This window comes from Tenebrio molitor, chromosome 4 (genome assembly GCF_963966145.1).
Source record: "Tenebrio molitor chromosome 4, icTenMoli1.1, whole genome shotgun sequence".
In the NCBI taxonomy this organism is placed as follows: Eukaryota; Metazoa; Arthropoda; class Insecta; order Coleoptera; family Tenebrionidae; genus Tenebrio; species Tenebrio molitor.
The window spans coordinates 24,322,323-24,374,694 of NC_091049.1; the positions used below are offsets into that span (position 1 = coordinate 24,322,323).

The 52,372-nt window shown below is 35.8% G+C and overlaps 2 protein-coding genes across 3 annotated transcripts in view; both read right to left on the reverse strand.

The window, feature by feature from the left end:
- Positions 1 to 448: 448 nt before the first annotated feature.
- Positions 449 to 17,725, reverse strand: LOC138127824 (uncharacterized). Its single transcript, XM_069043895.1, has 7 exons — positions 17,653 to 17,725; positions 5,386 to 5,647; positions 5,012 to 5,299; positions 4,648 to 4,953; positions 3,994 to 4,275; positions 3,399 to 3,506; positions 449 to 743 (listed from the first exon to the last, which is right to left on the reverse strand). Exons 2-7 carry the CDS (start codon positions 5,636 to 5,638, stop codon positions 661 to 663), a joined length of 1,320 nt encoding a protein of 439 aa, XP_068899996.1. The 5' UTR covers positions 5,639 to 5,647; positions 17,653 to 17,725; the 3' UTR covers positions 449 to 660.
- Positions 17,726 to 51,628: 33,903 nt separating this feature from the next.
- LOC138128532 (receptor-type tyrosine-protein phosphatase alpha-like) overlaps positions 51,629 to 52,372 on the reverse strand; it is a 7,985-nt gene continuing 7,241 nt past the window's right edge. For both annotated transcript variants that reach the window (XM_069044733.1, XM_069044732.1), the window contains exons 19-22: positions 52,254 to 52,372; positions 52,057 to 52,202; positions 51,868 to 52,003; positions 51,629 to 51,812 (exon numbers count right to left, since the gene is read on the reverse strand). The exon at positions 52,254 to 52,372 is cut by the window's right edge and continues 19 nt beyond it. In XM_069044733.1, coding sequence (XP_068900834.1) covers positions 51,735 to 51,812; positions 51,868 to 52,003; positions 52,057 to 52,202; positions 52,254 to 52,372 — 479 coding nt within the window. In that variant the 3' untranslated portion in view covers positions 51,629 to 51,734. The remainder of the gene's footprint in view (positions 51,813 to 51,867; positions 52,004 to 52,056; positions 52,203 to 52,253) is intronic.

Here is a 52,372-nt window from a genome sequence, read left to right on the forward strand (position 1 = left end):
TCTTTTTGGTAAATTGACGGCACAAAGCACCAAACAAAGTGATTCCTTCAATTTTCTTGTAAACCATTAGCATTTGTATAAGGTAAGTGGGTTATTTTGCCTTCTTTTAACACGTACCACCTCAGGTTAAAATATCTGCACCACCTTCAAAATCAGGCTCTATTTCCTATAAATGGCAATTGCAAATGTCGCAAATAAAAATTCACAAATTTATGTTAATTGTATAAATACCAAAAGTACCATAAATAACATATCTTCGTTCGCAAACGCTTAAGCCAAAGATGGAATGGTTTTGTGATGACTTGAATCACAATGGATGATCCAATTTTTGTTTTAATGTTGTGCTGGAAGGACCAATCTTGAGAGATGAATGTGGTTGCGGTCACAATGCATGACCAGTTTTTGTGGTGGTCTGGTGGTTGACGTTCACAATGGATGACCAATTAAATACGTTGATTTTGTTTATTTAACTCAATACTTACTTTATTACTTAAATTACACAATTGTCAACGACAGTTTACAAAGTTTTAACAAGAATCTTCGCAAGAATTACAGACAAGAATCAAGAATTTTTGAATGTCATCGGCCGTATCATCCGCAACAGGAATATTCTTCTTAATTTCAATTTTCTGACTCCTCTACATCTTGCCGTTGTTGTGATTATTCTTTTAAAGGCATATCGCAAACCAGGATATATATTATAGCCAATATTATTACTGATATAACAAGTAATAACGGCATCACTAAAAAGTAATACATAGATGTTATAACCAAAATAAAAAATATTTCATGATCGTTCAAGCTAAGAATAACATATTGGTTGCTACACTTGCAATACTTAAATCAAAGTTTTGTAAAATCGTAACAAAATGAAGTCATTTATACAGTAATTTGCGGGCGTAAATAATGCCTTTTGCGCCCTAAGGCCTAAAAGAACAACAATTAATTTTAATTGCTATTTTATTTATTTTTTCTATAATTGATTCAAAAAATTGAAATTCACGCATTGTTATCGGTGCATGAAGTGGGTCATTTTTTACGTGTATTTTTTTTTTGCATTGTTAGTAAGATCGAAACCATAGAAACCATACAAAACAGTGTATGAAATGCGATTTCACGCACACGACTATTTCTGTTTTTCACTTCACGCACAGTTTTTTATTAGTTACCTAGCAACATGGTCACTGCATTGAAACTTCAGAGTTCCTTCAAAAATTTGCATTTATAATTTCAAATTTTTAACTATAGAAAAAATATTGTTTATATTTCGTGCGTGAAGATGTTTTTGTGCATTCAAAGGCTTATACTGCCTCGACCTTCGTCTCGGCGTAAAAGACCTTTTCATGCACAAAAAACACTCTCTTCACGCACTTAATATAAAAATAAGCTTTAAGGTGGATTTAAATGATTTATGATTTTACAAAAAATAATGTTTGCATTTCGGGCCTTGTGCTTATAATTCCGCCGCGGGCCAAAATCGCCTCCTTCACGCCCTTAATACAAAAATATCTATACTTTTTCCATTTCCAATTCATTTTATAACAATTTTCATAGTTATCATGGTAATCTTCCATGTTTGCAGTCATAAAATTTTGCTCAGCAAAATTGAGGTTAAGAAATTCTAAAGCCTATATTTTACGGGTCAGTTGATTGACAGAAGGTGCGCAAAATTTTTGGCCGCAATAGTACCATCGTAAAGAGCATTTTATTTTGATGTGAAAATATTCATACATTGAATTTTATACCATTGCACTTGACAATTTTCAAAATTGCGCGACTATGAATTGTCAAAGAAATGTCAACTCTATCCTACCCACACAGTTGCCACATAAATTTTCGTACATAGATGCCATACTTATTCACAATCATTTTGAATCACCCAATAGATTGTTTAACAAGTAAATCTTCACTTTTATTATCAGTTGAACATGCTATTTTTTTGTGTACTCAATGGAAAGGTTTGATTGAATAAATAATTTTTCATTCTCCCCCCTACGAAAGTGTAACTTTCTATTTTGATAAAGCAATCGAAAGCGAAAGTAAAACATGCTAGATCATCGGTTGCTAGGTATGAAAAACTTTCGGGCCGTGGACGACAGATAAGGAAAAATGTCAAAAACATCATTCGTTGCACACCATTTAATGAAATTTTCATAAGCTTGACTGTACATACTGGTCTTTGGATTTGTCTGGCAACACACTTCTGCACGCAATATATGCAGCTGCTTCAATGAAATTCATTTTAAACTGACCTGACCTGACCAAGTATTCACCGATATTTGATAAATGTCATAAAATAATGTTTTTGTATTGTTACTAAAGTAACGTTAACAACAAGCTTACCTTATACTATTTTTTTTTAATTACTGAATCATTGTATTTTATTAAAAATGGTGAGGGTAGCATCAAAAGTTTAATACATTACACGCTGCGAAAGCTCTTTTAGGTGCTTGGAATTTTTAAATCACCTCGGCTATGCTTACGCTTCGCCTCGGCAATTTAAAAACACCTCGCACCTAAAAGTAACGTAATGTAAATAAATAAAAAAAAATAAATCAAAGTTGTGTTTTGCAATAAGACATGCGTAGTTACAGAGCGCCCAGAAATGTGGTAGCAACTTTTACACAAAGTGTCACGAAAGGGCACTTTCGAAAAGTCAAATTTGTTCAATCGTGCAACATTCAATTTTTGAATTTTTTCAAAAGAATATGTTAAGGAGGTTTTCCGAACAATTTTTACCCCCGATTTGTGCACTAAAATTTGTCGAGATGTTGCTCGAAGGGTTCAGTTATGCATTGAGCTTAATGGTGGTCAATTTGAACATTTTCAATAAAATTTAAATTTGAATGTTTTACGTTTGACAATTCTTGACATTTATTTATTTCAATTTAGATAGCGGCGTTGCCATGCATAAAAAAGTTCTATGTAAAAAAGTGTCATCTTGCGGAACCAATCGAAAAACTTGCTACCACATTTCTGGGCGCTCTGTACAAGTAAACAAACAAAATAATTGTGAAAAATGTGCATCTGTCAGCAGCAGCACATGAAGCGATTTTAAATTTACTACCTACGACGTCGAAAGACAAGTATGTATGTGTATCAAATGTTACGAGATGTTTTTCAGTTGGAGAGCTCAAAAAAGTTTGAAAACTGTGATTGATAATATTATATTGGCATTATGTTTTTTTGGAAAAGGTAATAATTGCATCAATTGTAATAGTATATTATGAAACAAGATTTATAAACGGCACTTTAGACACGAGTAGGTGCACGAAATAGATAAGTTAGAAAATTGCTAAATATCATTAATTCACACTACAACTGGACTACTTTATCTGTCAACAATCAATGTCTTTATGCAACTTTATCAGGAACTAATTTTGAAAAACCATACTTACCAGTATGTTCTATTTTAAATCCACATTTTCCATTAATTGGGTTGCAAGTTATACATCCAGAACTACAAACGTTGCTGCAATCAGCACCCCATTTGCCTATTCTGCATCCTATAAAATTAAATTGCATTATTGTCATGTAAATTGAAAAATATATAAACACAAAGAATACTAAGTGTAAGAAGATATGCAGTAACCGTTTACTTTTAAATTGGAACTAAGTATTGGTTAAAGGAAGCAGGGTAGAGTCTGTTTTCAAATTTCCAAATTGTTTTAATAGTTATTTATTATACAAACGATCTTTGAGAGAGTTTTTTAGCATCGAGACGCTAAGTAATTACGGTTGAGAAGATAATTAAATTTTGTCGTCGTGTATAATATTGTAAATCATTACTAATCGTGTCAGATTTTAAAATCTCGTTAGTATGAGCGTTGCTAGGGTATTAAAAAAAATTATGTAATTACTTTATCTACCCTTGCAGTTAAAATAGCACTTTATCTACCCTTGCGGTTAAAATGCTACTTGACCTTTTCATTTGAATAGATAAAAGCACACTTTAACATCTGCTATAGAAAAAAATAATTTTTTAGGTCTTACCTTTGTCACACAAAGTTGCGGTTATATTTGCAGAAATAAAGCCCCAAGCGCACTTCCACTTGTTACCTTCACAGATTATATGTTCTTGACAATACGTGTATTTTGGTCCTAATATAGTTTCGCAGTTTATGTCACATTTTTCTCCTAATTTGCCTGGATCACATTGAATAGTGTAGTTAATACCTTCAATGTTCTTTTTTAGTTGCATTTCCTGTTGATTATTTAAAATTTCACAAGTGTGCTTAGTTTCCTCTTCACCAGAAATAATTTTCTTGTAAATTACTGTACAAAAATATTAAAATTATTAGGTGCCATTTATTCACAGTAACCATTATTTTTACATTTAACAACGTCAACAGTTGTTACTTATTACACATACACAAATTTAAAGACAATCAAGCGTGTTTAAATTGTGTACTTATTGGGAAAAATATTAAACATGCTTAATTTAAAGAACATCATGAAGGAGAATGTAAGAAAAATTTATCGAAAATTAAAAATAAAATAAAGTTCGTAAAGTCTCTTTTGCCTACTGAAGAGTAAGTTTTCTTAATTTTTTTCATACAAAGTCTTATCTTAACTTAAAAACTCATTGTTTATTATAAATTCTGATTAGATTTTAATGAGAAAAAATGTAAGTTGAAAGTTACCTACCATTATTGTTTTTAATAACGGGACAATCTCTAATATCGATTTCCCACTCCCCAGAATCGATACTGTCTGTTCTTGTTTTAACGAAACTAATTCTCGTTTCACCTTCGACTTCCAACTGGTAAGATTGCCAAGAATTAAAAAAATCTCCCTTTTTATTATTTGACTGAAAAGTGCGACCCAGTTCAGGAATGGTTAAAATACATTCTCTGCACAAGGCTACATAAAACATGATACAAGTTTGTTCAGTTGGCAGTTTTAAAGTGGTTGCTTTCCCAGTTGTTATTTTATCTGACCACATAAAGTCATCTAAAAATTAACTCATTGAATTGATCTGTATTTATTGTAACAAGTGTTGAACACTCACACTGGTGAATTTTCCAATATGTTTCATTCATACTCTTGAAAACAATTTCTGTTGGTTTAAAGTCAATTATTTTTTTAAAAACGACATCATTTTTTATGTGAATTACAGTGTTATTATATAAAATGATTGTAAGATGGGTCCATCTGTCATTGGATAACGGCAACTTCATGTAATCAAGATATTCTTCATCATTTACAAAGATTTCAATTTCAACTGATGAGTATACTGATAAGGAGATGGACATTGCGTTATCAAATCGCAAATAGTTTGTCCTATTAGTTTTAAAATCTGAAAATTTTAAGATATTGTAAAGTGTGGTAATCTTTAATATCACAGAAATAAATAAAGTAATAAAAAAAGAAACTAGTGCTCACCTTCCCATCTTTTATCACTCACAGCAGCTTCAGTAAACTGGTTTGAGTTCTTGATCTTCCAATCATCATCATTCCAAGTGTCCATTTTCAAATATTTAGGAAGATCTTTAGATTCTTCAATGATTGGAGGGGACAGATAAACTGGTTGATTACGTTTCGTTGCGCAATAAACTTCTTTCCCTTTTTGCAGGGTGATTACCTCTCCTCCTGCATATTGCATTAAGATAAAGGAAAAGCACACCAAAGGGGTCATCGTGATAAACTGAAAAAAAGTAAATCCTGAAATACCTACTCGTATTATATAGTACTGGTACTTCGCTAAGACACATCGATAGTTTTACTTCTGATAGACCTCGTTTACTTCAACTTTCTCTTGTTAACACGTTAAAGGTCAAGCAATCATTAATGCGTATGTTTAATCTTGGAACAAATATCATTAATAATTAAGTATTGAATTGGAAACTACCAATAAAATTTGTGTGAATAACCTAAATAAAAATAATAAATGTGAATTCAATGGGGGAACCACCAGCAAATATTGTGAGAGTACCCGAACAAAAATATCTACAGTAGGTAACTTCTATTGGCGTGGTGTCACGCAACTGTCAGAGAATGTAGGATACAACATTACAGTTAACATACAGCTGAACGCAAGTCATAATAAATAATAAATAATAAAATAAGCTAATAAAATAGGCAAAAATGAATAGGGAATTTTACCTATTTTTGATTTTTTATAAAAACAGTTTAAAATTTGTAATGAAATGTGTTAGAAATATATAAATATACATATTAAATGTAATGTTTCAAGTACCTGCAACATTTTAAATTTATCTAGTGTTTTTAAGAATACGTGGAAGGATTGGGGCAATTACTTTGCTTTTCAAGAAAAATTGTGGAATTCCCTATTCATTTTTGCCTAGTTTATATTACACATGTCCTTAAAAAAATATATATTTTAATGATGCACCCAAGTTGTCACTTAAAAAAATCAATTTGGTCTAGTATTTCAATCATGAGAAAATAAACGGTAATTGTTCATTTCAACTACTTCTGGAATTTTCGGGTTTTTTCTGGCTAGACAGCCTCAGGGCGTCCTCCTAGATCGTGTCCCACCATTTAAACCTTGTGCAAATGCCTTTTTTTTCTCTCTTGTTGTGTTTCAAGATCGCGTCAAGGTCGCGCCAAGTCTTAGTATAACTAAAGGGTAAGGAACATTTTCACTTGCATAAGGTTTGACTGGTGGGAAACGATCTAGGAGGACGTCCTGAGGCTGTCTAGCCAGAAAAAAAGAGAAAATTCCAGAAGTAGTTAAAGTGAACAATTACCAAATAAACAATTAAAACTAATTTTAATAAGAGATTTTCAACAGCGGCAAAGTAAGAATCTGAAGAGTCATTCTTACTCAAAGTGTTTTAGCAGAGCACGTACATAAAAGCACGACCTTCTAAATCAGGGTCAGGGATGGGCAACCCCCGGCCCGTGGGCCGGATCCGGCCCTGAAACACATCTCGAGTGGCCCGCGCCAAAAAAATCTGTTCGAGTCTGAGTAGGTAGACTTAGAACTTTTTGTAAAGACGTCATGTCGTCATCGACGCAGGAACCAATTTGTGTAAATTTCAGAATGCGCATGTGCAGCTGTCGATCATTAACAGATTTTTCCATTGGCGTCGTATTATCTGCAACTTTTCCGATTTCCGGTGTCTTTTATGCTATCTGAGTGATTGGAGTTTGTTTTTACAACTACTCTCTTTGTGGAAATTGAAGGCCGTAAGTATTGCTATCTTTACGTATTGTATGATTAGCATTATTTGTGAAAACAAATTTAAATTGATTTATAGGCTACGCCACTGGCGAGGATACATAAATGACGTCATAACAATCCTCGCACAACTGAGATGACGACATGGCTTCTTTACAAAAAGTTCTAAATCTAGTCATGTACGTATAATTCATTAAAATAAAGGAGTTGGAGATCGATCAAATTTCCGAGAGGAGAATGTGTTTAAAAACAATTCTTGGAAATAACTTGCATTGTTTTTCAAGAATTACGGGGAAAGAAACAATGCCCACCCCACCAGTCTGTTGAGAAGAGCGCTATAGCTAACATCTCTAAGAGAAGTTGTTTAAATAAATAATAAACCAATAAATAGTTCATTATTATTCATTTGAGGAATAGTAGTTCGCAAAGTTGATAGTGAGTGCCGTATATTTCAAGAAAGGTGGACTGAACAATATTTTTTTATTAACAATAACAACAATCCGTTGTGTTTAATTTGCAATGAAACAGTGTCGGTGTTAAAAGAATACAATTTAAAGAGACATTACAATTCCAAGCATCAGAAATGTGACCGTTTTGAGGGGCAGTTAAGAAAAGACAAAATTAATAATTTTTAAAAAAGTCTCGGGAGCCAACAATAGTTATTTGGATCACAAGTCCAGAAAATGCTATTTTGCGAGTGTGAGTGATATATTGCGTAGCCGAGGCGGTTTAGCCGAGGCGAGCAACACGAGCACTCGCAAAACATTTTCTGGACGTGTATCCACAAAATTTTTCATGCCAACAAATTTAAATCATTTTTAAAAAGTAAAAACTTTGTTTCACAAGTGGAATCGAACCCGCGACCCTCGCGTCCCTGCGCCGAAACGGAGTCTGTTCAATGCTGCCTGCCCATTCTCTAGCAAGGTCACTTTTGTAAGTACTAGGCCAGGAATTTTACGTTCCCGGCGGATTTTGAATCATGCAAAACCGTCGATAACGGCCGGCGGTATGAAAATGTTATTCCGTAAATGTAGTAGTGAAGTGGATGACATCGTTCGAGCAAATTTTATTGTTTGCGAAAAAATGGCCAAACATTCGAAATGAAATCATATTCTGAAGGAGAATTTGTTAAAGACTGCATGGTTGACGTTTCCAATAGTTATTTGGATCACAAGTCCAGAAAATGATATTTTAGAGTGTGAGTGATATTGCGTAGCCGAGGCGGTTTAGCCGAGGCGAAGCTACATGAGCACTCGCAAAACATTTTCTGGACGTGTAATCCACAAAATTTTTCATGCCGACAAATTTAAATCATTTTTAAAAAGTAAAAAATTTGTTTCACAAGCGGAATCGAACCCGCGACCCTCGCGTCCCTGAGCCGAAACGGAGTTCGTTGGCTATATTCAATGCTGCCTGCCCATTCGCTAGCGAAGTTTTAGTCAAGGTCACTTTTATAAGTACTAGGCCGGGAATTTTACGTTCCCGGCGGATTTTGAATCATGCAAAACCGGCATGAAAAATATTATGTTGTGATAAAACAAGTAAGTTTGAACAAATTAGTTTATCACGGTGCTAGACGTATAGATTTAATTGCTGATGATTTAAAATTAAATCTTACTGATGTAACAAAACAATTCGAATGTTTTTCTATTGCTCTGGATGAAAGTACAGACAGCTCAGAGACTGCACAACTAGCAATATTTATTCGTGGAGTTGATACTAATTTTAACTATGTTGAAGAGTTACTTTCATTACAATGAGTGGCGTAGCAACAGATGAAGTTCCGTCAATGGTTGGCTCAAAATCAGGAGTTGTCGCCAAAATACAGTCCGAATTATTCTTAAGAAATATCAGAAATGAAAACTTCCTTGTGTTCCACTGTATTTTGCATCAACAGAACTTGTGTGCAAAATCTGTTAAATTTAAAGAAATTATGAAGGCAGTTGTTTCTTGTGTTAACTACAATGTGAACATAAAGTTTGGAACAAAATTCATAGTAGCGTTATGTGATATTTTTTGGAAAAACACTCGGACAGGTCAACATTATGTTGAAAAATGACGTCATTGGTTTTTGCGCAATGACGTCATCACCATTTTTTTTAAATGGCTTCGAAATATTTTATAATAAAATAATTGTGGGGAAATTTGTGTTTGAATCCGTTCCTCCATGCGTTTTGACACTACTTTGTCTCCGAATTTGTGTTACGACTACTGAATATTACCTAATAGGCCTTAAAATGAAACATGATCATCACTATAAAGGTGACTATCGACGAAAAATAAACACAACGTAAAAAAAAAAGTGTACAAAATTTCATCAAGATCGGAGTAAAACCACCATCGAACTAATATAGATGGAAGGAGTGTTACCGTATAAACTCAATGCATATGAGCGCAGCCAACTTAAGAGAGAGATACATATATAAATTCAAAACGAGAAAGACAAGGAGAAGTAGTAGGGATCACGTGACGGGTGGCAAGAACACGTTGTTCAAATAGAGAGAAATGTGAATTATATCAACTTTTGGGAAATAAAACACATATTTTATGGCATTTATTTGTCATTATTACATATCAAAAAATTTCATCTGAGTTTTATACAGGGTTATTCTAAATGATTGTAGTCGAAGTAGGTCATGCCCATGTTATTACATTTTTGCCGCTTTCATGTGAACTGTCAGTTTTGTCGTTGTCACTGTCATTTTTTGGGTGAAAAGTGCGGTGATGAGATTTTTATTTATTTTCGTTAAGTTAACCATTGAATCCAGACATATTGAGTTGTTTTGCACCCAATTTAACTCACGTATGTACTCACTTATTCACATCATTTTGATGTTTTTTTTTATGTGAAGCGGCAACCATAATTTTTACATTCAGTTTTCACGCCTACTTCGACTACAATCATTTAGAATAACCCTGTAAAAGTTTAATTCTGAGAAAATAACGTTATTAGGTACAGTAAATAATTTTAAAACGAATTTCTGCAGACCATACATACTACAGACATATCTAAACTAAAAATTACAAAATAAAAAATATAACATTATAACAAAATAAATATACCTGAATCGTAATCGCTGTTTTTAACACTAAAATGTGTGCAATATCGTAGCTTAGCAGTAGGTAGTCATTAAAATATCAGGTAAAAATGTAAAAAAAATCAACCTTTTTTATAAAAGATATGGACCTATTTGTTACACTAAATATGGCAACATTTAAAAACATTCTATGTATCCCAATATTCCGCAAATATTTCATTTTTGTTGTATCCATGGAAATGAGAGAAAAATCAAAGCCATGTTGTCGTACGCTATTTGAGGTAAAACGAACATAAAATTACTATCTGGAAATGTTGGAAGTAATGAAGAAAACAATTGCAAACCTGGTCACAGTCGTTCAGAATTATTATGCCACACATGCTAATAAAAGATAAATAGTCAAAATCTTTTTTAATATTTAAAATAAATGAGATCAAAGTTACACCTTTTGAGCCCCCATATCTTCGCGCGTGCTTTAAAGGCTTCTTCATAAACTGGTAAAGTTTGTCCAGCGAGAGATTGGTTGACATAAAAAGCACTAAATTCTACGTAGAGGATGAGGAAGTAGTACCTAGCGTACGTAAAATTTGAAATAAATCCTTCAAGCAGTAACATTTTTGCCCTGAAATGATGCTTTAATTAATGCATTCTAGTGCATTTTGTAATCTTCGATTAATTTAATACAATTTAAAATCTCCCAATCTCTCGCTGGACAAAGTATACCTACCTATCATAATACAAATACTATAATTACATTTTTTACGTCAAATTTTACTTAACAATTTTTCCTACCTACTGACCCTTAAAAATAATTAATTTGGTAAACATCTGTCTCACATGCTCCTTTGTTTCGTTGATAGATTTATTTCTGTGGTGTAGCCTTACGTTAAAATAAGTTTTCAAAATATTGTAAACAAATTGAATAAGATGGTTGTTAAGCGGATCCTGATCCAGTATATGTTCGTCTAAATTTTTAAAAATTGTATTAAAATCTATCTGGCGTACTGTTTGCAAAATAAGTCGATTAATTACATTACCAGTTTTTAAATTAGAAAAAGTCTTAAAAACACCTTCCGCTATTTTACAGATTTTGACAACATCCGATGAGGGTTTTTTTAAACCACCTTTATTTTTTCGTGTTAATAAGGCAGACAATGAATTATCGGCCGTTAAAGATGAGCAGCAAATGCTGCAGTTGAAAGAATTTAATAATTTTTTGCATACAAAACCAGCAATGTATTCAATAACATCACTGGTAAACTTATCAAAATTATAAGGCACATCTACGACATCTTTATCATACTCTTCATCACAGCAGAGTAAATCTAATTGATTACCAGCAGAGCGTCGTGTACTAGTAACTTTTAGGATACTGGTGTCGTCTTGGGCGAGACAGTTAGCCGCTTCTGAACTTTTCAATTCTACATGAATCAAAAGTTTTTTATATGCCGATTCAAACTGAATGGCAGTTGGGTTGTTATTAAATCCACCTCTGGAACGAATATTAGAAAAAAACATTTCTAGGTGATCTTGGGATAATTTATACGTGAGTAAATAGTTCAGATTATTTTGTTTCAATATTTGATCATTCAATATTCCCTGGATACTTATCATATTTACCAGAAATCCAATAAGACCAGTTTTTCTTCGTGAATTTAAAATAAGTTCCCCATCACTGTTTTTTAGCCTATAAATATATTCCCGCGCTTGGTCGAAATATGTATCTATAAATTCTTTACTACATTGTGAAACAGGTCTTTTAAAAGGACTTTTACTCAAACTGTTACGGGTATTCATAATATCGAAAACATTATTTATAATACGACAGAAAATGGCAGTACCATGCGCTCCTTGAAACTGTGGCAGCTGAAGATCCTCGCAACAGTAGAGAAGTGCATCTGCTACACTATCACTTAAGGTCTGAACTGCTAACTTAACTTTCATTTTCTCTTTCTGGTAATTGATATGCCTATTTCTCAGTTTAGACGCTGCTTGCAGACCATATTGTTCTTGAAGTGCTACCAAAGATTTGAAGAAATTCCAGTTGATAATATTGCCATCCTTGTCATATAAAACCCCCCAATCTCCCAACAAATTTCTAAGTAATTTCACCATATGACAAGGATCTAATATAATATAAACAGGACAATTTGTCACAGGATGTGGAAAGTTGGTTTTTAACTTTTGAAAATTGGAAAAATCGGCGCCTAGAACATGTGCCATTGATAAATTAGCTGCGGCTCCGTCAAAAGTAAGTGATGCAATTTCTACTCCAACTTTATGAAGCATTAAAAGACAGCCTTTTACTAAATTGGCTTTATCTTCTGCTCCTAGACCATTAATTAAAAAATATCCTATTGGCAACTTCCATCTGGAATTTAGAGCTACTAACAGAAATACTAATGCATCTTTTGCTTCCGGCAAAGAATCACTTTCCATGTCATATCCATAGTTCACGTATCCTATTTGTCGCTTTCCATTCCAGTGAATATGCTTTCGGATAGACATTTCGTCCATCATTAAACTGCATACTAAACGTTTCCCATCCTTTTCCATTTCCTTCACTTTAAGTTCAACGGCTCTTAGTGATTCTTTGGTGTAACCAGGCGACCCATCAACCGCCTCATACCACTTCAATAACGTCTTCGGATGTGGGAGACATTTAGAAAATTGGCTCCTGACATAATTGTAGGCAGAGCCTGAGTAAAAATTAAGCGTGAGAGCAAATGTTCTCAACTCTTCGGAGTATTTTTTGTTTGTGTCGATTTTCAACTGCTTCAACATCAACTGCTTTAACGCCTCCGGGGTGGACGCCTGTGAGGTATCTTTTATTAGAAAAATACATGATACATGTGACACTGAAACCCCGTAATCTGAAAAATTAATGAGCTTTCTTCTGCTCAAAATTTTAAATAATTACATGCAAAATTAAACACAATGGTTATAACGTCAGATCGAAAAGATTTCTCATCAATTGTTTGCCACATTTGTCATCTGCAGCTCCAATCATTAAAGACATAAAACATAAACTAGGCAAAAATGAATAGGCAATTTTTCCTTTTTAAATTTTTTATAAATACCGTTTAAAATTTGTAATGAAATGTGTTACAAAGAGGAGTATATTAATATACACATTAAATGTAATGTTTCAAGTACTTGTAATATTTTAAATTTATCTAGTGTTTAAGAATACGTGGGAGGATTGGGGCAATTATTTTGCTTTCCAAGAAAAATTGTGGAATTCCCTATTCATTTTTGCCTAGTTTATTATTGTAAATTACTCTGGAGAGAAAATTTTTTGATCACACGTCATGCACTTATGAAGCTATATTACCAACAGCCTAAAGCGTTAAGAGATGCCACTCTGAAGGAAATACGTACCAACAGACAAATACAGCAGCCATATAAAAAAATCTAGTACTAATAATAAGCTCAATTAATTTTTACCTCCAATATGCTGTAACAATCTTGTGATACTTTTTTAGACTCTTTTAAATGAATAATTAAATCTTTTAATTTTCTAACAGTTTTCAAAAGTCGTTGTTGCCTATTTCTGAGAGTCTTGATTACTTTTTTATGCTTGCTGATTTGTCGGTTTGCCACTCGCCACAAAGTTTTAGCTTCCTCAGATTTTAAATTTGCATATTTAAAATCTCCAAAGAACATTGGAATACGCGAATTTCTGAAATACGTCGGTTATATTTTGGTTAAATAAACTATAAAAATTCAAACCGTCCAAGTTTTTCTCTTGTACATGGGATTTTAGCAATATTGGAAGGAACAGCCATATCAGAAGAAAGAATTTCGCTTTCAGCAACATCTGTTAAAGACAGGGTTGAAGAACTAAAAATTTTAAACAAATGTAGTTGATGCTTTCAAGTTTTAAATATCCACCTTGTTGAAGGAATACTCGTTTTAATTTTCTTTGACAAAAGTGGGGAAGGCGATTGTGTCAGGTTGCATCTTGATGATCTTTTTTTTAGGTTTTATTAGATGAGGCGGAAAATTAAAAACAGTTGGAATAGCGTCTTTTTTAAGTTTTATCTGTCCAAAATGCCTGATGTAATCGCCTTCAAGAAAGTGTTTACTGCAAATACGAGTATTAGCAGTGGGATGAAAATTTTCTCGTTTGGTTGCAATGATCCACTTTCTTTTGGTAATTTCATCACTTGGAAATCTATAAACATAGTGTTGAAGAAGTTCAAATTATCAAATATAATCCTCACGAGTGAAACGAAACACCACTGCCTTTTTTGGCACGTTCAGTGCACTCAATCGCACAACAGGATTTTACCATTTTGTTACCTTACCTTACCTACAATAAACTTTTACCTGTTACGAAGCTAATGATTTATAACAACAATCAAACCATTTTACTTACCTACTATTACCATTCAATTTAAACTAAACAATACCACACAGCACCACACAACAACTGAAATGTTTTCACTGTCTTAACGAAATCGTTTTTAAAAGTAAGTCTTCTGACGATTACAAGTCAAACTTATTGGCACAATATATACACGTGAATTTAGGCAAATAACTAAACTAAAATATCATTTTATTTAGCGAAAAGCAACAGTAAAACGAGTAAAATAAACACTGAAATGTACTGAACAGGGCACCACAATTCAATGTTTTGCCACCTGTCAGCTGATTTACTCGCTATCTCGCTCGCTCTGCGTTGGCTGCCATTGTCTCTTTCTACACTCCTTCCATTTAGATATTAGTTCGATGAAAACCACAGATTACTTATACCAGATCGGACACTCTTGTCGGAACCTTTGATGAATTGCATTCGCCGTCAATGACCTTCACTAGCGTGGCCCTTTAAATGGGTTACTGCTGCTGTTGGCATATTGAACAATATGTCAGCGATACAGTGTTGCAATGGTCGCAGATTTAAAATAAAAAAATGGAAAAAAAATCCTGAAGTCTAATTCCACAGGTTTATTCGAAACGTCGCGTCGGAGTGTTAAAAGACAGGTTTAAAAATATTTTTTAATCAAAATATGCTTAGACAATAGCGAGAGAAAGTCCTCCCTCCTTAACATTTTAAACTTATATACTACCCCCATTCCCAATATTTCACCCCCGTGGCCACGTACACAAAAATGTTACCAGGCCAGGGAGATGACCATTATTTATGGTCATAACAACTATCACACCACCGTGTTTTCCACCACGTGGGCCGGAAGGGGTGAGGTATTTTCGCATCATCTTCCACGTGGACATCCACGTCGACTTGACGACGACGAATCGTATTGCATTAGTCCAAGATTTTCTTACAGATATTATGCTAAACAAAAGTGCGAATACTGCGATAAAGCAAGGACAGATCGAAATTGTCGTCAGACGCCGACGGTTTTTCTCGCTACGGATTTTCACATAGCACATGATCCGAACATGCACGATGTACTCGTATATTATTTTGGGACAAGCGGTAGTGCTGCGCATGCCTACGGGACTTTTAAATTGGTTAATATTCTATCCTTTATTAATTTCTTCTCTCTCGAGTGTCCGATCTGGTATAAGTAATCTGTGGTAAAACTGTAGATTTGCATACAAAATATACAAACAGACATTCAGTTTTATATATATATATATATATATAGATAGATAGATGTGATGCTTTAATACAAGAGCAAAATTGTCGTCTTTATTATTTGACTAAAACGAAGTTTTTTGAAATAAATCGTATTTATTTTTTTATTTAAAGTAAAAAAATAAAATACGATTTATTTCAAAAAAGGTAAAATTCACTTTTGTTAACATTGAATAAGTATGTTTAAGTTTTTTTAATTTCCCGGTTTTTCTCACTAGTTCTAGTTCTGAACGGGTAAGGGCGCCTATCGCCAGTAAATTACATGTGTCTTGCCTCTCTCGTTTACTATTTCTCTCTGCCCATCCCGATCGCGCTTCCAGCAGCAGCTCCGACCCTGCTTCCGAACCCGCGTCCGAATCTGACTCCAACCCCGACTTCCGGCCCGTTCATTTCCCTAGTGAGTGAACCAGGCCTTCCAGCTTCGCTAGCGCCAAACGACTTACAAGTGCATAATGGTATTTTATTTGGAATCGTATTGTAATATGCACATTCCTAACCTTATACGAGGGCGTAGGTACTTACTGAAATTCAAAAACAGTAGAAATGAAACTGCATCAAATTAATAAATACGTTTTTTCGCTCGCAAGTGTGTAGGATCACGAAAAACTAAATGCGAATCGGAATTTCGTCGTGGAACTTGTACATTTCGAAGTAAAACGACGCAAGAATTACAGAATTCCAGGTTCCAAGACGATAACTTTCCTCTAAATACGTTTCTTTCGCTCGCAAGTGTGTAACGAAGTTACTGGAAAACCGCTCCCGGTGGCGGAAAAATTCCGTTCTTTCTTCATGAAAAATTAGCGCGAAACCGACTGCACCGACCGTGTCCGTCACATCCGCCCCGGAACCCGTATCTCCTCCGGAAGTCCGGATACTGATACCCGGACTCCGCATTGAACCGAGCTCTCCCACCGCCACAGTTCACGAATCAGCGGCCGCGCGACGCCCCACCATCGCGCCACCGAGCTAACAAAAGCAACGTGCACAGCCGTCCACGCAGCCGTCAGAGAAACATTCCCATCTCGACTGCGTTGCTAGCACTAGCTTCGACCCGGCTCCCGAACACGCTTCCGAATCCAACTCCGACCCCCGACTTCCGGCCGGTTCGCTCCCCTAGTGAGTGAACCAGGTCATCCCGCGCATCCCCTGTTACCGGCCCGTTCGCTCCCCTAGTGAGCGAACCAGGCCTTCCCTACTCCCCCCCGCTGTACCCCCCCCCCAACCTCGGTGCACCGCGATTCGATCTCTCTCTCTACGACGCCAAGAGAAAGTGGTGTTCCAGGGCCGACTGACGTAAGTACAAAAACCCCCATTGTCTACCTCGCCGCCGTGGACGTTCCCCCCCTGCCGAGGACATCCCCCATGTCACGGCCACCATCCCCGGAGGATTTCGCTTCAACCAGTTAGTCCCTTGTAAATATTATAAATAAAGGTTTTGCGACAATTGCTTGTTTACTTCCCCCTTCCCCCTTCCCCGCACCCTGACAGCTGACCCCTGGACGCCGTAACTCCGCAGAGCTACCCCGGCCGTGTGGCGTCCCACCACAGCCGAAAAAAGGAACTGGCGCTCGAGGCATACCGCGACCGACCGGCGTCAAATCAAACCCGGTGACGTCACCACCGGAAGTGAACGTCACAGTTTATTTGCTAAAAATGTGATGATTCCGAATAAAATAGTTTGCTCAAATGAACAGGCCGGAGAGAGCCAAGAGTCTCGACTATGTAGAAGTTCGTGCACAAAAGTAACCTAGTACCCATATTAAAATATACAGGAATTTACAAAAAAAGCACACTAAATAATCAAAACCTCGGTACACTGGAGATACCAAGTTGGTGCCGCTTTTACACAAATATGCACTTACAAAATTCTACTTTAGTCACAGGTCTGAGCACAACGTACTAACTGAAAATTTCTAATACTAGTGTTGCTTTATATATATTTATATATATTTGTTATCTATCCCTAATTCTTGTGGATTATTTTATAATCATGAGAATAGATGTTTTTAATTTTTTAATAAGCCAGAAACTGGATTCAACAAATAGTATTCTGGCGGAAAAACTGTAATGGTCACGAAAGGGCATTTCTGTTCGAAGATTAGGAAGTGAGCAATTGTTTAACAAGATTTGACGTATTAAATTTGCCAACAATATAATAATTTATTTCATAGTTTCTTTTGTAGCATTATAAAACACCACGAGAGGTTCTACAAGCGCTTGCGTCGGGACTGTACCATCGCTACTCGACCAACCGGAGTTAGCATAGGAGCATTAAAAAAACGCAACGGCGACGACGACGTCTCGTCCCGACGCGACGCACCCACCTTCCGTGACATTTTGGGTAGCTCGCTTCATTCCGGTTGATTGCGGTCAACAAATTCAAATTTGCGGTTACACTGTGCCAGCCACGGGGCGGCTGGAGGAACACGTTTTTGCCCCACCATGTAAGACTAAAGCCTGGATTATAGTGAACATAATAGAACCGTAGCCGGATCCGCTTTCCGTACCGTAAAGTTAAACTCTGTGTCAGGCAATGAAAGCTATTATAGTGACCGCAGACCGTGCCGCATCGTATTGTTACCGTACGAAATTTCGCCAAATTTTGAACGCAACAGAACCGTAGCCGCATCCGCTTTCCGTACCGTAAAGTTAAACTCAGTGCCAGGCAATGAAAGCTATTATAGTGGCCGCAGACCGTGCCGCATCGTATTGTTACCGTATGAAAGTTCGCCAACATTTATCTTATATGGGACGGGTACCTACGAAAATGGCCTTGAGCTGTAACAAATAGCCAATCAGAATGCAGAATGTGAGAGTGGAGTGGCAGTGCCTATGGCATATAATGAGTAATCTGTCCTATGGTGCCGACAGCACAGCCCACAGCCCGACAGTTGTTAAAGAAACAAAGGGTAAACTGTTTGACATCGGAAATTCCAGTGAAAATTTCTAACCTAGTAACCAGTAACCTATACCTATTAGTTATTTATTTAACGAGTTCGTGTGTAATTTTGGCTTTTTTTGGCATGAGTTTAAAACTCGAGTGAAACGAGAGTTTTAAAGGTCCACGAGTGCCATAAAAAGCCAAAATTACACAAGAACGAGTTTAATACAACGTTTTTTTGTTCGACGAGCCCCTTAAAGGTTCCATATCGCTAAAAATCTTTAAAATTAGCTTGACGTTTTGTTTTGACAAGTTGTCAAATTTATCAAAATCCGTTCACACAGAAGAAAATTCTCAAATTCTGAGAGTGTCGAACAAAAATAGTAGTTTATTTAATGAGTTCGCGCGTAAATTGGGCCAAAAAAGGCCCAATTTATACACGAACGAGTTGCATACAACGTTTTTTGGTTCGACGAGCCTCTTAAAAGCCCCAAATCGCTTAAAATCTTTAAAATTAGCTTGACGTTTCGTTTTGACAAGTTGTGACATTTATCAAAATCCATTCACAAAGGAGAAAATTCTCAAATTCTGACAGTGTTGAACCAAAAAATAATTTTATTGCCACGAGGTATATTTGTGGCTATAACAAATAACTAAAAAAGCAGGTTACTTTAATTTAACATGAGTCGTGGTAAAATTGTGGCAATATTGTTAGAATCTATTATCTTATATTATTTACGTCTTTTTTTAACTTTTATAGAACAACCAAACCTGGGCGCATTGATTAATCTAGTTGCGCTCGTTCCGAAATCTTGCCTTCTCTCAAAATATCATAGGTGACTTTAATATGCCTGATTTCCTAACTTTATCACAATCGCGGGGTTATGCAACAACATCCTCCATATATACACATTTTTCTCGCTTTTTAGATTTCTTTAATATGAGACAGTTTAACGAAATTGTGAATAGTATTGGCAGGTTGCTAGACTTAGTTATGTGCAATAAGTCCTGCCGTGTTGCTAAAGCAGACGATGTCCTTGTTCCGGAAGACAACTACCACCCGGCACTGGAGATAACTACGAGCTGGACGGAAGACACTCATAGCTTTCCGACTTTCTCTTCTTTGAACTATAACTTTAGAAAAGCAGACTTTTATAGTCTATATATTGAGTTGTCTAGTATAGATTGGTCGTTTCTAGAACAAGCATATGAAATTGAGAGTGCTGTCGATTTGCTTTATCAAAGGTTATACTCAGTTTTTGATAAACATATTCCGAGGAGGGGTGGGTCTCTTGGCACGTATCCTGCTTGGTTTGACAGGGAACTGATATACTTAATAAGGAGGAAGTATAAGGCATGGCAAAGATATAAGCGTTCAGAACGAATTCATGCCTACAATATTTTTAAACAACTCAGAGCCGAGGTTAAGGTGAAAGAAAGACACGCATACAATAATTACGTGAATAGGATGAGCGCCAGTGTCAAAGCTAATCCTAAATACTTTTGGAGTTTTGTGAACTCGATAAAAAAATCCACCTCAATTCCAGACGTCTTGAATTATGATGGGTTTATATTAAAAGATCCTAAAGATATCGTAGATAAGTTTGCTGGGTACTTCTCGAAATCATTTATGGTAAATAATAAAAATCAACAATCTAATCAACGTCCTACTGAACTTGTGAACAAAAACGTGTTATACTTAAACGATATATCTGATGATGATGTACAAAAAGCTATAAAAAAGCTGAAAAATAGTCAAACGGCTGGCCCTGACCAGATACCCTCTTTTTTACTTTGTGACTGTAAAACAATTTTCTCAAGTCCCCTAAAAATAATCTTTAATCTTATTGTTAAAACTTCCGTATTTCCAGCTAAGTGGAAGGAATCTCGACTCTGCCCAATATTCAAAAATGGTGATAAATCTGATATAACCAACTATCGGCCAATAGCAATAATCAACAACTTTGCTAAAATTTTTGAATTTATTCTGTTTGAAAGAATATATCACCACATATCGTCAAAAATCTCTGTTAACCAGCATGGCTTTATGGCTCGAAGATCTACCGTCACTAATTTGGTTTCCACCACGCAATTTTTGTGTGAAAGTTTGGATGCGCACGGGCAGGTTGATGTTATATATATGGACCTGTCCAAAGCATTTGATCGCGTGAATCACAGGTTACTGCTTTATAAATTAGATGATTTCGGTTTGTCCGATGGGTTGATTTTGCTCATTGAGTCATATCTTCAGGAAAGGGTTCAGTTTGTTCAATATAGAGGCTTCAGATCGGAATCTTTCTCTCAAACTTCAGGGGTTCCTCAGGGTTCTGTCCTTGGACCCCTGTTTTTTAATATATTTATCAATGATCTGACCTCTTTATTAAATGAAAATTTTCAAATGTATGCTGATGATTTGAAGATTTATCGTACAGTTTCGACACTTGATGATTGTTCTAGGTTACAGAAAGATCTTGACATCATTCAAAAATGGTGCAATGACAATGATCAGCTAATCAATACTAAGAAGTGCTATGTGTTGACTTTCTCAAGGAAGTTAGACAAGATTATATGTGACTACTGGATAAGTGGGGTAAAGATACTGCGTGCTACTGAATTCAGGGATCTTGGAGTTGTGTTCGATTGTGGTCTCACTTTTCGCAATCATATTGAATATGTGACATCTGCTGCCTACAAATCTCTGGGTTTTGTTCTTCGTAACAGGAGATTATTCCATAGTGCTGAGGCAATTGTATCGCTTTATAAGGCTTATGTGCGATGCAAATTGGAGTATGCTGGTATTGTTTGGTTACCAATATACAATAACCACACCTGGGCCTTGGAGAAGATTCAAAGACATTTTGCTAAATTTTTGGTATTTAATGAAACTGGTCAATACCCACCTAGGGGACTTCAGCAGGAAACCCTTTTAGAATGTGTTCAGCTTCATTCATTGGCGAGTAAACGGGATTTTGCTAAAATCAAATTTCTGTCGGATGTCCTCGGCTTTTCTGTTGAATGCCCCTACCTTTTGTCAAAGCTTCTTATTAAGGTTCCTGCTTTTAATTGTAGAAGATGTGAAGTTTTTGAACTAAGATCTGCGAGGACAAATATTCTACTAATGTCACCGTTATACCAGATGGTTAACAGCTGTTCAACCAAAGCTGACTCCAATAAAATCGACATATTCTTTACAAGACCCTCTGAACTCAGGTCTGTCCTGACATATGCCTCTTAATATAGCAAGAATATATATAAGCTGGCAGTAAGTGTGATTCCTAATGGAAGAGTAGTATCATGCTGCTACTCATTCCACTTACTGCCTAACCAATGATAGCTTGCCTGTAATTAGGTCATTACCTGTTGGCAAGCTTAACTAAATAATAATAATAATAACAATAATAATAATAATAATAATAATAATAAAATCTTACTTTTAACACTTATATCACTAAACTAAACTATATTTTGTACCTAATTTAGAATTTGTCATACTCTCGTGTCAAAAATGGATTACTCCCTAGGATTTAGGGATCCAATCAGCTTTAATTAGGTTTTCATTTCCACAATGCAAGATGTTGTTTCTCCACAGTTGGGTTAAAATCAGAAACGTTTTTTGTTGAAGGGATGGCTTTATAATATAATAATTTGTTATGGCCCTTTTCTCTCGCGCCAATAGAACCACCACAGTTCGTTTGAACTTTCCATTTTAAACTTTTTACAAAATGCACTTAAATAATTTTGCAATTTATTTGACAATGTCTATTTAAACAAATGAATAGTTTGAAAAATCAAAAAAATAATAGATATCAACCGGGCAATATGAAAATAACTAGTGATTTAACCAACCTAACAACTGCAATTTTGATTTTGACAGTCCAAATGTTTTTTGAATGGACTCTATGCGAGAACAGGCATGGGACGAAATAGGAAGGACCCTATCTACTGAATAGTTATATAAAATGTTAATTTTAGTGGGAACGCCTCATCAGCAACAATGACATACGGCAATTCTATATCTGTTCCTGGAAGTTTTTCACTTCCCAACATTTTTATTTGCTTTGCTAACTCTGTCAAATATTTACTGGTATTAAATAGGTATTACATAAATTATTATTAATATTACTTTATGTCTTCTGGGATCTCTCTGGCTTCTCAACAAAATACGAATTGGAATAGCATAACCTACAATATTTAACATGAAATCTGTCAATACCTTAGGGGTACGGCAACGTTACGGGTCACTATAACTAGCAACGCATTTTTGCGGGGACGTTGCGATTGCGGGGAAGGGCACGGTTCGGGATACGGAAGCGTTCCGGTCACTATAATCTAAGCTTAAGACGGCCTCACGTCTGGCTGCGATCCATCTTTCTCTCGTACCTTCTTCTTCTTCTTCTCTCGCTCAATCTTTTCTCAATTACGGGTAACGTTACGTCAATGTGTTTCCTCACTTTCACTTTCGTCACTTGCCGGGACGTTATCTTCGTCCTTTCCAAACTACATCTTTTCTGTCTGTCTCTTCTTTCTTCTCGACCCTGCGAAGACCAACGATTACTGCCTGACACAACAAATCGGCGCCGTAATAGTTCTTTTGACAAGTCAGAGCGCACGAATAGTAGTGCGGACATGCCTTCATTCGATTATCCAAAAGGGGAATAAGTGCCGATCGTGTCGCGCCACGCAGAACTGAAAATTACCGAGGGTTGCGAAAAACTGCACGAGGCGGAAACGACATCTTTGGGTTGGTGACCGCGAAACGAACCAGGCGTGCCGTGGTCGCACCAAAAAATTTCGAAACCGATTACCGTCTCCGAAGAGACCACTACCGAAGAAATCGTTAGGTCGCCCCTTTCTAGTAGAGAGGTAATTATCTAATCATCCTCATTCTCGTTTTCCGAGGTTGCCGAAATTTTCCGAGGTGACAATGTTTAGCAAGGTAATCGTGCGAATTTCTTTTTAAGCGGTTTTCGTGTTATAAAGTACAAGATAAGGAGGAAAGATAACGACCTGACATCAGAAAAATGTCAACGAGGAATCAAAAACATGAATGTATTATTAGATAAGGCATTTTTATTTTGATGCTTTGTTTTATGTTTGCTCGCTGACGTGACGATTATGGTTAATCCCCTTTTATATAGAATATTATATTTACGTCGTATCGTGGTCATATGTATACACCTCATGTTCACTGAAAGATTTTATGTATAGGACCTAATACAAATGAGACTATATTTAATAATAATATTTTTTTTAAAGTCGCATTCAGGACACAGGATCACTATAATTTCTTGTTTTAATACCTAGTTTTGAAAAAAAACTTTTTTTTTTATGTTTAGTAGGTATACAGACTGATTCACATAACTTTCCGACCCTAACGAAAGTTAAATGCAGCCAGTAATACGTTATTCAGTGATAACTTGATACATTTATTTACTACTAGCTGACCCGGTGAACTTCGTATCATCTATAATCGCTGTTCGTTAGTCTCGTTAAAACTCAAAAACGGCTTCACCGATTTGAATTTTTTTTTTGTAACATTTTGATTAGCCATAATTAATCCTAATCAACCTTCCAACTTCAATTCATTGAGATCAATAGTACTGGCTATATCTTATACGGTTTGAATTTCGTTCGGTTATTAAATGAAACTTGTTTACAATTTCAATGAATTTGATGTCTTTTATGTACATGAAATATAAATACAATTGGTACCACTGTGAACTAAACGCATTTCTGATTTCCGGTTGTCAGCTTTGACAGAGTTGACAGGCGAATTTGACGTTTACGTGGTATCATTCTTTCCAAATTAGAAGAAGAGTGGTCGATCCGGAGGGTAACCAAATATTATAACATCGCGAAGAGCTGACTCGACAGACGTTGTCTTGTCCAAATTTCAATACCTAAATTTGTTTGTGATCGTTTTGTGAATTTGTGAAAAGCTATTGGAAATGTGTAAACAAAGTAAAAATGAGGAATTTTACATGTGAGATGAATTCTATCGGCAGTATTCTACACTGCTGAAATGCTGGAAATGTGTGATGTGCCTGGAATGTGATCGAGTTGGAACCATGCGGTTTTGTTCCAGAATTTAAGTCACAATTTAATTAAGTCAGAATTTCATGTCCAAACTAATTATTTATTTTCTTCCATTAAATTTGAAATCACAATGAATGTCAAGCAGTTTTCTTGGGTGATTCAAAATGATTATGAATAAGTATCGCAACTATGTACGAAAATTTATGTGGCAACTGTGTGAATGGGATAGAGTTGACATTTGTATGACATTTCATAAGCGTGCATTTGATTTTTAAAATTTCATTACACATTGATTTGACAACTTTCAAAATTGTGCGACTATGAACTGTCAAAAAAATGTCAACTCTATCCCACCCACACAGTTGCCACATAAATTTTTGTACATAGTTGCCAGATTTATCCACAATTATTTTGAATCACCCAATATTTACATTTCGATTTCGATTGCAAGATCGATGTTCAAGCAAACAATCCGATTGGTTTGATTCCCAATTTCACAATCAGCTGTCACATGACATTTGTGCATGCAGGCAAATAAATTGGAATAGAAATAAAACAACTACATACTACATTTGTCGGACAGATCGCGTAACAACACAAAGCAAATGTAATTTTATTTTAATTTACTGGATTGCGTTTTTCCCGATTTTTCTTCAAATCTTCCAGGCTTTTTTTCAATTGAAAACAAAAAAAAAAGCATCAAGCAAATATGTAGCTCCTATCGTCAGTTATGATCGAGAATGCATACAAAAATTATAATTTTTGCAGTTTGCCCGAATTTTTCGACTTTCCTTTGTAATTATTGTCCCGATTTTTTTTTCCTGAAAACTTTTTCACGACTACAACGAACAAAACAAAAAATAATAATAATGCATATCCCTCACAAAAAAACACTTTCAGTTCTTCCCCAATTTTCCAATTTTCCGGGTAACTTTTCCAGTTTTTCTTTACATAAAAACCTCATACGGATTATTACGAACATTTAAAAAAAAAATTAGCCAAATCGTTCCAGTCGTTCCCACAGAAAAAAGCACTTTCAGTTTTTCCCGAATTTTCCAATTTTCCGGGCAACTTTTCCGATTTTTTTTTTCTTTTTAAACCACCCCTGAATTAAAGCGAACAAAAGAAAAAAATAAATATTGAAATCGGTCAAGCCGTTTTTGAGTTTTAGCGAGACTAACGAACGGCGATTCATTTTTATATATACCGGGTGATTCAGATTGGTATTCGCGCCCCTATATCTTTTTTATTTTAAGAAAAAAGTATAGCAAACCATATATATTTGTAAATCGCTTATGAAACTACAATAAGTGACGTTGTCAAATCTTCTCTTCGATGACATATGTCAAAATTAAGACAGTCAACTTTTTTTTTTTAAATAGTACATTATACATTTCTTAGTCTATTCTTGTAAAGCTTTTTTTTCTACAGTTGAATGTGTAAAAAAAGTTCACACTTGCAATAAGAAAAAATCGAGAAAAAAAATAAAATATGATTTAATTTATTCGAAAGTGTTATTTTCTAAAAAGAGCTAGTTAACCATGGAGACAACTGAATTTTGACATTAATAGCGTCAATTATTAACGTACAGTTGCGGCCCCTACAAACTCAGACAGTGTGACAAATAAAAAATGTTGGCGGTGTAAGATAGTCCTAAAATTGAAGTTTATAAAATGTCACCCAACTGAAAGAAAGTCAGTGGCGTATAAAATAAGAAATTTGAAAAATGGAAAAATTCAAATACAATACAGTTAATATTTTATTGTATCACCGTTAGCATCTATGACCTTTTGGAGTCTCCTCGGCATTGACAGAACTGTGCGTTGTACACCGCCCACAGATATTTGAATTTAATTGAGGCATTTTAAAAATTGTGCACGCTTCTGACTTACAAAAAACTGACACTGACATTGCCATACCGGATAAAAGTCAAATTTACACATTACAATTTTTTTGAATTTGGCAGAATGTGTCAAAAGACGGTGTCTGAGTTTGTAGGGGCCGCAACTGTACCTACATTTAAATAAATAGCTATGTTATAGCCTACATTTAAATAAATAACTATGATATAACATCTGGCTTCGAAACCTAACTTCTTCCTGACTATACCGCTTTGAATGCATATCCGATGAAAATATGTAGTTGAATTTTGATACTGCATGAATGACATGATGAGTCTTGGGAATCGTATTCGAATTATTCGAATATTTGAATAGGTGACTATGTAAAATTCGAATAAGTGTAAAGTGTATTCTAATACTCGAATAAAGTAAATTCAGGATGGATCGGGTATTTCACTGTCAAATAATTTTATTTTTTGGCTATGTAATTCTTAAAATAGTAAGATGCAGCGAACCAACATAACGCGAATTTAGCATAGTAAATTCAGTATGGATTTGGTATTTCGTCCGAGTCTCAGTTTTCTGGCCGAGGCGCACCCGAGGCGTGAAACAAACAAGCTCAAATCATTTTATTTTTTGGCTACGTGGTTGTCTTGTAAATAGTGACATGCAGGGAACCAACATAATACGAATTTACAAATGTTTGGCTAGTTAGAAAATAACGCTTTCGAATAAATTAAATCATATTTTATTATTTTTCTCGATTTTTTTCTGATGTAAGTGTCAACTTTTTTTACACATTCAAATGTAGAAAAAAAACCTTTACAAGAATAGGCTAAAAAATGAATAGTGTACTATTTAAAAAAAAAAGTTGACTGTCTTAACTTTGACATATGTCATCGTAGAGAAGATTTGGCAACATCATCTATTGTAGTTTCACAAGCGATTTACAAATATATATGGTTTGCTATACTTTTTTCTTAAAACAAAAAAGATATAGGGCCGCGAATACCAATCTGAATCACCCGATATAGATGAAATCTGGACACTCCTGGCATTATTGACGATCATTTGAGAATTTCTTTTTGTATAATTCTGAAATAATTTTTCTTAATTAAAATGTGCTCCAGTGACGAAAGTATAGATATGATATTGATATATGATGAGTCAGTTTCTTAATAAAAAGAAATATTGTCGATTACTATTACTGCCATTTTACAATTTTTATAATTAAGACTTTTGTGAGGGATGTCCAAACCATACAAAAGTTTAAAATAATTCATGTTTTTGGATCAAGTTATGAATGAAAAACCAATTGCTGGCTGTATTTAAATTTCCGGCGATGTCAAATTGCAGCGAGGATCGAAGGTTTTAAAATCCTAAGTACTAAATTGCAGCGCGTGGTTAGGTAACCTGATGTAAACTGCAGCACTTATAATCTTAATAAGGGGTCGGCTTATCATTTAGAAATTTTCAGGTAGCACTGCACTTCTCAGCTCATTACGCAGATGTATCAAAGGTGTACATGATGCTCTTGAATCGATTCAAATTGAAACTAATCGAAATCAGGATTTTCTTCAGGTAAATGTTCTGATTAATGAAATCAAAAATTAAATTCATCAACTGTCATTTTGACATTTTTAGCCAAATTACATACCTAGGTTGATTACTAAATTATATCACATTATAAATGGTATCAAGTAGTCAGCATCATTAGTAAAGTAACGCTTAAGGTATAAGATTATATGGCAGCACTAAAATTATCCCAATAATGGAAATCAATATTGGCGTTAAGATGGTTGTCACGGCTCGTGCAGCTGCATCCCTTTTCCTTCGTTCAGGGGAGGGATTAAAATTTTGTGAAAGAACTTGTTTTTGATGTTTATTGTAAATTTTGTTATTGTAACGAAATTACCTTTAGTACTTTGTGTCTTGAAAACAATAAAGATGATTTGTAATAGTATTGTATATTTAATAAATAAATATAATTTCGTGGGTACGCATTTGTTTTGAGGCCGGCTCTGGAATTCACAACAGAGAATTGCTTGAAGCATGATTTATGGTTGGGCTGACCGCCTACTGCAATTGCGACAAAAGGAACGTTTATCTCCGGTGAAATACTTTTAAAGGACCATATAATCTTATACCTTAAGCGTTACTTTATTTTTGGTTGCGTACAAAATAAATTAAGAAATAAGCCTTATGTGACTTGCCCTGTATATAGCAATATTTATTGACTGCACTCGTAAGTAGGTACAAGCCAAAGGGCCATTGACCGAGGTCTTTCAGCCCGTGAATTTATCGAAGCAGTGAGTTAGTCTTCTTCTTCGTGATCGGATCCGAAGATTGTTCTTATGAGTGATTCTTCTTTACCGTCCATGTCGAAATTTAGTGCCAATGTAGATAGTATCTCAAAGTTGGATTTTTTGGCGGCGAATCTCCTTTTCAGTCTAGTTACAATTCGGTGTGCGATTGGTTCTATTGCCAACTTGTTGTAAAGGAGCGCATTCGATGGATTGTGCAGAGGATTATTTGGATGTCTCATTTTGGTAATTTTCCTTAGACAAGTGGTCTCTGCTACTTCTACTCTTCTTTTCGCTGGATTCTTTGTTTTAAGTAACAGTAACGCTCCATATTCTAACATTGGCCGGCAAAGCGTTTTGTAAATTTTTGCTGCTGTGATGTTATGGATTCCTTTGTTTTTGTAGGTGAGACTGCGGAAATGTTTGGCTCTAGCAATAACATTTTGCTTCATTACGTCAGTATGCTTGTTAAAATTCATTTTTGCGTCGATGTAGACTCCCAAGTATTTGACAACCCGGCAAGGGATCGATTTTGTACCGTACATGGTGATGGTGGGAGAGTTTTCTGATATCTTGTGGTGAAATATAAGGAGTTGCGACTTCTTTGGATTAGGCTTTAGGGCCTGATTTCAAGTTGACTTGCGACGGTCGCACTTGTTGTTGTCATGGTAACGTCGCAAGAGAGAAAGATGACGCATATTGGTAATTAATGTGTAGGACAAAGATAGCTACACATTTGCGCTGCATCACTTATTTGCGACTATGACTTGAAATCGGGCCCTTAGTCTCCATCTATGGAACCACTGGACTGTAGGCTCAACGAGTGATTCGAGTTGTTCCATTGCGTTTCTTAGGTTGTTGCTGTGCGATATCAGCACAGTATCATCGGCGTATTGCAAGATGTATAGTTGGCTGTTTAGATAGTTAGCTTCTTTGTGTCTGAATTTTATTATTATTTTCTTGGAAAACATAAATAATAATAAAAATTTGTTGCACAGTCTAGGACTGTTAAAATAAAATTTTATTTTTTATTATTATTTTTTCTATTAACTTTTTGTTTTTGACTAATTACGATTTTTATTACACTCGAACATAAAATAATAGTCAAATTACTGCTATCCTGCATGACTGACAATGTTATTTTATACTTGTAATGATCTGAATACATTACTTTTTCCGCCAAATATTTGAACCTGCGCAAAACGGTAACAAATGTGGTCGTGATCGTCATCGAATCGGAGGAGCCCTGTTGAACGATGAGGGTTCCAGTTGGAAGAGTGCCTCAAATAAAACACACATGTGAGGGACGCAAAATACCTTTTATTAAAAATGTCTGTAATAACTTTGAAAAAAAAAAAATGAAACGAATCCAAAAAGACAGAAACTAAGTTTAACGAAGTACAAGAAATTAACTAGTTGAGTACATCACAAAGATAAACGACAAGATGAATGCAACAATATTTAAAATAACAGAAAACGGGTACATAACAGACAAAATGACAGGTTAAAGCTTGCAAAACAAGTAAACAAATTATAAGGCAGTTATTACAGACAGGGACGGATGAAAAACCCTCTTCAAAAACCGTATCCCAGGTATTACTCATATTTTACAATTCGATTAATGACAAAAACAATGTTTAATTCGGAACTACGCGGTCAAGGTACGCCAACGGAAGCTTAGAGCTGGAGGTAACAAACCTTCGGCCGCGAGGGGACTCAGAAAAATAATCTGAATCGTCTTGAAAGCAGCGACATTTATAGGTACTCGGGGTATCGCGTGTCGGACTACTGTGTACCGACCAATTCCGAGTGTTATAAGCGTTCGGGGTTGTACGATGAGCTTCTCAGAGTCGCGTAGAGCAGAACTTGTTCCACCTTCCCCAACCAACCGTTTACCGACAAACTCCCAAGATCCCTATAACTGCGACGGGGGCTTCACGTCAGCTTCTCAGAGTCGCATACAGCAGAACTTGTTGCACCTCCGTTATACGGTCCTACATAACCGTCGCCTCCACGGAAATTTGACTAAACAACCCCCCAAAATGAAATCTACAACATACCCTTACCACGTGGTCCTGGTCCCAAAAACAAAACACAAAAAAAAGGCAACGAAAGTGGGATAAATTACCCAGGTGGATTAAAAACGTCGAATTCCTCACGGACACAAAATATCTACTCGGAACGGTAGTGTAATCGGTTCAGATTTAACTTACAGATTTTTGGAATATTGGATCGCTCTTCGCCAGGTGTGTTCGTTTCGAAAAACCAAACAAAAGTGACCTACCCCCCCTTCAACCACCCGCGCGAGAGAGCTTCAACCCCCGCTATATTTCCGCTCGCAGTTCCTAGTCTAGCCGCTAGTACTATGGCGGCCAAAAAATTTCGTCCGTCATTTTTCCGTCATTTCAAAAAAATCGGTGTAGTCCATTCCTTATTGTCATTATGATTGATGTTTTTACTTGTCACTTTTGAAAGTCAAGCAAAATGCCATCGGTATCAAATTTTAATAAAATCAAAATAGTAACTCTTGCACAAAGAGGAATGTCCCAAGCTCAGATTTCGATGGACCTTCGTATACCTAAAAGTACAATTTCGTCCATTCTTCAGAAATGGAGACAAAATGGAATGGAACTATTGAAAGACGCCAAGGCTCAGGGAGGCCTAGCACATTTACTGCAGAAGAAGATAATATGCTTCTCCATAGATTACGTAATAGCCCTTTTATGACGGCTGTTGAAGGGGTAAATACAAGCAAATACAACGGAAAGGAGCGGTCGATTTTCGGCAAACATATGGGCATGGATTTTAGTAGATAGACCTGGGCTAATGTTGTCTCTAGAAGATCGGCTCAACAGTGATGTTTATGTTAGGATTCTTGAAGACGTGATGATGCCTTTAATTTCAAGAATTTTTCCCAATTTTAACTTCATATTTCAACAAGACAATTGTTCAATGCATTCAGCACATAGGGTAGCAGAATGGTAGCATAAACGTTCTTGATTGGCCAAGTCGCAGTCCAGATTTTTGGTTCGTAATTTGCAACAACGACAAGTGATTCAGAATAGGGCAGAACTTTTGACTGCGATTACTAATGCATGGCAATCATTACATAGGAATTATCACAGAGATTTATGCCTCTCCATCTCGCGTCGTGTAAGACGAGTTATTGACGCCAATGGAGCAATGACCAAGTATTGATTTTAAACTTCATTCATTTTATCTTTTGATTTAGCTAAGTACTTAAACAAAAATAAATGTTTCATTTCCTTGTCTTTGCCTTAATGTTTTTCGTTTGATTTTTTAAAAACTACGGCATACTCGTGTAATTTCCACGGTTCTCTGTTTGGTACTTTAATCCAAAAATAGCCGCAAGTCTGCCTCTAGTCTCTAGTGCCACTAGCGACTAGCGGTCGTGTGGTAATTGTGTAAGAGTGGAACTTGTCCTTTGTATTCACAAAATTTGAACTGATGGACTGAATGACAGATTGTCAAAATGACAATAACGATAACAAAACGAGGTTATTGGTGCTTAAGGGTAGTTTACACTTCATGTCAGGGCCTTGAAAGTGACGGACGAAATTTTTTGGCCGCAATAGTACTACCGCGGCCACGGAATTTTGGCCGTCACTTTCATGTCAATTCAAAAAAAATGGATGTAGTCCATGCTTTATTGTCATTATTGTTTGGGGCCTAATGGGGGCTCCAGGAATTTGTTCGGAACTGTTGTAATATTAAATTTATATTTGATATTAATTAGTGAGCGGTTGTTATAAAAACAAATGAATGTTATAAATAGTTTTGAATAAAAATATATAAACAGAAAGTCTGTCAATAGATTATTGAATTAAACGGATTCTTCTAATAATACTACAAAGGGTTATGGGCCCAGGAGAATATTAAAAGAAAGAAGATTTAATAGAAGAAGATGAGTGGAAATGTAATAAGAATTGAACCACTGGGAAAAGAAAATTATGATACATGGAAACTTCAGATGGAGGCAGTTCTCGTAAAGAACGAAATGTGGGGATATGTAAATGGATCTATTGAGAAACCAAATAATGAAGAAAATACGATTTGGGAAGAAAACGACAAAAAGGCAAGAGCAGATTTAATCTTAGCGATAAATCCCAATGAACTAAGGCAAATAAAAAATTGTGTAACTTCAAATGGAATATGGAAAAAATTAAAGGAGTTTTATGAATCAAAAGGTCCTGCAAGAAAAGCGACGTTGTTAAAACAACTAATAATGTCCAAAATGAATGAAGGAGAAACGATGAAAAATCACTTGAATAATTTCTTTAATATCATCGATAAATTAGAAGAAATGGAACTAAAAATTAGATGAGAACCTACAGAAGTTGAATTTAAGACCCCTCAGCACAGACAAATGCATCTATATGAGAAAAACAAGAAGAGGAAACGAAGAAAACATGGTTTTAATAGCAGTGTATGTAGATGATATAATAATAGCGTCTAACAGCATGGAAGAAATTAAGAATCTGAAAGAAAATCTTGCGAAAATTTTTCAGATGAAAGATATGGGACAGATAAAATATTGTTTGGGAATTGAATTTAACGTAAAGAAAAACAAAGTTACTATGAGTCAGAAGAAATATGTTGATGATTTATTAAAGCGTTTTGGAATGGAAAATTCTAAAGAAGTTTCAACTCCCATGGACCCAAATGTTAAACTGTCAAAAGAAATGTGTCCAAAAACGGAAAAAGAAAAAGAAGAGATGACAAGGTGTCCATATCAGAATTTAATTGGTTCCCTCATGTATTTATCAGTTTCAACAAGGCCAGATATTTCATATGCTGTAAGCTGTTTAAGTCAATATAATACGTGTTTTGGAAAGGAACACTGGACTGCTGCGAAAAGAGTACTACGATATTTAAAAGGAACTAGGGACTACGGATTAGTTTACGGAAAAAATGTTGAAGATATAATTGGTTTTGCAGATGCTGACTGGGGAGCGAATCCTGACGACAGAAAATCTTACACAGGATATATTTTTATTTTTGCAAATTGTTCTGTCAGCTGGGAAGCAAGAAAGCAACAAACAGTAGCACTCTCAAGTACAGAAGCAGAATATATGGCTTTATCCGATGCAACAAAAGAAGCCATCTATTTACGACGATTTTTAAAGGAGGTGTTGAACATAGATAAACAAATTCTAATAATGAACGATAATCAAGGTGCAAGGAGCCTCGCACAAAACCCAATTCAACATTCCAGAACCAAGCACATAGATATCAGGCATCATTTTATACGAGAAATATTGCAAAGAAAAGAAATAGAAATTAAATACATACAGACGAGTGAAATGGTCGCCGATTTTTTAACGAAGCCCCTATCAAAATTCAAACATAACTATTGCTTAGAAAATTCCGGCATTAAGAATATAGAATAAAGAAAAAATAAATTTAAGGGGGGCTGTTGTAATATTAAATTTATATTTGATATTAATTAGTGAGCGGTTGTTATAAAAACAAATGAATGTTATAAATAGTTTTGAATAAAAATATATAAACAGAAAGTCTGTCAATAGATTATTGAATTAAACGGATTCTTCTAATAATACTACAGGAACCAAATGGGGCTCCTGGGTTTGCTCAGCCTAATGGAGGCTTCACTGGTTTGACTGTAGGCGCGCGTGAACTGACACACCGTATCGTTTTGTGTAAAACGTTTATTTACATTTATACAATTCTTTGGACCGTACGACCGTACTCGAGATGTTGGGTAAATGACTTTTGACTTGTGACTCTGACTGTTCTACCCTGAGTCCATCTCGGTACTGTCGTCAAAAATCTCTGTCTTCACCCACGCAGGGGTGGTTCTCGTTCGGAAAGGAGGGGGGTGGCTCTACGCCCCGACAATTATGATTGACTTTTTGAATTGACATCCAAAAATTTGTCACTGTCATACTTCATTCAAATAGTTGCGAACATGGCACCAATACCCTATTTTAATAAAGTGCAGATAATATCCCTGTTCCAAGATGGTCTATCACATTCTAAAATTTCGGAACGTTTGGGTATAGGAAGAAGCACGATAAGTGCAATTATTAAAAAATGGAGACAAGATCAAACAGTGGAACGACGTCCAGGTTCCGGGGGACGTCGAATTTCTACACGTAATGAAGACGAACAACTTTTAACTGTGATACGAAACAGTCCTTTTACTACTGCTACTGCAGCAGTGAATATCAGTAATTTCCCGGGCTCCGTCAGAACCTCACGTCGTCGTCTGAGCAATAGTGAACTACGAAACCACGCAGCTGCTAGAAAAATACGTCTTACCCCTCAGCATAAGGAGGCAAGAGTTGGATTTGCTTAAGAGCACTTAGCAAAAGATAATGCTTTTTGGAGCCGAGTTGTGTTCTCAAACGAAAAGGTCTTCCAGTCGTCGCATAATGGTCGTGTTAGGGTGTATAGACCACGAAACAGCCGATATGATGAACGCTACGTTGAACCGACCGGACGATCCGGTTGCTTTTCTGTTAACGTATGGGGGTGGATTTCTGCTGTTAGTCCTGGGGTAATGCTCCATGTGGAAGAGCGGCTGAACTCTGGCGTTTATATTAGGATCCTGGAAAATGTGATGCGCCCTTCAGTGACTAGGGTTTATCCCAATCAAAACTTTATCTTTCAGCAGGACAACTGCTCCGTGCATACGTCTCATAGGGTAGCAACATGGTTCCAGGATCAAAATATAAACGTCCTCGACTGGCCCAGTCGTAGTCCAGATGTGAACCCGATAGAGAATATGTGGGGTTTTTTGGTAAGGCATTTGCAAAAACAGAGACAAATTTATCGTAATAGACAGGAACTCCTTACTGCGATCACTGATGCATGGCACGCGTTACCTCAGGACTACATCAGAAATCTATGCCTTTCCATGCCGAATAGACTAAGAAAAGTTTTAGACGCAAATGGGGCAGTTACAAAATACTAGTTTCTTTGCATGTTTCTAATACCTACCTATTTACGTAAGAGGTACCAATTACTTTAACTGTCAAAATAAGCAACTTTTTTTCAGAGCCTACTAAAAAAAATACAAATATGCATTTTGTCCGAACATATAGTTGCCAACATTTACTTGTCAAATTTAAACATTTTGTTTTAAAATATGAGATGTATACGTAATACACAAGTAAAATTGTCTTTTTGTAACAGAAAAATATTATCTTTATCCTCTACATCAATTCGTAATGCATTATTAAATTTCTACTAACTACAGCAATACTTTTTGTGTCTTTAGTATATTTGTCCGAACATTTAGTTGTTAGGGCTCGTATTATGTTTTTATTTTATTTTTATATTTATCATCCCTACCTATTTACGCTTTCTTTCTCTTTGTCAACATTAGGTTAATAAAATATCATTGTTTGATCGTCACTTAAAGTAGCTTTACAAGATATCGCATTATGTGCAGGAAGGCATGTTTGTGCTTATTTAATGAAAGGCGTTATGCAGTACAGTGTGCCCATTTTATCGGTTCCCGCCTTAAAACTACAAAATAGGCAACACAATTTACTTTTCGGTGATTGCTATGTTTAAAAAAAAAATGTTTTTGAAAATTTTCAAAAGGTTGCATTGAATATTACCGTCATGAATGACATCAGTCATCAAACACTTCAAAAATTTGGAAATAGAGGAACTCTAGTTTAAACTATTAGGTTATGCGTTATGTCACTTTGTGGCATATTAAATGTTTCACTTTGGCTAACTATGTTTCTTATTTTAAAAAATCAATAATTTCCGCCAAGATATCTGTGCAATGTATTATGTGTTGCCTATCGCCAAACCGTAAGGCGGGAAGAGATAAAATGGGCACCCTGTACATGCGCACCTACGCTAGGGTGCACAGATCTTACCGAGACTACCGAGAGCTAAGATTCAAGAAGATCCAAGAAAGTCTTGTCTTGAATCCGAGGGGAATGAATCTCTTTGCGTTATTCCTGCATATACATGTATAATATGTGTGTGGTTGACTTGTTGCAGGCAATGAGGAAGCGCGTTTTCATGCAAGTCAGTCAGCGTCAAAATGACAAATAGCAGAAAGTGAGGTTACGAATACGTAAGGACCGCTTTACATCTCATGTCAATGGAATGACAACTGACGGCCAAAATTCTGTGGCCGCAATTGTACCTTCACATTTGGCGCGCTGTTGTGGCGGTACCGGAAATTTAAATTTAAAATTTTAAACTGGGTCACTACATACTTAAATAAAAAAAGTTTAAAAAAGCAGATGAAAACTTCTAAGCTGACGTTTAGATGACATTTATCGTACTTTGTATTCCGATTGTTTTTCACGGCACATCATTAGATCCAGAAAAAAAAACCTTACCAGACCAAGCCTAAAAAACTACATGTGTCCATTTAAAAAAAAAAGTTGACTATCGTTAGCTATTAAAGATAACGCAAAAAAAAACATTTTATAGCTGTTTTGTAGTGCTTGAAAAACTATATCTTTGATTTTTTTGTTCATTGAAATCGGGTAATAAATAACAAAGTTATGGGTTGAGATGTTTTTCATCAAACAGCCTGTATACTCGTATCATTCAGAGTAAAAGGTCTTTTTGTGCCTCGCCCAGTTGTCGGCTTCAACTGCGTTTTGGCCTTCAATCTCTGGGCTAGGCACAAAAAGACTCACTTCTACTCTTAATGATATAATATACTATTAAATTTATAAAAACTGCCTATAAAAAAACAAAGAAACAGATATAATAAAATAACTTGTTTTTAGATTTATTAATTATTCTGACAGTTACACTGTCCCCGTGCGAAGTATATATAACAATAAGAGCACTTGTTGAAAACGTTTTATACTTCCCAGTTCAGAGATCCCTGGGAGCAATGCTTAAACAATTCAGATTTTTAAACACTGAATTGCACATAAAAAATCTGTCACGTAAATAAGAAATTCAATCCAACAAATCCTGTGATCATCCAAAGTGTTCTAATGTATCAACAAACAATTTATGATCAACACGATCAAATGACTTGAGAAAATCAACTTGGTTCGTTTGATCAAGATTTTCGGAATTATACAGGGTGGTCCCGATATAACCTGCCAGAAGAAATCCAGTAATAGGTGACCATGAGTAGAACTCATGCACAAAAAATTTTTCTAATAAAAGTCTTCGTTTTCGAGATAAAAATAATTGAAAATTTGGTCAAAATTTGCTGTACGCTAATGAGTTAATCGGTTTTAAAAAGGTAATTCTGGTTATTTGGCTGCAATTTCTTTAGCAACGGTACCTGTAACACCTACGACATTTGTCAGGTTTAATTTTAAATTTGCGAATCCTTTAAAAAGTTATGAAATTCACAAAACAAGAATACGCCGATTTGCATTTACTCTATGGCGAAACACATGGTAATTCAAGACCGGCAAGGCGAGCGTTTTCCTGAAGTAGGTAGTCCTTCCGTCCCGTTGTACTATTGGGGACAAAATACTTTGGTCGTCATTCTTCTGTCACTTCAAAACAAATCAATGTAAACCAAGCATTAACGTCAAGTCAATAGTGATGTCAATTTCAAATTATTGACTTTTCTCTTGTCAAAAATATGGCACCTTCCACCATTCAAAAATTTAGAATCATCTCCCTTGTTTCTGGGGGATTGTCCATGGGCCAAATTGCCTTGTGGAAACCTTTTCAATTTTTCCTCCTAGAAATATCACCTTCAGTTGTCCATTTTTCGGTATTTAACATTTTGCAATGATGAGTTTGACAGTGACAGTGGTTGACAGTAGTAAAAAATAAGGTTAACCGTCCTAATGCTTGCTTTACAACTTTATGTCAGTCAACTGACTTTGACGACCAAAGTAATTTGTCCCCAATAGTACGGTGCGATCAATTAAAAAATAAATCGAGTCGGCGTGTTACCTATGGCAACCCATGCTATAGCATAGGCTCCAAAGCAAATTCGATTTATTTTTTAAATGATCGCTCGGTACTTTTGTGGGGCTACATCTGCATTTATGTGAGGTTGGTTCTGACTGATTCCAATACGATGGCGTCCCCGATCCTCCATTTAACCCCTCTGGATTTTAATTTTCGGGGCCACACGAAAGATTTGGTATACGAAGTTGAAATAAATACAAAAGGCCAACTCCAGAAACGCGTAACAGACGCCGCGAACCAGATTCGTAAAAACCCAAAAATGCTGAATTCTGTTTATGAAAATTGGTATAGTGAATCCAGCCATAGATTCAACTTTTTCAAATATCGTGAAAAAAAGAAATTTCCCTAGACATTAACAATGTATATCAATAGGAACATTGGGTTGATGCGCTTTAACGTTGGCAGTGTTCGCGCCTTTTTTATTCCTACACCCTACACGGTTCCGACCTGTCAGGTGCCTGTCAGCGTGTGTTTGTAGGACGTCAAAGTGTTATAAAATAAACTATTTAATTAAGAATCTTTCGAAGGAAAAACTTTCTTTAAACAATGAGTGGCCTAAGTGATATAACAAATACGGTTCAGTCAAAGGTAAGATTCTTGGTTTTTCGTTTGATTTTAATGAACTGTTTGATAGGCCAAGAGAAGCTATATTATTGTCGCTGGTAATGTGACAGCACAAAAGATGATTGCCAATGCATACCCCTATTTTAAGGAAAGAAATTTGTGTTTGGGATCTGCTGTTGAGGTACTGTTGATGATTTACACCTAACACATCATTTTAAGTCTTGTTTTGTAGGTAACTGCACTTTGTTTGGGTATTAGTAAAAACTCAGTCTTGCAGTACAAGAGGAGCCTCAGAAAATTAAAAGGCGACGGTTCAAAAATAGTACGACAGATTTGGGTCCAAATATTAAACAAGAAATTCGTTTTGTTTTATATGACATGGTTCATCAGAGTAAGAGAGAAGAAAGGGTGCTTTATTCAATGAGATTTTTTTTTCTTAATTTATGAGTTTATTTTGCATGTAGATTTCTGGGGTCATTATTTTAGGAAATTAAGTGTGTAGAACTAATAATTTTTAATTATAGAAAAGCATGTGACGTTGGATACTTTAGGACAGGAGCTCACTTTAAAATTTATCTACCATTACAAACGTTCAAGTCTTGCAATACTTTTGAATTTTATTGAAGGAGCAGGACTCATCTTCAAAAGCAAAAAGAATTCATTGGATTACCATTCAGAAATGAATGCCGAAACTTTTGAAGAGTGGTTGCAAGATAAATTATTACCTGCTTTGACGGAACCATCAATAATTGTTCTGGACAACGCCAGTTACCATAGTCGCTTGGAGGAAAAGAAACCAACTTGTGCATGGAGAAAAGCTCATTTACAGACCTGGCTTCAAAATAACAATATCCATTTTTCTGAGACAGATAAAAAGGACACCTTATTAAAGTTATGCAGACAAAATTATAAAAGTCCTGTCTACGTAGTGGATCGTGTTATTCATGAGGCTGGTCATAAACCATTACGTTTGCCTCCATATCATTGTATTTTTAACCCGATTGAAATGGTATGGAGTCAAACCAAGCGAACATATGACAGTGAGGTTCTGAAGAACAAAAATCCAATTTTGGCGTGGAGGACAGCTTTAGAAGGGGTCTCTGCAGAACAATGGACACATTACATAGGTCATACCAATAAAATTATAAGACAATATTTTGAAAAAGAGATATATACGTCTGTTGAGGAGCTGGTGATTAATGTTGACATTGAAAGTGACGATAGTGATAGTGATTTGAGTTTTCACCTAGGTAATGACTAGTTATTTAAAGGGTTTGGTTTATTTGCAGATGTAGCGTTTTGAAGACGAGATGGGGGGGACATTCAACCCCTGGTAAGTGACAGTATTATAGATACATGACTAAAATAGATGATCAAATCATGCGTTTTTTCCATGTTTACGTTTACCCCATTTTGAGTGAAAATTGTACCAGGTGAGATAAAAATAAAAATGTAGAAAGAAGTAAACATGTTTTGTCGTTATTTTATTTTTCCTGGCCCAAAACTAATTCATGTCAACATAAGTTAATAATTTAAAACATTCATGTGACATTATAAATTTATTATCATATATAAATTTTTTAGCCTACATCTTAATTAATTATTATCCTAGGGCACTTTTTCTTTCGAATTCGTTATTAGAATTTACGAAGAATATGTCATCCACGTCTCCTACATTTCTTCTGAGACATCCTAAATAAAATCTTAATTCAACACGTGTATGAAGACTTCATTTTGTAATTTAGTAACATTGTGGGATATTTTAAATTTGCCGCGGTACTATTTTCTTCGCGTAGTACGGGAGTCGTGAAATGAATACTTGACTGTCAACAATCTATCACTGGATAGACTATACCGGCGTACTCAAATGTGCTTAAATGTCAACGGAAGGCACACAGAACATTTATTATAAAATTATTTTTCTAGCCTAGTTTACCTTCCATTAGTTAGTAGATATTCTCAGTTAGAGTTGAAAGTACGAATATGTAAAGTGTAAATAAATTTATTCAATACATTATTTTGGCTATTTAGCCACAATTAAGACGATACTCTTATTACACAGTTCGTCCACAATTTTGCACACACTACCTCTACATTTATTTACACATTGAAGAACACCACTTTATTTATTACTCATTCATCTTAGTCTACAAAATCAGCTTTTGTACCTAAATAAGCTGGTGAATTAACGCACACAGTGTACAGTGTTTTCAATAAATGTCATTAATTTGATTTAGTTTGTCAGATTTGAGATTTGTCATAAATGATTCAGGTACCTATGTTGCTTAGATACTGTCATCCTTACAAACACCAACAATTAATTCCTGAGTAGGTACGTATTTTTGTGGTCAGCAGCGCTGAATGGGTGTGGATAGGGGTTAATTTATCCCCATTATTTTGGACCTAATGAAAAGTGGTTTTTTGGACTTGTTAGATCTTTCTAATGACCCAGAATTTTTTTGGCAGGTTAGATCGGGACCACCTGTATTGTGTCACAGGTTTTATGAGGAATGCGACCTAAAATTATGTTATGCATTATGGTATGTACACTTGCTTTCAAAACTTTCACGTACACATTCAAAATCAAGTAATCACGATTTTACAAAATTTAAGCTTCTACTCGCGGTCCCTTCTTGTTCCCACCTCTTCTTATTAGTGGAGTAACGATAGACAAAAATACGGCGTTATTTCGGAACCGGTAGCAAGAGTTCCGATTGTAATAATTTATTTTTTTTATGTCATGAATACAAAATACTAAAACCTTTATAGGTTAAAAATTGACGCTCATAGTGGGAAATACACTCACCGACACAAAAAGCGACTCATTATGATTTCTTTAATAAATAATCTTGAAATTATATTTGTGCTTATTTTTTTTATAATAGTTAAATTGGGATATTTTCAAAGATCGGAAGTGCTATGATCACCATGGCAACCAAATTGTTTTGTTTAAATAAATTATTGAAAAGTTTGCGCTACTTCCATGTTGAGTTTTTGTCGGTTGTTTTACGTGTTAAAATTTTTAATTTGACAATACGAGATACTAATTCAAAATACTGTTCAAATTTTGACAATTTTTTATAACATAATTTTTTTCTAAAAAATAACCTTTATCATTTTTCATTAAAATCTTATTTCCTGTGTTTAACGTTTTGTTTGTCGGATATTCTTTGGCAAAGAATAACTTAAATAGCACCTACCAATACAACATAATACCAAAAAAAAATTCTAAGACAATGAATTACTTAAAATTCAAAGTGAGTAGAACTCTTCAAACGATCATTGTGACGGGTATTGGTAAGTAAAAATTTATTAAGAGTGTATTATAAAAATTAAATATTTTCCCCGGTTTCGTCCTCTTCTATGTCATTTTCATCTAAAATTGTTGATGGTGGGCAATTACAGTGGCCTATTTTTGAACACGTTGTTTTTCAGGAATGGAAAAACAAAATAATCAAGGCAAGTTGTTGGTACAGTTGGGAGTAAAAAAAACGGACATCAAAATTGTGACATTTTCAAAAATTCAATATAATCCATTCTTTATTGTCAATGTGACAGTTTATGACAACTGGAACATTTGAAGAATTGATCAGACGTACCTACTACCTTGTCAAAAATAAATTACTCCCTATATTTCGAACTTTTAGAGAAATAACGTTTTTCATGTTGTGTAACTAGAATTTTCAGAAGTAATTTTGAATGCCTAAGGTTGGTTACTATGAATTGAGGGACAAAGTTCAATTAATAATGCCGACAGAAACCAAAATTGATTGTGAAACGAAAAATCATCTATCACTTAGCGAGGCATTAGTCATTAATTTGCAATTGTGACAAGGAATTAGCCACAGCCTTACATTTTTGAGATATCTTTTGTCTGCCACCAGAAACCACATAGCCCTTAACCTAACCAAATTTATGGCAACCTAGTATCGAATATTCCTAAATCCTAGAGAGTAATTTATTTTTGACACGATTGTAGCACAGTTATTAACTAAACTGTCACAATCAGTCTAAATAAGTTTAAATGTAGGAAGGGCGGTTTCACACTTATGACTGTTATGTCAAAAATTATGTCTGGTTTTTTTACGCTCCACTGTAAGTGCCTTGAAAGTTCGGAAACTTTTGTTGAAATTCCTCGAAAATTAGAGGTGTTGAATAGGACGATTCGCCGTTTCTGAAGTAACACTGCACAATAAACATTTTTTGCTCTGAAGTGAACATATTGCAATAGCAATTTTAATAGTCAATAATTAATAATGACAGTTCTCCATTGTAATGACATCTGATGACATTTGAATTACATTTTTACGTGTTGCCAACGTATTACTCACGGACCTCTGGATTTTTTTTTATTTTCGATCGCATGGTATTACTAAACACTTTTTTGTCAAACACCATTAAAAATAATTATATATTTTCTTCAAAAAATGCTAACTATGCGACTCTAGAAGATAAACTGAACGTGTTTCTATCTGAGCCGGTCAACACCGGGCTACCGGTGGCTATTGTTCTTCTTTTTCCACATACAATTCATTCCAAACAAGTTTCAATAAAACAATATACTCTTCCCAAAGTCATTCTATATTGTTCTCTAGTATTTTTCTTGCGAAAATAACGATTTCTAACTGGAAAATTTCAGTTCTTATAAATAAACAATAAATTAATGAAACAAACAATGAGCAGCAAATTTTAACCTATAAAGGTTTTAATATGTTTTATTTATAACACATTGTAATGATTTGAATACATTACTTTTTTCGCCAAATATTTGAACCTGCGCAAAACGGTAACAAATGTGGTCGTGATCGTCATCGAATCGGAGGAGCCCTACGTTGTGTCTCTCTTTTGGCGGAAAAAGGTTCGGAATGCAAACGATGAGGGTTCCAGTTGGAAGAGTGCCGCAAATAAAACACACATGTGAGGGACGCAAAATACCTTTTATTAAAAATGCCTGTAATAACTTTGATGAAAAAGAAATTGAAACGAATACAAAGGACAGAAATTAAGTTTAACGAAGTACGAGAAATTAAGTAGTTGAGTACATCACAAAGATAAACGACAAGATGAATGCAACAATATTTAAAATAACAGAAAAACGGGCACATGACAGACAAAATGACAGTTAAAGCTTGCAAAACAAGTAAACAAATTATAAGGCAGTTATTACAGACAGGGACGGATGAAAAACCCTCTTCAAAAACCGTATCCCAGGTATTACTCATATTTTACAATTCGATTAATGACAAAAACAATGGTTATTTGCAACTACGCGGTCAAGATACGCCAACGGGAGCTTAGAGCGACGTTTCTAGATACTCGGGTTAATAATGAACGTCAGGCTATTTCACCGACCAAGAAAAAGTGACAGAGCGCCTCGGGGTTGTACGATGAGCTTCCCAAGCCGCTTCGAGCAGAGCTTGCTCCGCCTTCCCCAACCAACCGTTTACCGACAAAAACCTAAGATCTCTAGAACCGGGACGGAGGTTTCACGTCAGCATCCCAGAGCCGCATCGAGCAGGACTTAGGTCCGCCTCCGCTAACGGCCGTAACTTAACCGTGGCCTCCTCAGAAATTTACTAGACAACCCCACGACTTCCTGATCGAAACCTAACTCCCATAGTGGCGCACTTACAACATTTTACTTTAACTCTTCCGAAATCTAGCGGTGCTTAACAACAACATAAAGAAAACCCGAGTTTAATTCAATCGAACAAAGCGTAACATTAAACGATGCGAAAATTCAACAAAACAAAGCGCAACATTAAACAAGGATCAAATAAACAAAACAAAACGCAACATTAAACAATGAGGAAATAAAAGAGAACAAAAACGCTAAGTTAAATAACGATAAAATAGAACCACTTTAAATGGCACAAATATCAGTAAACAACATAAATCACGAATACAATAATCGCTGGTAATGTTAAACAAAAAGAAAATGGCGGGCCGAGTGCCGTTAGAAAATGTTAGTGAAGAAAAAAAAACAAAATGGACGCAGGCGGTTCGGACGACGGCTCCGAATTTTCGAAATTACCAGATTGTTAAAAAAATGAACCTCCCAGAAGAAAGATAACGCTTAAAATTAACAAATGGACGCTTCTTAAAGCAACAGCATGCAACAAAATGAAAACTACAACATACCCTTACCACGTGGTTCTGGTCCCAAAAAAACAAAACACAAAAAAAGGGCAACGAAAGTGGGATAAATTACCCAGGTGAATTAAAAACGCCGAATTCTTCACGGGGACACAAAATATCTACTCGGAACGGTAGTGTAATCGGTTCAGATGTAACTTACAGATTTTTGGAATATTGGATCGCTCGTCGCAAGGTCTGTTCGTTTCGAAAAACCAAACAAAAGTGACCTACCCCCTTCAACTACGCGCGCGATCCCGCTTTTTCCCCCGCTATATTTCCGCTCGTCGAGTTCACCACTTCCCAGGATTACCAACCCCATCCCTTAGTACCGAGTCTAGCCGCTAGTACCTCTGGCGCGCTCTCGTGGCGGTACCGGTAATAAAATTTAAATTTTAAACTGGGTCACTACAACATTAAAAACATTTCGTTCAAATCCGAGCTCTTGCTACCGGTTCCGAAATAAAAACCTAACGTTACTCCACTATATGGACGACCGTCAGTTCGACCACGGATACCTGGATAATCCTCACATCCTCTCCTGGCAAGTTTAATTCCACCCTTCAGTTCGACCACGAAAGGGGTGGGTCCTAATTACGGTAATTAGGACCAGTTAAATAAATCGTCGGTCCATATAAATATCCCTCTAAGATTTTGTATGTTTAGTTGTTAATTTTGTCAGTTTGTGGTGACAACAGTTTGCGCTTTAGTGGTGGTGTTTTAAGTTTTCAAAATGGAACCTCAAAGTATATTAAGTGAAAAGGGTAAAAAATTGTTAGTTGTAAACAACTACAAATTTTGAAAAGCTCACGTGTTCAAATGTAGAAAAATACGTTGGCGATGTGTTCGAAGAACGTGTAGTTCTAAAATTTATACGGGGAATGATGAAATAACAATAATGGAATCTAATCTTCAACACAACCATGAAGCTGACATTACATTAAACAGACAAATCGTTAGCAATCACCTTAAAAGAAAGGCCGTGGATGATTTATATGACAGACCAGCAAAGTTACACAATTCTGTGACTACGTAGTAGAAAACTACATTGATGATGAATATATTTTTCCTCCAACTACGTGGGTTTCTACTACAGATTCCATGCACCGAACAACTAATTCATGTGAATTTTTTTACAATAAATTCAACAGCAACTTTTATTCTTCGCATCCAAATATTTTTGCCTTTTTAGATATTTTGCTCATTTTTCAAGCAGAAACCTATGTTAAAATTAATTCTGCTCAACGTAGTGTAAAGAAACTTAGATGTAACACTGTAACTTACCTGAGGGGATGGTCCACTGCCTCGGCATCAGTCGTAGAGCAATTTTTGTATTGGGGGGTTCCTTTTCGACAAAAATAGGGCGCCACGGATTTGGTTGAAAAAAAAGTTTTAAAATTTTGCCTCTGGGTCCAAATCCGAAAACCTCAGAGGAAAATTCCGGCAACTCAATGATACAAACGCATAAAAAAAACGTGTATTGATAAAAAATGGAAAAATGAACATGAAAAAAGTACTTTGATTTGTAATTGGAGTTGTAAAAATAAAATTGAGTTAACTTAGCAAAGCCGTTACCATTTAAAAGTAAAAATTAAATTTAATTCGGTTTTTGACCCGAGAAATTGTCCTATACAGGGTGGTCCAGATATAACCTGCCACAAGAAATCCTGTAATAGGTGACGATGAGTAGAACTCATACACAAAAAATGTTTCTAATAAAAGTCTTTTCGTTTTCGAGATAAAAATAATTGAAAATTTGGTCAAAATTTGCTGTACGCTAATGAGTTAATCGGTTTCAAAAATGTAATTCTGGTTACTTGGCTGCAATTTCTTTAGCAACGGTACCTGTAACACCTATGACATTTGTCAAGTTTAATTTTAAATTTGCGAATCCTTCAAAAAGTTATGAAATTCACAAAACAAAAATACGCCGATTTGCATTTACTCTATGGCGAAACACGTGGTAATTCAAGACCGGCAAGGCGACCATACGGCGAGCGTTATCCTGAAGGAGTCCTTCCGTCCCGTTGTACTTTTGTGGAGCTACATCTGCATTTATGTGAGGTTGGTTCTGACTGATTCCAATACGATGGCGTCCCTGATCCTCTATTTAATCCCTCTGGATTTTAATTTTTGGGGCCACACGAAAGATTTGGTATACGAAGTTGAAATAAATACAAAAGGCCAACTACAGAAACGCGTAACAGACGCCGCGAACCAGATTCGTAAAAACCCAGAAATGCTGAATTCTGTTTATGAAAATTGGTACCAACGGAAGGTACACAGAACATTTATTATAAAATAATTTTGTTAGTCTAGTTTACCTTTCATTAGTTAGTAGATATTCTCAGTTAGAGTTGAAAGTACGAATGTGTAAAGTGTAAATAAATTTATTCAATACATTATTTTGGCTATTTAACCACAATTAAGACGATACTCTTATTATACAGTTCTTCCACAATTTTGCACACACTACCTCTACATTTATTTACACGTTGAGGAACACCACTTTATTTATTACTTACTCATTCATCTCAGTCAACAAAATCAGCTTTTGTACCTAAATAAGCTGGTGAATTAACGCACACAGTGTACAGCGTTTTCAATAAATGTCATTAATTTGATTTAGTTTGTCAGATTTATCATAAACGATTCAGGTACCTATGTTGCTTAGATACTGTCATCCTTACAAACACCAACAATTAATTCCTGAGTAGGTACATATTTTTGTGGTCAGCAGCGTCGAATGCGTGTGGATAGGGGTTAATTTATCCTCATTATTTTGGACCTAATGAAAAGGGGTTTCTTGGACTTGTTAGATCCTTCTAATGACCCAGAATTTTTTTGGCAGGTTATATCGGGACGATCCTGTATTGAAGCGCGTGGCCACGTGTCGTACAGGGAGTTGATTTACTTGAAAAATATTTGACTGGTCCGAGCGAACAATCACGCGTAGTAGCTAGCCCTTCACAATTTTTTTCGCAAGTTGTTTTTTATAAAAATCCAGCGCACTTGCGCGTCAACTAGGTAGCAGATTAACGGAACAAAGCGTCGGTTCCTGATGGTAATTTCCCGCAAAGAATGAAAAGCTCTGACCGTAGTTGCTGCGGTGGTGGACGCTGCCGGAAGCTGGACTCCGGGACTCCGGTAAGGGTGGCTTTTGGCGGGGGTGGATGCGCCTGCGCGGAGCGTTGTGAGTTGCTCGCCTCAAGGATCCGGCGGTAGCTCCTGTGGGACACGGACTTGCCTCTGGAGAGTCCGGGACACGAAGGCGTTATTTTGCGGTAGGTCGAAGATAATTTGCGAGAATGACGAGATAAGAAAAAAAAGCCGGGGAAAGGCAATAGAAAGTCACCCAGCTGAAGAAAAAAAGGACGGAAGGTCGACGATAAGAAGGTTGGAGGTCTCACCTGAGCTTTTACTCTGGCCTTTCGGGAATTTGTTCTGCGAGATGTCCAGTCGTGGATTTCTCGACTGCGGCAGCGAGATTATAGCAGCTTCTTCCCTTTTGCGGCACTTGACGGTAATTCGATGGTACGTTCACCACGTAAACAAGCTTGGTGTACACGCAAAACGGGAAGAGAGCTAAAATCTCTTATCTCTCCCTTTTATTAACTCGGTGTTTTTTGTTAATTCCACGTGAAATTGAGTGGGCCAATGGTGTACTGCCGTATGCTGCGGTCGCAGGAAAAGTGGGGTGTTGGATTTTTATGAGAGAAGACAGTTGACAGACCAAAATAAACAAAGAAGTGAGGTTTAGTTTAATGAAATTGATGGAAAATGGAGAAATCAGCAAACCTTTGCTCGCTGAGTCACACGTAGAGGACAATGGGCATTAAAATTGAACTAGTTTCGCCCACGGACTAGTTCGCGGCACGAAGAAACGAAGGCACTCAAATTGAGGCTCACGGTGCCCGAGCGTGGGCCCCCAGGGTAAAGTTGAAAGGAACAAGGTGGCTAAACTACCCTGCTACGAAAGCTGTTTCCGTAGGTGACTGTGGAATTTGGTTCTGACTTTCGGAAGACTCTTACTTCCCCTAAATCACAAAGGGTGGCGATATTCTTCAGCCCTTCACCACAGGGCGATGAAGATGAGGAACTTTAAGAAAAAAATGCGGAAATGAAAGAGGTTGATGGTGTGATTATATCAAGTATCCATCGAATTACCGGAAATGAGTATTTTAAACAATTGTTTCTGAGGCAGAGTCAAAACTGTTTTTCAGCACGTAGCGCAAAGGTACCCTCAACACAAAAATCACGACTTTGGGATTTTTTGCCAAAAATGGGGCGCTTTAGCCCGTTACAACACCAAGAAAAAGCAAGAATTTATTAAAACGACAATTGAACTACGGGGTGATCAAGAATGACTGAGTCTGTTGGTAACAATGAAATTTGGCAAATTTAAAATTTACCAATGAAGGTTCATTTTTGTAATAGTATAAACATAACCTGCATAACCAAGAATGTTTTTAATGTCATCTCAAGTTAAAAAATCCGGTCAGTGCGTGGTCAGTGCCAATTACTAGACAAAAATCACCAGTATTTTCAATTGTTTAATTGCCAACAGACTCAGTCATTGTTGATCACACTGTATATAAATCAGGAAATTTGAGTAGATTACATTTTGTTAAAAAATTATCTTTCTACTATTTACCCTAGATTATTTACATTTACATTTAGAATAAGTATCCAATTATTCCTATATTACCAATCATTCTGTACAGTTGTATTATTCTGTAAATGTATTTGAACGAAATGTAAAAATGTTATTTTCATAAAATGCAATAAAATGTGTTATATTTTTTAAATTATTTTGGTGTCTTTTTCAATAATATCCCTAGATCTTGACTAAAGATAATAAGCAAACCTGCCATTTTCTAGCACCTGTTAGTGTAATTATAATTTTCTAAGAATCACTGGTTTAATCTCCTAATCCCTCGGCAGCAAGGTCGTGGTCGAACTGAAGGGTCGGATTAACGCTATCTCATTAGCGTGGTCGAACTGACGGACGCCACTTCTTATTACTTATTACCTGTCGAACACTGCTTTTATTTAGCCCCCTATGAGTAGCAACCCCTCTTATGGACCACTCCTCTTCTAATTTGGAAAGCATCAAAACTTTGTCTTGCTCTGTCAGTCGAGGCATTTTGACTTTTCAAAAGTTTAAATGTCAGAGTTGATTGATTACAACCCTAATTTAAAACAGCGAAAATTAGGTGTACGCGAAGGTTTTGAAATCAAGGGTACTTAAATCAAAAGCACTGACGAAACTTTTAAAAAGCGCGGATTTGAACGTTGTTGAGATCATTAGTCGCTAAAATCCTCCATAATTTCTCTGCGTTATTAGGAACAGTGAGACTGGAATAAATAATTTGGTTATAAGCGCAAACTTTTTTGCAGCTAAATTTATTATTATTAGACGTCATAGCGAATTTATCAAGCACCACAGGCATAGGCGTGGCACCTAAACGATTGGACACAAATCGCGATACCCTAACTTTTTCTTGACTGGATACACTTTCTGGACTATTGTCGAATAACTCTCTGACCTGTGTGGGTACTATGGCGGACAATAAATTTAGGCCGAGCTGTCATTGGCTTGACATCAAAATGTGAAGCTGGCATTATGTTCAACTAACCCCATTTTCGATATTTGTCATTCTTGTCATCGTGACAGCGATAATCAAAATTAAAATTGGGAAAAGAAGCGTGCACCAGAGAGAAGTGCTACTACAAATCAGTTATGCTAGTGCGTCATGATCTGTAAGTTACGAAAAGGGCGAAGGAAACGCTAAACCGCTTGAAAACCTTCAGTTTGACAAACTGACACATCAGTCATAATGACAATAAATGGTCGCTTGCATTGACTTTTTTCAAATGTCAGAAATTTGCCGGGCTAAATTTATTGTCCGCCATAGTACCTGTTTTATAATTTTCCAGTTTCGACTAGATCAAATATGCAAAATTTCTTGATCAGTTTCGAAGAATGAAATTCCTCAAACTTATTTTCGATACATTCCGGCTGTTCCATAGTACGAAACGAGAGGACATTCAGTTTCATAAAACTGAGTAAAAATGACATTCACTGTATAAGTCACTGATAACCTTAATTTAAAGGAAGCGGTCAACTTGTTGACCGAATTGCAGAAGAGAAGAATCCACCTGAACTCATTTTCCTTTATTAAGCTGGTATTATAAAAGAAAATAATATTATGTATATTCTACAATAAGTATAAAATATAAAAATATTGCAAATAATAAAAAGTCTATTATTCCTCTATATGGTCGTAACCTTCAATATTTCGAAAATAATCCCCAACAAAGGAATATATAAATGCAAGTTGTTTCTAAAACGAAAATGAGTTGAAAATCTTGGTTAAAATTGGGCGATTTCTGTATTACCGAATTATTCACAAATTTTTTTCCGCTTCTTCTTGCGACTCGAATGCCATTACACACATCAATTTCTAACTCATTTTCGTACTTCTCTAGAATGTAAGATAACACCACAAACAAACCGCAAGCGCTGACTCCATCGCTGTTTTAATAAAAGTCTTTTTAATACAACTAAATAACACTCTTAATACTTACCTGCATACGATCAAAGGTGCCCACTGCCTTGCAAAGTTTTTAAATTCATCTATAATTTGAAAAAAATTGTTATTTGAATTTGGAAGTTGCCGTCTTTCATTCCAATCACTAAATTCACATACGTAAATAACATTTTCGTACAATATCTACAAGACAAATGTCATTTAATTTTTGGATTTAAAAAATGTATTTCTCACTGCTCCTGTTTCTTTCTTAGAGGCTTGCAACCGTAGGCGAGTTATTATGCCGTAACCCGTTTCCACCTCTCTCAAATATCTCACTCTAATTGCTTTTGAGGAGGTGTCCCAGCTTCGAG

What these genes read in the sequence shown, in the direction of transcription:
- LOC138127824 (XM_069043895.1), bottom strand. Translation starts at nt 5,638, where the DNA reads ATGACCCCTTTGGTGTGCTTTTCCTTTATCTTAATGCAATATGCAGGA. An exon ending in CGTTATTAAAAACAATAATG is followed by an intron (nt 4,276 to 4,647) that starts GTAGGTAACTTT and finishes ATTTTTGTACAG; the next exon opens with TAATTTACAAGAAAATTATT. An exon ending in ATTTAAAATAGAACATACTG is followed by an intron (nt 744 to 3,398) that starts GTAAGTATGGTT and finishes ATTACTTTTTAG; the next exon opens with TGATGCCGTTATTACTTGTT.